We start from the raw sequence: 72089 nt of genomic DNA, 5'->3' as shown, positions 1-72089 counted from the left end.
CCACATCAACTAACCTAATCATCACACAAGTTAGTCATTTACGTACAAGGGGCAAAATAGTCATTTAACACCCTAGGGGCAAAATGGTAATTTTACCCCACAAGGGTATCTCGGTAATTCAACCCTACAGGGGTATTTCGGTATTTCTACCCTACAAGGGTATTTCGGTAATTCTATCCTACTGGGGTATTTCGGTAATTCTACCCTACAGGGGTATTTCGGTAATTCTACAACTTATCCACTTGGGCCTACGGACCTATTGGGACCACATGGCCCATTTCAGCCCATCACGGCCCGAAATAGCCGTCCTACTACTAAAGTAATGAGAAATACACACCTGTTAGGAGACTGCAGTTAATCCGCGCTCCAAACACTCTTAGCTGATGCCCAACCCAAACGAGCACGTCACAAAGTGAAAGGGATCAGCCAAGAAGGGTATGCCTACTCTCCTCATGCTCTATTTAAAGCCAGCTCTCTATCTACTTTTATGTTAGCTTCCCGATGTGGGATCCCTCCATCACCAGAGTTTAAAACCAACACCAACTCTTGCCGTCCCAACATAACAAAATAATCAACCTTTGCGTGCCAAGGGATTCGAACCAAAGTCGTCTCACATGCCAACTCACGCCACCACAATTAGGCCATCAACTCATTTGTGTCATAAATCCAACACATTAAACTTTAAAGCGCACCTACTTGCTTCTAGATTTATAGAAAAGAAAAACCAAAATATATTGCAAGAGCCAAGACTTGAACCTTGGACCCTTTTCTTCCTCTATGGCGTCACTTCCTTGTCCCCTAAGTGGCGCCACCTTGCCACTACACCACACTCCTTTTGTGTCATCTTTTACCCCTTTACTCTTAAAAGCCCAAACGCCAATTGCATCACCTATTTATAAAATTTAAATTTCGAAGACTACCACGGATTTAACTTAAGTTTGGGCCTTCCAAAGGCCCACTAACCTACTAAAATATATATTTTAACCAACCAGAACACACACAAATTTTAAAAATCACAGAAACACAGAAAACCCTAAAATTGGGACATTACAAAATGGATTCAGTGTGAATCAACTCCTGATTCAAAATTTCAGATCAGAATGATGGTTGTCTGTTATTCAGAGGTAGATTATATGTACCAAAGAATTCAGATTTGATACAGAAGATTTTAAATGAAGCTCTTAATGGTAAGATGCCAATTCATCCTGGTAGTAATAAAATGTATAATGATCTGAAGAAAATGAACTGGTGATCGGGAATGAAATGGGATATTTCTGAACCTGTATTTAAATGTTTGATATGTTAGCAAGTAAAACCTGAACATTAGTTGCCTTTGGGATTATTACAGCCAGTTACATGTAATACCCCTAACCCGTATCCGTCACAGGATTAAGGGTACAAGGCATTACTGGATGAAACACAACTCAGCGCATTCATATAATACATTTACAAGTACAAAATATATATATCAGTTTATTTCGAAGAATTTTAAAACTTGAATAGCAATCATTAGTGTACTCAATTACCAAACCAAATTACATATATCTGACCTTTCATCTCACTATTTATTCAGCTAGCTAATTAACCTATCATTATGACATTTGTTTACTTAACCACAACAAAGCATATCATGGATATGTATATAAATATTCTACCTAGCATATGTCGAATATATCATCAACTTAACCTTCTTAGATACCCAAATAAACTGACCAAAATATTCAAGTACAATATTCATTATCTGCCTTAACCTTTCGTACCTAATCAGTCAACGACAATCCAATGAATTGAATACATATTTGGTCATTCATGACAACATTCAATACATAATATAATTATATAATTATGCTATATACCATATTACATACTTATTATTATGAATCCAAAGCCTTAGCCGAATATACATATGCACATTATTTATCATTTCTAAACCAAATTACCCATGCAAGCATGCCATTCCAAACTGACACAAAAACCATATTCCTTAATCAAATTTCCATAGCCTAACTTAGTCCACACATGTCCAATACCACAATTTTAACATTAACATATAACTAAACACTTAATGACTTGATTTAAACACCATTGCCAAATCATAAATAGCTTATAACCATCACTTATATTTCATCACATGACCGAATACATAATTTACATTATAAACAATTTTCAAATCAATTCATGTTTCAAATTATGCATCTCAATAATAAGTCATTAACAATCCATAACCCAAACACATTCAACACCCACATGTATCAAGCTTTCCAAATGAACTAATCATAAACCATATATAATTGCTTCATGCCAAAACATATATAAATATCAAGCATATCACACACTTATACTATGAAACATAATACTTGACATGAACTCACATCACAACCAAAAATGCATAAACATAAATATCATTTCAAGCCATTTTCGCATGGCTCATATATTTACAATCTCAAAACCAGCCAAAATAAATATTAAACTATACATGCCATATGTTCATAGTTTCAAACTTTTGTAATACTGAAATAACGATTGATGGTGTGACAGATTTCCTTGACCATCCCCGAGCAAGTAACTAGCTTACAAAATCTATAAATCAAAGAACAAACACACAGAGTAAGCTTGAATAGCTTAGTAAGTCATAAGCAAATAAATCATTAAAATAAGCCAAATCATGCAAACCTTAACCACATATACATTTATCATACTTGCAAATTCATATATCATCACCTGAATATTAACATTATAATGTCATTTGACTGAATATGAATAATCACATGCACATATAAGTCACCTTTTTTATCATGCATAGTTTATATAATCATTTCAAGTACTAAACTTACCTTATTTTCATTAACATTTAACTTCGCACGTACCTAAACCATTTAGCTCGATTTCACATTCAATCTTAACTTAATATTGGCCGTTGAACCATTTGGAATCAATAAGGATACTCGGATAGCTTAAAAAGCTCGTACAATGCCAACGTCCCAGACATGGTCTTAAATATAATCGAATATCGATGCCATTGTCCCAGACAGGGTCTTACACGTAAATCTCAAATCGTTGCCATTGTCTCAGACGTGGTCTTACAAGAAAATCTCAAATCGTTGCCAACTTCCCAGATGTTGTCTTACACGAAATCACATATCGAAATCCTATGTCATGACATATGTATCCTAACTATTCCTAAGGTTCATACGAGACTTTCGGATGTCGTAACTCGACCGATTCATGCTCGTAACACATCATTCCATGCTAAATTCAATTTAGCTAAGTAGTTATACATACATAAAATTCAATTTGGCTATTTAAAAAATCAATACATTCAATTTAACAACATTTATTTACTTATGAACTTACCTCGAACAAAGACGAACGAACTGGGACGCCTAGTCAACAACTTTATATTTCCCCCGATCCAATTCTGATTTCCTCTTTTCTTGATCTAATTTATAATTAGACTTATTTAATCACACATGTACTCAAATTCATCCAAAAACACATAAAAGGACAATTTACACTTTAGCCCCTAACATTTTACATTTTTCACAATTTAGCCCTTATTTTACAAAACACAAAATACACATAATTTCATTAAACTCTAGAATAGCAGAATTTTACTAAGGTTCATAGCAACCCATTTCTTTCATTTATTTCACATTTTGACAACTCAATTTACAAAATTCACAATTTAATCCCAAATAGACATTTTTACTAAAAATCACTTAATTAAACATGGTAATCTATCAACACATATTTATTTTTCATAATCAAACCACAAAAACAACAAGCTATCAACAGTGAAAAATCTCAAAATCATCATCAAATCTGAAAATCAAGGCATGGGCCAGCTAAAAAACAAAGCAACGATCTCAAAAACATAAAAATTATCAAAAACCGAGCTTAAAACTTACCTAAATCAAGCTCCAAATGTGTCTAATGCTCAAACCTTAACTATGATTTCTTTCTTTTAACTTTGGCCACCAAGATGAATAAAAATGCATGACTTTTACTTAATGTTTTATTATATTATCTTTAATTAACATATTTACCATGTTAACCTTTATAAATTAATTATTAAACCATATGTTACATGTCTAAATCGTCCACTCATAATTTCTATGTTAAAATTACAACATAAAGACATCATATAATAAAAGCCATAGCAGATAGGTACTTTTACATAAAGCATGCTAGTTTTGCATTTACACAATTAAGTCCTTTTAGTTAAATTGAGCACATAAATGCTAAAATTTTCACACAAAATTTTCACACATATAATTTAACATGCTGTAGACATCAAAAATAATATTAAAATATTTTTTTGACTCAAATTTGTGATCCCAAAACAACTGTTCTGTATATGGTCTAAAGTGGGTTGTTACATTATGATACCAGAATGGAAATGGAAAAGAATTACCATGGACTTTGTATTGGGGTTACCCTTGTCTCCAAAGAAGAAAGATGCCATTTGGGTAATTGTTGATCAATTAACAAAGTCTGCACGCTTTATTCCTGTACGTATGGATTTTTCTTTGGATAGAGTGGCTGAATTATATGTCTTTGAGATTGTTAGATTGCATGGAGTACCTGTCTCCATTATTTCAGATAGAGATCCTCGATTTACATCCTGATTCTGGAGTAAATTGCAAGAAGCTTTAGGTACACAATTACATTTTAGCACTGCATTTCATCCTCAGACAGATGGTCATTTGAATGTGTAATACAAATCTTGGAAGATATGCTTCGATGTTGTGTACTTGAATTTGAAGGTAATTGGGAAAAGTATCTACTTTTGGTTCAATTTGCTTATAATAAAATTTACCAGTCCAGTATCAAAATGGCACCGTATGAAGCTTTGTATGGCCGTAAGTGCAGAACTCCATTGTTTTAAATAGAACTCAATGAAAAAAAGTTACAACGAGTTGACTTAGTTCGTGAAACTGAAGAAAAGGTGAAGATAATTCAAAGTTTGAAAGCAGCCTCTGATCGCCAAAAGTCTTATGCTGATCTTAAACAAAAAGAAGTAGAATTTTAGGTGGGTGACAAGGCATTCTTGAAAGTGTCACCATGGAAGAAAGTTCTTCGATTTGGCTGTCAAGGGAAATTGAGTCCATGATTTATTGGGCCTTATGAAATCACAAAAAGAATTGGACCTGTTGCATATCGGTTAGCTTTACCGCCAGAACTTGATCGGGTTCATAATTTTTTTCATGTGCCTATGCTACGACGGTATCGGTCAGATCCATCATATGTTATTGCTCCAACGGAGATAGAGATTCCACCTAATACGACATACAATGAAGAACCGATCAAAATCTTATCTCAAGAAACAAAAGAGTTAAGAAATAAAAATGTGACATTAGTAACAGTTCTCTAGCAAAGACATGGTATTGAAGAAGCAACTTGGGAACTGGAGGATACCATGTGAAAGCAATATCCAAACCATTTTACTGGTAAGATTTTCGAGGACGAAAATCCTTAAGGGGTGGAGTTGTAACAGCATATTTTCAGTGAAATCAGAATAGTGGTTTCAAGACCACAAATCCAAGCTGAAAATAAAATTTATTTTAATTTTATTGCTTGGTCTGTATTATGGTAGAGATTTCATGTGAAAATTATGATAAGAAAATCTTACTGATTTGGTACTTAATTTCAGGAAGGACCAAATTGCATAAAATGAAAAAGTTGAATTCTAGTAGCGAAAAGGATTAAATAGCTATGGAATCCAAAACTTGAGGTCCTTATATGGTAATTAGACCATTAATAAAAAGGTAGTAGATATTGTTTATGATTCATCCATGAAAATTTAGAAAAGAGCAAGGACTAAATTGGAAATAGAAATAATTAAAAGATGATAAATAATTAAAAAAGAAATTAACATCTTATTTTATGTCATCTTCTTCCCCAAAATACATGGAAACCCTAGGAAAGAGAAAACAATCTTTCTTGACTTAATTGGGTAAGTTTTCTTGTCCTGTTTTTAGTAATTTTGATATTTTTGAAACTGGGATAGTCTAATCTATCTATTTGGGGGATTAATTTGAAAAGTTATTAAAGTATGGAAGTTATGTCATGGATGAATATGCTGAAAATTAGAAATTTATGGTAGAAAATGAAAGGTTGTTGATAAATAAACAACTTTTACAAAGTGATTTTTGATGAAAACATGATTCAGGGACTAATTTGTAATGTTTTGAAAATTGAAGAAATATTCTGAAATTTATAGAATATATGTGCTGTAAATTATATATTGAAATTTCGGTTAGGCTTGGAATAAGGAGTAAATTATATGAATTTCATTTTTTCGAGCCTAGGGACGAAGTTGAAATTTATGGAAAGCTTAGGGGAAAAATGGTAATTTTTCTTAGGATGTAAATTGAGTCAAAATAAATATGAAATGTGATAAATTGATGGTTAAATTCATTTATATAGATCTCGATAATGCAAATTCGAGGCTAGATCGTGGAAAAGAAAAAGTTTCGAATTAGTAGATGTAAATACGTGAACAAGTGTCGAGGTAAGTTCGTGTAACTTAATCGAGCTTGTAAATATGTTAAATTCATTGTTGTGTTTGTATGGAAAGTGTTTTATATTTATCTAAATTAATTTGGATGTTATAATATAAGAATTGGATACATGCTTGATATTGCTTGAAAAGGGTTAAATTCCAGTTGAATATTGGATTTCGATAGATAAATGTGATTTTCCATATTGAGTGAGGTCCTGCATTTGTTTCTGACGAGATTTAGCTCAGACGAGTAATCTATTGATCTCATTACAGAAAGGATTTAGCCTGGACTGGTAATCCTGATATAAGCCCTCTTGAGCATATGTTATAGATAGGATTTAGCCCGGACGGGTAATCTTGATTAAGCTCTTATGAGCATATGTTGGAAACATGATTTAGCTTGGACAAGTAATCCTGTTATATGATATATGGCTCTAGAGTGTGCTTTTTGATAAAGTCCCTTTAATAGGTACTCCTAAATATGAATTGATGGGTTATTGAATTAAACACCTTGAGTTTACTATCTGAGTATCCACTGGATTTTCAATGATTCAACAGATAAAATACTTGGTATATCATGAGAATTATGAGATGAAATGAATAATGTCTTGAAAGACTAATAAGCTCATCTATGTTTACTTGATGTATATGAGAATTATGTTACTAACTTGTTTGACTGAATGCATGTGTTTAGGCAATTTTGCCAAGTTGATGGAAACATGTTATTATATACTTACTTTTAATAAATTAGATTGGTAAGTTTAATTTCAGTTATGTGAACTTACTAAGCATATAATGCTCATTAGGTTTACTTTTCTCTATTTTATAGTGCTCGGAAGCTCGCGAAGGTTGGTGAGTTGGAGCATCATCACACTATCCGCTAGCTTATTTTCCTATAAATAGTAATTTTATTTTGGTATAATGACATGTCTAGGTAACTTGGCCAAATGTTGGTATATAAATGTTGTTGAAATCTAGCTATTTGAAATGGCTAGTAATGATTATGTTTTAAAATATCTATCAAGGTAATCTTACGGTATTATCATGAGTACAAATATTATGGTTTGATTGAGGTATGGATATAATGATATACTATGTTAGATGCTTGGATTGGTTGGTATTTGGATGTAAGTTTTGGTGCAGGATATTGGTAAAATTTTAGGTGAAAAATGAAGCTAGAAATGATTTTATTTTGTCCACACGGGTAGACACACGGGCGTGTGTCTAGACCGTGTGTGACACATGACCTGGTACATGGGAGTGTGGTTAGGCCGTGTGTCCCCTACATCTTAAATTCGAGAAAAAGAATGCTCAAAATTGAGCACACGGGCGTGTTTCTCAGCCGTGTGTGCTACACGGCCTAGAACACGGGCGTGTGTCTTGGCCGTTTGAACCCTGCACATAATTTCTGAAAATTAAATTGATCACACGGCCTACTCACACGGGCGTGTGGCTAGCCATGTGGCACAAGTTAGAGAGCTACACAGGTTTGAACATGGCCTGTAGCACGTGCGTGTCTTAGTGTCACGCGGGCATGTCCATAGACCACATAGGTGTGTAAACCCTACACCTAGGAAAAATTTTAGAAATTTTGTGAAAAATTCTTGGAGTTCCCGATTAAGTCCCAACTTGATTCTAATACTCGATTTGGGCCTCGAGGGTTCATTTAAGGGACATTATGAATAACTTCGGTAAATGAATAGTAATTAACATGAATTATTTGCAAATATTTTGAAAGTTTTGGAAATACCCCGTAACCCTGTTTCGGCGACGGATACAGGTTAGGGGTGTTACAATCTTTTTCTAACACTTTTTTTGTGTTGAAATTTTAGGTTTTAAGATCCAAAGATTCCTCACCAAGAAACACAATCTAAGTTTCAAGCAGCCCTCAAATTTCAATTTGTTTACTCCTTTTTTTGTTTCCTCTTCTTCTGGCATTTAATCTCATTCTGGTATTTTTGAAGTTATTTTCTTTAAGATTTGGTCTTACAACTTGGATTCAAAGATCCTTGTTGCGCTCTCTTATCAGGTGGCAATGAGTGTGAGTGGAGTTGACCTAAAATAATCTATTGTACTATCGAAATTATTATAGATTATTCTCTAGATAAAGTCCCATAGACATAGGTTTGAATCCAAACTACATAACTAAATCAATTGCATTCTTTATTTATATTTCCAATTTCCAATTGTTTTGAACCAACAATTAAATCAACAATTCAACACCAACCTTTTTCAAGCCAAATAGGGCTTAAAAACATTCGAGGACTGTCCAACTAGTAGTACTTTAGTCAAAAAGCTCCATCAATGAACAATGAAAAATGAAATGATTTATCACCATTGTGCAAAGAAAAATAGTGAAATATTTTGCCACAACGAAGGCTCATAGTAAATAATTTACATCGCATATAGCCTAGGCTTGGTTACTGATATAAGGTACATCTCGAGTTAGCTTTTTATATTGGAACATGATCTTTCTTCAACTGCAAAATAGATTAACTAATAAAACCATTTCGTTAATTATTTAAGTAGGGAGTTTTAACCAAATAGTTGCTGTAATGCCTTAAAAATTTAAATTTATGATTTGGTAAATTCTTTCATAATTAAATATTAGCTTTAGTGGCTAAGGGCCTTGATTGGGTATTTGAGGTCATGGGTTCAAATCTCACTCTTGGAAAATTTTGTTAATTTTTCTCCTAGCCCTATCTTTATTTATTTGGCTTAAATATTATTTTCGCTCAACTTGTGACAACATGAGTCTATTGGTTCAGTGGTAAGGTGTTAGCTTATATTATGGTCATGTGTTTGAATTCCTGTGTGAGCAAATTAACAATATTTTTGATATTTCTGTTTGGGTTACAAGGTGGATGAGTCTGGGTTAATTTATAACTTTGGATAATGTGATAAGTTCCCAGAAATCTGATTAGTGGTTAGTAGAATAAAATTTGTTTTTTAAATTAATTAATCAGTTTTCTTTTTCTAAAAAAATTCCCATGTTCCCCACTTCTGTTTCATGTTCATTCTGTTTTTATTTATTTTCCTTTCAATCTTTTCTTTCATTTTTCTTGCCTTTCTTTCTTTAGTCAGTCGTCTCTTTCTTTTCTTGATTTTCGCACTGATTTTTTCAATCTCTACTGCTTTTTACGAATTTTGGGTAATTGAGAATAGGTGGGTTTTGTCAAATTTTTAAGGTTTATGAATGTCGTTTTAACTATCTTCTTAAAAGCATAGGTTAATCTTGTGAGATCTTTATGGTTAGATGATAATTAAGAAATTCTGGATTTCTCTCCTGCGATTTAGTTGCGTTAGGAACTATTTAGGACATTCGGGTGAGTATTTGAATGCTCAAAAGTTTAATTTTCAATTTGGTAATGCTATGTTCGCATTTTGATCAAGTGAATTATTTGGAAAAATTAAGGAATCATTGGTACTTTAGTCGATTGAATATTGTTTTTAGGTTTTGTAAATCTTATGATTGCTTCCATATCAAAATCGAATCAGGTGTGTAACAAAAATTTGAGAAAATAGTGAACGAAAAAAGCCAAATTTTGGGACTGTCAACGTCACACAACCGTGTGCTAGGTCGTGTGGGCCACATTGGCTGGCCAAGTAGGCCGTGTGGCCCACATTGGCATGTCAGCCTAAATTCTAAAATTTTTTCCTAATGTCGTATTTTTCATATGAGTCGAATGTGGGCCTCCCGTAAGGTCAATATGATACAAATTAAGCTATAAATCATGATTTCTGATGTTCTGTTTGCGTTAAATACGGTTTATGTACGCATGATTAAAAAGTTATATGTTAAGTATGATTTGTGTTATGTTAAATATGATCAGTATTATGTAAAGTATGACCTGTATTATGGTAAGCATGTATGAATCTAAATCTGGTCGTCAAGCCCGAATATGGGATGCCACACCATCGTCTTATGTTATATACAAAAAATAAAAGTTCGTTCTAAACGAAGCATATTCCATTCTAGTATTGATATAGGTTTTAGGTCGATTATACTTGTTAGTTATCAATGTTACATGCTAACCATACATCAAATAGTCTTATAATAATTAAACATGCATAAGGTCCATTTAACAAAATCTCAAAACTGTTAAATAGGTATCGATACTAACATTAGGGTATTGATATTTTTTGTAAGTGGTATCGATACCACCTAGAAAAATAATACCAAAATTGCATTTTGTTTTTAACTAAAGCCAAATTTTTTAAAAGTATCAGTACCTGCCATGAAATATCGATATTTTAAACTTGAGTATCGATACTAGAGCAAATGTATCGATACTAAATTTCTATTCTGACTCTCTACATGTTTCAAAACACAGAGGTATTGATTTTAAAACCCGAATATTGATACCTCTGCTACAAACCTAAAAATTGTTGTATACATAAGCAATTAATCCATTCCAATTTAGTTTCTAAACATCATACATCAATTAGTCGACAAATAATTATTAAACAACCTAATTGACAGTTCAATATTGCAAAATCGTGTTTGAGCAAGTGACATCAATCCATCCTCATTTTCATGAACCCAAGCATAACATGTAATCCTTATAAACTGAACGAAAAACCAACAAACTTTGTAAAAGTTAACAAGGCTATAAACAAGTCTACCATATTGCCCTATTCCCTTAAACATAAATAAATATAGAACACTTACGAAATAACAAGTAAACTTGCTTGGAATAACCCTTGGAAACCATACTACTTACTACAACACACAACTAATCTGTAATGGTTTAAGAAGGTAGTGAGTGAGCTTAACAAGCTCAATGAATGTGTAACACCCCTAACCCGTAATAGTTTCTAGAATAGGTTAAGAAGCATTACCGGACTTATAAGTCAATTCAGAACAATAATTTATCCGATAACATCTTATTGCAGTCAATATCATTCATTCACATCCAATATGTACTCAAATCAAATATATCAAGCTTAAATCATGCATTCGAGACTAAATTGATAACATATAAAAATTTTAGAAACTTAGAAAAATTTTCACATTTCAAGTGTCACATGCCCGTGTGCTTCGCACGGCTGATAGACTCATGGAAATAGGGCTTACATACTGACTTGTACCACATGACCGAGGACACGCCTGTGTGTCAGGCCAAGGGAAAATTAGGGAGTTTACTAACTTGAGTCACATGGTCGGCCACATGCCCATGTGACAGCCCGTGTACCACACATGGCCAGTAGACACGCCCTTGTGTCTAGTCCGTGTCAAAACTATAGGGTATACAGACTTAATTCAAAAGGGTACCTCAGGGGACACACTGCCGTGTAACATGACCGTGTGTCACACACGTCTGAGACACACGACCGTGTCCCTGCCCGTGTGGACAAAAAGCCATTTTTCCACCCTAAAAACAAAAACATTTATAAGTATAATTGACCACATTTTCTCAGCTGAATAGGAAGCCAAAATATACATTTCAATACACATTATAAGCCATATCAAACCTACCAATTACATATCCAATACCTATTTAACAACATGCATAATCCATTCAGTTAACAAACACATATTAGGACTTTACTTACATAATTTCATTCCATCATTCATTGACAATACATACCATAGTTAACATTTCAATTCAACCAAAACATACCATCAAAATAAGCCAAATCACATGGCTTAACATATATACAATAATATACCAAAATCATGATATAAAGTAACAAAACTATCATTCTTTAAATTAGCCTATACATGCCATATTTACAAATTCACAAGTTCAAAGGTACCAATTGGGAATCGGATAGTGTGATGTGCAACTCCGACTTGTCCGAAACGAGTGAGCTAATGAATATCCTAAAAAACATAGAAAAAGAAATAGAGTAAGCTTTATAGCTTAGTAAGCTTGCATAATTTAGAATTAAACTTACCATTCATACTTAATTAAAGAAACATTTAAAATGCCAACAATTCAATTAAGCAACACCTAATCACAAGTATCCATCATATGTTAGTCATTTGACAAATACATGAAGCCATTCATTAATACAACACTTTGTATTATTTCAAAATTCACATATCATATATATACATTAGTAACATTTATAATCCGTAACTTATTCATATAACAGTATTTAGGCTCGTAGAACATATTAGAAATTCAAAGGATACTCGAGTGAACATCATTAGTTGTAATACCCCTTACCCGTACCCGAGGCTGGGATAAGGTACGAGGCGTTACCGAACAAACATACAAACATTAAACTAAAATACAGGCCATAAAATTTCATTCATATTTCAAAACATTCATTCACTTACACATAGTTCCTTATTTGTGTCTACGGAGCCCAAAACATACTTTAGAAAGGGCTCGGGACTAAACCAAAAACTTACGAAAATCTTGGAAATTTCATGCTTTAAGGCTCCACACGCCTGTGCCCAAAGTTGTGTTCCATACACGGCTGAGACACATGGTCGTGTCTCTGCCTGTGTGGAATATACCTAGGCTATTTTCCAAGCTTTGGTCAACCTTAATCTCTTACACACTTATACATTTATACCAAGATTATCATCTTACCAAATATCTTCAGCTTAATCATCAAGCATTCATATTTAAAGCTAGATCATATCTTTATAAAATACCACAATTCAGATGCGCAGAATAACATGTTTTCCTGAAACATTTCAATTCAACTCCATACCCAACAAGCATTACATTAAGACTAGTCATATATATATATACATGTCATGATACATATCATTCTCTTTCTATTTTCTTATAAACACATATCATTTATTTCATTATATCAACATTTCATATACCATAGTTTCCATGTATTCCACATATATTTATTTTCCTCCTCCTCCTCTCCATTCCACATCCTTAATGTATATAGTATTCTTGTAAGTACGATTTCACAATTTACTAATAAATGCTCACATTAAACTGTCCACACGAGTCATAGCTACTTACTTATTTATAATTTGAACTACAGAGCTCCAAGTTAAGATCTATAAATTTCCCCTGAAACTAGTCTCACATATCTTTCCACCATAAAATTTTCATAATTTTTGGTTTAGCCAATTAGTACAATTTATTCATTAAATTTTCCCCTGTTTCAGTTTCTGGCAGTTCTGGCCTCTCTTCACTAAAAATTAATTATCTCCCAGTACAGAACTTGGATAATGTTCTTGTTGATTTATCTTGAAAATAGACTCATTATTGATTTTAAAAATATAAGTTTGAGCCTTTAATTACTTTTCTACAAATTTTTGTGATTTTCCAAAGTCAGAACAGGGGATCACGTAATCATTCTGCACCAGTCTCATAAAAACATAAATATATCAAAATATAGGACTCTTTTGCTTTCTCTGTTTCTTTTATATGAAAATAGACTCATTAAGCTTTAATTTTATTTCTAATTCAGTCTCTGATTCAATTTTTACTATTTTTGGTGATTTTTCAAAATCACGTCATTGCTACTGTCTAAAACAGTTTTATTGCTAATTCACTCTTTCACACTTTCTTTGTATTAACCTCATTTTAACATACATATCACAAATCATTTTCACCACATTTCATACATCACAAGTATAGGCCCATGATCACAAGGTCACCATAAAATCATCCTCACGTATAACTTACTTGTTTATAACCTTACCACATCCCGGTCACTTAATGTACACATCATTCACATAACCAAGTTCCTGCACTTATTCATCACAAAACTCGCAAAGCAATACATAGAGAGTCTCACGTTGAACACTTCGGATCAATCCTCGATAATTGGTGGTTTCAGTACATAGCTCCACCGATCATATAGTTCGGCTCTCTTGTACACATGGTGAACACTTAGTACCAGCCATGTGACCTAGCCAGTTTATCTCGTAGCTCTCTTGTCTACATGGTGTCCTTCACCTGGAACCACGCATGTGACCTAGCTACATATATCCCGTAGCTCTCTTGTCTACATGGTGTACACATAGTATCACCCATGCAACCTAGCTACATCATAATGTCTTGTAGCTCTCTTGTACACATGATGTGCACTCAGCACCATACATGTGACCTAGCTACATACCATCTGTATCATCCAATCTTTCCGAAGGTTCAACCGAGATTTCTCTCTCTTTTCTAACAATTTCACCAATCAGGGAATTATCAACAAACATATTTCCAATATTATTATAAAATATCATAATACAAGTAAAATTGATGTATTACTTACATATAAACTTATATCTCATTTAATATCAAGGGAATAACATTAAATTACATATTGCATTATTAAAAATCATATGAACTTACAATTGCTCATAATATCCATAATCATAGAAATCACATTTATGTATGATAATTCAATGCACTTCATGTACCATAGACATATTTTTAAATCAATTCATAAACTGGGCACCATAAACATTTAATTTAACATAATTCAATTAATTCACTAAATTTAACTTTCAAATATAAATTACAGCATTATTGCTATATTATTATCACACCAACTTACATACTTTCAACACCTCGGCAATCATAGTAAATATATCAATTTTACATTGAAACATGCATAAATTAATGCTTATTATACATATGAACTTACCTTGATACTAAAATAGTCATTTTACCAACTTTCCCAATTTTCGATTTTCCTCTCATTCTAGGTTCAAATCTCATTTTCCGAGATCTAAAACATCATATTTTACTTATTTAATTAATTTACTATTCAAAACAGTCATTAACTCAAAATTTGGAAAAATTACAATTTTGCCCCTAAACTTTTGCATATTTACACTTTTGCCCCTAGGCTCGGGAATTAAACTTCATCCCTTATTCTTATGTTTTATGACATGCTGATCACTTTTCCCTTCTATGGAAACATCAAATTCTCACTCTAACATATACTTATGACTATTAGGTATTTTTACCGATTAAGCCCTTTAACTCGTTTTCACTCAAAACCGAGTAGCACAAGTTGTCTAACATAATTTAAAACCTCATATTCTATCATAAAACATCAAAATAAACACATTTCACCTATGGGTATTTTTCCAAATATGAACCCTAGCTTAAATTATTGCTAGAATAAGCTTAATCAAATTACCGGGAATCCAAAAACGTAAAGAACTTGAAAAACGAGGTTAGAACAGACTTACTATTGAGCTTGGAAAGCTTGAAAATCCTAGCCATGGCTTCCCCCATGCTAATTTCGGCCTCCATGAAAAAGATGAGTCAATTTTGGCTCTATTTTCCCTTTTTATTTCTTTTAATTACCAAATGACCAAAATGTCCTTCCTTACTAAACTTTCAAAAATTCTATCCATGTCCAATTTTTGTCCATAACTTAGAAATTGGTCAAATTTCTATTTAAGACCTCCTAATTAATATTTCAAAGAAATTTCATACTAGAAACTTCTAGAATGCAAGTTTTGCAACTTATTCAATTTAGTCCCTAACTTCAAATTGAGCACTTTATGCATAGAATTTCTTCACGAAATTTTCACACAATCATGCAATCATATCATAGACCTCAAAATAATCATAAAATAATTATTTCTATCTCGAATTTTGTGGTCTCAAAATCTCTGTTCCAACTAGACCCAATTTTGGGCTGTTACATTAGTAATCCGTCATTTCATTAACATATATGCTCTTTCGAGCCATGATCGGTAAGCTCCTTTTCAACTAATAATAGTAAGCTTATACGAGCTGAAACAGTAAGCTCATACGAGCTAAAATAGTAAGCTCTTACGAGCTGATATATTGGTAAGCTCATACGAGCTGTGGTGAGTCCTCAACAATTGCAGGGGCTCGACCAAAACTATAATCTCAGTATCATGTCACTCGTATCCAATGAATTCATATAGTTCAAACAGGGCTCGGTAACAAATACACTTTTACCCTTAAAGTATTCATACTTCAAGTATTTCAATTATACATATTCATTTCAATAATTAAAAGTATATAAAAGTCCGATTCTAATTATACGAACTTACCTTGTATTTGCTTGTATAACTGTCGTCTACTCGTCTACCTTTCGTTTCCCTCGATCTAATTTCGGTAATTGTTTATCTTGAGCTATATATTATCAAATTTAATATTTTCAGTAACCATTTAATTCAATTCACATATATTTGTCAAATTACACATTTACCCCTATACTTTTGACTACATTGCAATTTATTCTTTTTTACACAAAATAGCAAATTGATGCAATTTACCCTTAACCAATGTATAGCTGAATTTCAAGTAACCTCATAGCAGCCCATAATTTTGTTTTATTCACATTTTCAACCACAACATTTCTATCTTTCACAATTTAATCCCTAATTCTCATTTTTGTCAAAAATCATTTTACAAAATTAGTTCAACTATCATTAAGTTTCCATAATCTATCATTAAACATCAAAGAACTCAAGTATTCAACAATGGCACTTTACAAAATCATGAACAAATTCAAAAATTAAGGTACGGGCTAGCTAGATTAAGCTGCAACAAGCTCAAAAAACGTATAAATCATTAAAAACTGAGCTAAAACTGTACCTTAATGAGTTAGAAGAGGTGATTCTTTCTTGCTAAAATCGGTATGAAGAAGATGAATGAACCGTAATATGGCTTTGTTTTAATTAATTATTCATTAATAAGCCATTTACAAAATTAACCTTTATTAAAACATATAAAATCATGCAAATTATGGAAATAAATGTCCACTAACATTAATAAGGGTATATTATCAACTTAAGGACTTCCAATATTAATTTCATAGCCATTTGATTCATTTAACTAATAGGTCTCATATTTTATGCGTTATGCAATTTAGTCATTTTTACCGAATTAAGCATTTAAACGATAAAATTTCTTTACGAAACTTTCACATAATTAATCTATCATACTATAGACCTTATTAAAAATAATAAAATAAATATTTTGACTTCAAATTTGTGGTCCCAAAACCACTGTCTCTATTTGACCTAAAAACGGGCTGTTATAACTCTCCCCCTTTAGGGATTTTCGTCCCCGAAAATCTTACTGATAAACAGGTTAGGGTATTGTTTTCGCATAGCTTCCTCAAGTTCCCACGTAGCTTCCTCTATCTCGTGCTTTTCCCAAAGAACCTTTACAAGCGCTATACGTTTATTTCTCAATTCTTTGATTTCTCGAGCCAAAATTCTGATCGGTTCTTCATTATATGATAAATCAGACTATATCTCTACTTCAATAGAAGAAATCACATGTGACAGATCCGATCTTTATCAACGTAGCACTGAAACATGAAAAACATGATGTATCTTTTCAAGCTCAGATGGTAACGATATTTGATATGCTACAAGCCCTATTCTTTCAATAATCTCATATGGCTCAATGAATCGCGGACTTAATTTTCCTTTAAGGCCAAAACGAAGAATTTTCTTCTAACGTGACACTCTCAAGAATACTCGATCTCCAACCTGAAATTCTATTTCTTTACTTTCAAATCCGCATTTGATTTCTGTCTATTCGAAGCTGCTTTTAAACTGTCGTGAATCACTTTCATTTTTTCTTCAGTTTCTCTGATCAATTCAACCCCGTGAATCTTTTTCTCACTTAATTCAGTCCAGTAGGAAACTGTTGTACGCAAATTCAATCAACGGTAAATATTTTTCCCAACTGCTCTCAAACTCTAAAATACAACATCTCAACATGTCTTCGAGAACCTGAATAACTCTCTCAGTCTGACCGTCAGTCTGAGGATGAAAAGTAGTACTGAAATTCAACTTTGTTCCTAGAGCCTCTTGCAATTTCTTCTAGAATCGCGACGTAAATCTCGGATCTCTGTTAGAAATAAAGGACATTGGCACACCGTGTAATCGAACAATCTAAAAAATGTACAATTCTAGGAGTTAGGGGCAATCCCGACATGAAATCCATTGAAACTCTATCTCATTTCTACTCGGGAATCATTACAGGCTGTAGCAAACCTTATGGTACCTGATGTTCAGCTTTGACTTGTTGACATAGCAAACATTTCAATACAAACTCTGATATATCCCGTTTCATACTCGACCACCAATATAGCTGTTTTAGATCGTTATACATCTTGGTACTACCCAGATGAGTAGAAAAACAACTACTGTGTGCTTCATGCAGAATTTTCTGAATAAGCTCTGTATTTTTTGGTACACAAATTCTATTTCAGAACATTAAACAGTCATCAGTTCCAATATGAAATTTTGAATTAGAATTAAACTCTCATTGAATTCGTTTAGCTTGTAGTTCACGATCATCTTCATGAGCTTCATAAATTTGTTGAAGAAATACCAGTTTAGCTCTTAATTCAGCTAAAATAGGCCTGTCATCACATATCATCAACTGAGTGTTCATTGCTCATAATGCAAACAATGATTTTCGACTCAAAGCATCAGCAACAACATTAGCTTTTCCCTGGTGATAATCAATCACAAAGTCATAATCTTTCAATAAATCGAGTCATCTTCGTTGTCGTAAATTCAACTCCTTCTGTGACATCAAATATTTCAAGCTTTTGTGATTTGTATAAATGTGGCATTTTTCACCATATAAGTAGTGTTGCCAAATCTTTAATGCGAACGCAATTGCAGCCAATTCTAAAACATGTGTCGGATAGTTCTTTTTCATGCGGTTTCGACTGTCGAGAAGCATAAGCTATAACCTTTCCTTCTTGCATTAAAACACAACCCAATCCATTTAACAATGCATCACTATAGATAACGAACTCTTTACCCAATTCAGGTTGAATCAAAACTGATGCCTCTGTGAATAGTGCTTTCAACTGTTCAAAACTCTGTTGACATTTTTCTAACCATTTGAACTTTACATCTTTTTGTAGCAGTCGTGTCATTGGTGTCGCAATCATTGAGAATCCTTTCACACATCTTCGATAATAACACGGTAAGCCGAGAAAGCTACGGACTTCAGATACATTTCTCAGAGGTCTCCAATCAACAATAACAAAAATCTTGCGCGGATCAACTCTAATACCATCGGCTGAAACAATGTGCCCCAAAAATCCAACCTCTTTGAGCCAGAACTCACATTTACTAAACTTTGCAAACAATTGTTTATCACGTAAAGTTTGTAACCCAATTCTCAAGTGCTCGGTATGCTCAGGTTCATCTCATGAATAGATTAGAATATCATAAATGAATACAACAACAAATCTGTCTAAATATGGTCTGAATATTTGATTCATAAAGTTCATAAAAATGGCAGGAGCATTAGTTAAACTGAAAGGCATAACACGGAATTCATAATGTCCATACCTCGTTCTAATGCAATTTTTGACACATCGGACTCTTTGACTCATAACTGATAGTAACCCGATCTCAGATCAATATTTGAAAATACTATAGCCCCTTTCAACTGATCAAATAAATCATCAATCCATGGTAGAGGGTACTTGTTCTTTATAGTCACTTTATTCAACTGTCTATAGTTGATACACATTCTCATCATGCTATCTTTCTTTTGCACGAACAGTAGTGGTGCACCCCAGGGAGAATAACTCGGTTGTAAAAAACCTTTATATGTCAATTCTTGCAACTAAGCTTTCAATTCTTTTAATTCTGTTGGAGCCATTCTATACAGAGCTATCGATATTAGTGTTGTTCCAGACACTAACTCAATACCAAATTCAACTTCTCTGATCGGAGGCAAACTCGGTAATTCTTCTAGAAATACATCAAAAAACTCACAAACAACAGGTACAGATTCAATGTTTTATTCTGACACTTTCGTATCCAGTACATATGCAAGGTATGCATCATAACCTTTTTTCATATATTTCTAAGCTAACATAGACCATATCACAGTAGGTAATTCATTCGAATCATCAGACTTAATCCGAAGAATCTCATCATTTTGACATTCCAATTCAATAGTCTTTCGTCTACATTTTACAACTGAGAATCACATCAAACTCATCAAGCGGTAGAAGTATCAAGTCAGCCCGAAAACAGTAACCTCAAACCATTAGAGGATAATTCTTACAAATTTTATTAACTAAAACAGATTTGCCTAAGGGGTTCGATACTTTAATTACAAACTCTGTAGAATCGACATGTAAACTCTTTTTAAATACTAAATTCATAGATATATATGAATGAGTTGATCCAGGATCTATCAACGCAACTATATCAATATCAAAAAGAGAAAATGTACCAGTAATAATGTCTCGTGATGATGCCTCCTCTGGTGCATGAATGGCATAAGCTTTGGCAGGTGCTCTTGCCTCAGATCTTACAGTCGAATCTCTCATAGCACCTCAGTTACCGCTAGCATTTCTAGTGTTTGGGGTGGTCTCCCTCTAGTAGCCATGTTACTTGCTTTCACTGGTTGTTTTCTTTCAACTGTGAACATTTCTGGACAATCACGGAGAAAATGACCAAAGGATCCACATTTAAAGCAAGATCCACTCACTAATATGCATTCACCATAATGTCGCTTATTGCAATGTTTACATTCAGATCCAGCATTTCTAACACTTCCCACACTGGCCACAGATGTCGCCTGAGGTTTTGAACTTGATTGTTTCATATTTCTATCTCTAATAGAAATTCCTGCAGAGCCCGTAGAATGAGGATGATATTCTCTAAATTTATTTGATGCTGACTGATGTGATTTACCCGTAAATCTTTTTCTAGACTCTGTAGCCTCAGAATCAGCTTTTCTTTTCTCTTTGCAAAGTTCTTAGGCTTTACAAGCTTGGTCAAACAAAACAACAAACTCTTTCAGCTCCAGAATTCCAACTAATACTCTGATTTCTTTATTCAATCCATCCTCCAATCTTTTACACATTATAGCTTCAGAAGAGACGCATTCACGGGCATATTTGCTGAGTCGTACAAACTTTCTTTCATATTCTGTGACTGACATACGACCCTACTTCAATTTATAGATTTCTTTTCTTTTCTGATCGATGAATCTTAGGCTGATGTATTTCTTTCTAAATTCAACCTGAAAGAAATCCCAAGTAACTCTTTCTTGCGGAACTATGGATATCAAAGTATTCCACCACTGATATACGGTATCTCTTAGAAATGATACAACACATTTTAAACATTCTTCGGGTGTGCAAGATAATTCATCGAATACCCGAATAGTGTTCTCAAGCCAAAACTCAGCTCTCTCTGGATCATCATTAACAGTGGCTCTGAATTCTTCAGCTTTGTGTTTTCGTATCTTATCAACACGTGGCTTATTTAATTGTAGAGGATCAATACCTTGAGGAACTACAAGAATGGTTAGGGAACAGGTGGGGGTAGAGGTTATGAATAGATGGGTTCGTACGAATGTACTGTGTGAACCACTTATTCAATATTTGAAAGAAAGCTTCTTTAGCCTCATCTCGTGATTACTTGTCACGGGTCTAGATTCCATAGGCGCAATCCCTTGAGCGGGAGCTGGCGTATTACTTTCTACGTCATTCGCTACAGCTCGTTCGGGATCCATTACAAAATAAAAACACATTTGGACATGTCAGGAGTCATCACACTATCACAATTTTACATATGACATGTATAGTTAGGCTCACATATGCTACGTTAGTCCTAGAATCGACTAAACCATAGCTCTAATACCAATAAATGTAACATCCCTAACCCTTAATCGTAGTTGGAATAGGTTAAGAAGCATTACTGGACTTATAACTCAATTTAGAATAATCATTTATCTGATAACATCTTATCGCAGTCAATATCATTCATTCACATCCAATATGTACTTAAATCAAGTATACCAAGCTTAAATCATGCAATCAAGACTAAATTGATAACATATAAAAATTTTAGCAAATTAGAAAAATTTTCAAATTTCAAGTGTCACACACCCGTGTGAACAGGCCGTGTGCTTCACACGGTTGATAGACACGCGCGTGCCTTAGACCATGTGGAAATAGGGCATACATACTGACTTGTACCACACGACCGAGGATACATCCAAGTGGCAGGCTGTGGAAAAATTATGGAGTTTACTAACTTGAGTCACACGGCCAGCCACACGCCCATGTGCCAGCCTGTATACCACACATGACTAGTAGACACGCCTGTATGTCTAGGCCATGTCAATAGACAAACTTAATTCAAAAGGGTACCCCGGGGGACACACGACCGAGTAACATGACCGTGTCTCGTACACAACTGAGACACACGGCCATGTCCCTGCCCGTGTAGACAAAAATAGGCTATTTGCAAAGCCATTTTGCCACCCTAAAAACACAAGCATTTAGAAGCATAATTGACCACATTTTCTCAGCTTAATAGGCAGCCAATAAGCTATATCAAACCTACCAATTACATATCGAAATACCTATTTAACAACATGCATAATCTATTCATTTAACAAACATATATTAGGACTTTACTTACGTAATTTCATTCCATCATTCCTTGCCAAAACATACCACAATTAACACTTCAATTCAACCAAAATATAACATCAAAATAAGCCAAATCACATGGCTTAACATGTATACAAAGATATACCAAAATCATGATATAAAGTAACATAACTATCATTCTTTAAAATAGCCTATACATGCCATATTTACAAATTCACAAGTTCAAAGGTACCAATCGGGAATTGGATAGTGTGATGTGCAACTCCAACTTGTCCGAAACGAGCAAGCTAACAAATACCTATAAAACATAGAAAAAGAAACAGTGTAAGCTTTATAGCTTAGTAAGCCCATATAATTCAGAATTAAACTTACCATTCATACTTAATCAAAGCAACATTTAAAATGCCAACAATTTAATTAACCAACACCTAATCACAAGTATCCATCATATGTTAGTCATTTGACAAATACATGAAGCCATTCATTAATACAACACTTTGTATTATTTTAAAATTTACGTATCATATATATAACATTAGTAACATTTGTAATCTATAACTTATCTGTATAACAGTATTTAGGCATGTAGAACATATTAGAATTTCAAAGGATACTTGAGTGAACATCCTTAGTAATCCGTCAACTCATTAACATATATGCTCTTTTGAGCCATGATCAGTAGGCTCCTCTTAAGCTGATAACAGTAAGCTCATATGAGCTAAAACGGTAAGCTCTAATGAGCTGAAACAGTAAACTCTTACGAGCTGATATATCGGTAAGCTCATACGAGTTGTGGTGTGTAACATCTCAAACCCGGCCTAGACGTTATGACCAAATCCGGCGTGTCACATTAAAATGCTTTTTCGAAAAACTTTGTCTTATTAATAAATTTTGCTTGAATGAGAAGACCCTTTGTTAAATTCTAAAGTCAACTTAATTATTTATTAACCATTTAAAACCAGCCTTACTTTTAAAAATACATGTTTGTTGCGATGTTGCGAAAAAGTGATGTTTGTGAAAACAGATATTATTTTGGGAAACCGCGCTCTACTTTTAATAGAAATAAATCGTAATAGTTAAAACCCCCAAATTAAAAACTAGAAAATTAGAGAAATAGCCTTTTACACCAAAAACCCAAAGAGAAAATAATTTAAGTAATACAAAAGAAAATACGAATAATTAATGCCGTTCGTAGTGTGGCCACCTCTGAGTCCTCCTTTACGTCGGACCGCCTACTGAGGATTACTTGAAAGAAATTTAAAAGTGGGGGTGAGTTTATGGAAACTCAGTGTGTACAACCCTCATCGATCACAAAGCATGCATCACATCAATTTGGGCCTAAGCCCATTGGCACTTGGGCCTAAGCCCATAGTAGCCTCGGTTGGGCTTAAGCCCAGTCATAATCAGAATCAGATCATGCAATTCACAAATACCCAGCCAACCATACACTCCGTATTCCGTCCAACCCTACACTCTTGTGGGGATGTAATCGATCCACCCATCCCTACACTCTTGTTATAGCACCGGTTGCGGCACTAACCAATATCGCAGCACAGCTACCAGTCTCATAATCGGCTTAAAGCCATAGGTGGATCCACAGTCGTCAAGCACCATACGACCCTAACAAAATATATACTTCCTCCAAATCACTAATCCCGTCCCCCATGCAGCATAATATCACATGAATGCAAACATATTATAAATAGCATGCAATAACAATAATATAACACATAGGGGTATTTTAGTCATTTTGCCCTTTAGGGGCATAACGGTCATTTCTTAAATTAGGGTCTAAGTACACTTACTGACCCATCAATAGGTTCACAGTAGTCAAGCACGACCCGTGCAACATTTTCCATGACAAAACCCGAGTGGGGCCCATGAGCCCATTGGGCCTAACGACCCATTTTAGCCCAAAATCAGTCTAGGCCCATGAGCTCGCTCAAGGCGGCCTCTACTATTGTTTCAGATTTTCCACACATATGTTCACACGTTCGTGTGGCAATTGTCATTGTACTTTTGACTTTTCGACATTTTAGCATTTCGGCTTTTTGTCGTTCTACGATCTGTTAGTGTGGGTACACACCTGTTATGTAAGAAGTAGATAAACCCACGTGCGATCAACCTACAATTAACCATAACCTTCCATTAATCTAACATCCTTGTTAATCCAATCTATACTGCTATTGAATATAACCTTAACCAAAACACTACTCACCAAACAACAATCGTAGGCCCTCCTTGTTCTAACCACGTATCCTTCCCAATACTTGATCCTTCACAAAACAGTTAATCGATTAATAAGGTTTTGCAAACCCATGAAAATACATCTAAATCCTTAACACTTACCAATCAAAGAGTAGTCATTTGCAAAGAAGAACAATTGGCTCCACCCTCTGCTAAAGAGATTGAATCCCTATGCACAAACATACAAAAGAGAGTGTTAAACAAAAGGCTTCTTCCCTTAACCAGAAGAAAAACACCATTTGGCCTAAGGTGAACACAAACCGCAACTTCAAAAGAACAACCACATGAGATTCGGTTTGGAAAACTTACCAGTACACAAGAGATTCGACAGTCCCACCGCAAGGAATAATTACATACAGAAACGAGTTGAAGCAAATATGAGAGAAAGAGAAGGATACTATCTATCCCCTAACACGGTTCGGCTAAAGAAGAAACAAAGAGCACTCGATTACAACAAGTAGGAAAGCAAGAGCAAAGACAAGATCGGTTTTAACAGACCAAAATCTAAAGAATAAGGAAAGAAAACTCAAATGAGCATTCGGCCAACAAAGAGTGTTTGCACAAGAAAAATGAGAAAAGAAGAGAATGGCAACTTCGGTCAATAAAAGGAAATGTTGAGAAAGGTGGAGAGAAAAGTAGAATATTACTTACTAGAATCGGAAGACCCCAAATATCAAAACCCGAAAAAAATGTAACACCCTTATCTCGTAACCGTCACCAAAATAGGTAAGGGGCATTACCGGACTTGTAACTCATGTTAGAATAGTAAAATTTTGAACTTTTTCTTGAAATAAAGATCGTTCGTTTAAATAAGTACTAAGCACAACCAGAGGTAAAATTTAAACTTCACTAAGTAAACATTCAAAAGATGCCATTTTCGCATGGCTTATATACATTAACCAAAAATATTCTTCCGCCACTAGTCTATTCTATACATGCCATAAAATAATTCTAAACATAACAGTAACAAGCGGTGGATAGTGATAGTGTGACTAGTTGCTGACGATCCCCGAGCCTGTAGCTTCGCAATGAGATCTATAAAACAGAGGAAACAGAGTAAACGGAGTAAGCATTACAATGCTTAGTAAGTTTTAAGCAGTGTCAACAGATAACAATCAAATTATAACATAGTTGTTCGTATTTATTTCACTCTTCCTTCGGGCATACCATCCCTTTTCCGAATATGGACATCTCATCATATACAATATGCAGATAAACTTTCACATAAAAGTGAGCTCATGTGACATAGATATATCGTATGATTTGACATAACCTCTCACACTGATCCGATGTCACATAATCATAGGAATAGTCTCATAGATTGCTCTCGTATGCATCACATAACTACCTTATGAATTAGTTCAAATCAAGCTCACATATAAACTTGGAGTACATACCTGTTTAACCTTTCGCATTGAATATATTTATAAGCAATTCTTATTACGAAGTCTTATAGCTTTAACCTCTACTCGGATTATCGGCGAGACCTTTAGCTCGGACGAAATCTCCACACGAAGTTATCGGGTCTTACCCGGACAAAATCTCCACACGTAGTCATCGGGTCTTACCCGGACAAAACCTCCACACGTAGTCATCGGGTCTTACCCGGACATACTCTCCACACGTAGTCATCGGGTCTCACCCGAAATATATTTCCAAGTTTCATGTACATTTAATCACATGTTACAACATTCACATCGACTGTCATATTTGTAATTCATTTGCCTCATCAAATATCTAATAATACACACCTTTCACATTTGGTCGTTCGGCCACAATATACGCACATCGCCTACATATTTCACACTAGCCATTCGGCTTTACCACATATATGCATGTTCATATTCACCACATTGGCCATTCGGCCTTATCACACATATGCGTGCTCACATTCATCACATTGGCCATTCGGCCTTATCACATATATGCATGCTCACATTCATCACATTGGCCATTCGGCCTCATCACATATATGCATGTTCACATTCATCACATAGGCCATTCAGCCTTATCACATATATGCATGTTCATATTCACCACATTGGCCATTCGGCCTTATCACACATATGCATGCTCACATTCATCACATTGGCCATTCGGCCTTATCACATATATACATGTTCATATTCACCACATTGGCCATTCGGCCTTATCACACATATGCATGCTCACATTCATCATATTAATTCCTAAATCAAAATATATATTTTCATGTATTCACATCACAATTATCCAAATATACTTCACATACCACATATACTATCATATATACACTTTGTCTTGGCCGAATCTACACCAATCATTTTCCAATGAAGAATTCAATTTCACGCCATACTATCATTTCATATTCGAATACTCATAAACTTACAATTTCACAAATTTTAATATCGAATATCCGTCTAACACTCATATATCGTTTTACAATATCACGATTTAGAATTCACGTATGGGTTTAATCAATAGCTTATGAGCAACTAAAACAAGTTTTATCCATATTTACAACAAAATCACATATTCACTACGAGCTGTTTTCCTGAGCAATAGTCACTAAATTATTTATAACTGGAGCTACAAAACTCCAAATCACTTGCCGTTAATTTTCCCTGAATATAGACTCGTATATCTTCCATCCATAAAATTTCCAGAATTTTAGGTTTGGCCAATCAGTACCAGATTTTTCTTGAAGTTTCCCCTGTTTCACAATTTGACTAATCTGACCACTCTTCACTACGAATCAAATTTTTCATTGTACAGAATTCATAATGTGTTCTATATGATTTCATTTGAAACTAGACTCATTAAGGAGTCTAAGCATATAAATATTATCTTATAAACATTTTTTTACAAATTATAATGATTTTCCAAAAACAGAACAGGGGATTTCGGAATCATTCTGACACTGTCCCACACAACTTTAAATATCTCTTTATAGGAAATTTCTTTGCTTTCACGGTCTCTTTTATAAGAAACTAGACTAACTAAGCTTTGATTACATATTTTATTCAGCCTATAATTCCACACCAACAATTTATAGTGATTTTCTAAAATCACGTTACTGCTGCTGTCCAAAGCAAATTATTACAATTTGCTCTTAAATTTCCAAGTCCAAACACTTATGAACTTACCATTTGAGTTTAAGACATATCATGGCCACATCATATCTTATTAAATCAACTCATTATGTCCTATTATGATTGAATTTACTCAACGTTTAATCACTTAAAACTTACCTCGGATGTGGTCGAACGATCTCGGTGGCTATTCGATCACTTTTTCCCTTCCCTTATCCAACTTTGGTCCTCTAAGCTCTTGAGCTAATTCAAGCAAATTTAACTTATTAAAGTCTCATTATGCTAGCTTATGGCCGAATATGACAAGGAGTTTGATAGGTCATATGGCCACCTTTAGCTCAAACACAAAATGGTCATACGCATTTTTAATCACATTGAGCAATTTAATACAATTAATCTAACATTTCCTCATGTGCACCTTTATGACCGAATACATGCAACACCAAGCTATCTATTCATTCATGTGTGCATCTTATTTAAGCATGTATATCCACAATCGAATTCATCATATAAATATCTATGATTTCACTCAAATAATCTTATTACAACACATGGTGCTCCAACCATTATTTAAATTCAAAGCTCGGCTAGTACACATATATACACTAGCAATCAAATACTAACATTTGCACTTCATCTTAATAGCTAGCTTAACAAACCTTAATTAAACACATATTTCATACATATCACATTCCAAGCATTCACTTAATTCTATCACTTAAAACACACACATTACTCAATAACTTCCTAGTTCAAATTCGGCAACTACACCACTAATATTCAAAATCAGATTCGGCCTTAGTACTCCCTTGTTAGCCGATTTTTCTTCATTTAGCAACTAGTATGAACTTTAACCATTCATATTTTTAGAAAGACCAAGTTCTTTCCTCAATACATTCATCATCAAGATTCAAGTAAAGCAATCAAAATTTCTTCCCTTATAACCTTAGCCGAAGGCTCTATTCACCCATCATTAGTGGAAATTTTTGCATGGGCTAAGCAAGAACCATGATAATTTACCTGAAACAAGTAATTATTTCACAATTTCAACACAATGTACTAACCTTCCTAAGGATTCAAGTGACCGAATTTTCTTCCCCTCCTTTGCTTCTTCTATTCGGCCAAGTTGAATAACAAAGAAAGAACTTTGTTTTTCTCCTCTTTCACTAGTCACGGCAATAGGGAGTAAGGGGGAGACAACTTTGGTTTCTCCTCCCACTCACCTCATGTTTTATCATTCTTAATTCATTCTTTTATTTTCTAAACTCATAGTGCTAATAAAAGAATTCATATTATCATCAATGACCTATCCATGGCCGGCCACTACTCATTAATAATGGATATTTGACATGCAAACCCTTTATTCATATGACATGCATTAATTGATCCTTATAGATTAACTATCACATTTTAAAAGTGTCATACATAAGTCCTATTAACTAAATTCACATGCAATTAACTAAATTGAAGCTTTAAACTTTCACACATTCATATTCACATATTTTAGACAATAAATATCATATTCAAATAATTTGGTGACTCGGTTTAGCGGTCCCGAAACCGCTTTCCGACTAGGGTCAATTTAGGGGTGTCACAACTCTTCCCCCTTTAGGGATTTTCGTCCTCGAAAATTTCTACCGATACATAGTTTAGGATAACGTCCTCTTATTGAATTATATCCATATAAACATTAGCTCATCGATAGCAATTGTAATTCATTACTGATTTCGCATCGATCCATAAAATCATTTTCTTATCTTAAAACAAATACATAAACATTTCTACAAGTATGCACATATATCTCATTTTCTTGATTTCATAAGCAATAATCACTTAATTTAATTCACAAATGCATTTCAAACACATATTAAGCACATATTAACATGTATAATTCACATCATCAACCCACATATTTGTAACCCACATTTTCATTCTTGTATAAGCTGTAATCTGACCGAAAGTACACATATACTCAAACATCCCAATAAATATCCTTTATAACTCCATCATATCTCACTATTCAACTTAACCTATTTCCAACAGGAAATCAACTTCCACATACCTGAACATTGAATTCATTTAGCACATTCAGTCACCGTTAACGATACCCGTATACAATCGATTTGGCATAAAGCCTCATATAGTATACCGGCATGGGATTTATTTTAGCACATAACCCATATATCCAAAATTATCAGCATTCATCAAAAATTCTTACAGACTTTCAAATGTCGAACTTAATCAAAATAATTTCTTGAATATGATTAACAAAAAAAATAGGGGTCATTTAGCAATAGCACATATGACTTCATATACCAAGCATTCCATAGACTAAATCCGTAACACATTTATAACATGAGTTCATTTCTTAACAACATACCTTCCGTACATACCTGTATCACTTATTCTGATCTTACTTTATTTATCATCTTAAATATACCCGTTGAATCCTTCGAAATCATTACGGATACTCATTAAGCACCTATAGCTCTTATAATGCCATATTCTAGATATGGTCTTACATATTCTCACATATCGAGCCGATGCCATGTCCCAGACATGGTCTTACACACTATCTCAAATCAATGCCTTCGTCCCAGACGAGGTCTTACATGAATTCCACTTCACACACTTAGTGCCCACTGACCGATCTCGCACTCATAGTGCTCGGTTAAAGGAATTCGCATACACACAGTGCCTCTAATCATTCACACACATAGTGCTCTTATTCATTCGTTATTACACATTGAAATGACTTAACCAAGTCTATAAACATCATGTATGTACACTTTTAAACATATCATCTCATTTAAATTTGAATTCGTATAGTAATGAACGCTTAAACTTTGCTCAAATTACCGGCACGAAGCCTACTAGGCACGAAGGCCCGAATACACGTCACCAGCATGATTGCTCTTCGGGACCTAGCCCGGATATAACACCAGCACGAATGCTCTTCGAAACTTAGCACGGATATATCACTAGCACGAATGCTCTTCGGTACTTAGTCCGGATACATCACTAGCACGAATGCTCTTCGGGACTTCATCCGGATACATCACTAGCACGAATGCTCTTCGGGACTTAGCCCGGATACATCACTAGCATGGATGCTCTTCGGGATTTAGCCCAGATATATCACCAGCATGAATGCTCTTCGGGATTTAGCCCAGATATATCACTAGCACGAATGCTTTTCGGGATTTAGCCCGGACATATCACTCTCAATTCTCATGTACATATACACATATAGCAATACACATTAGTATATCATTTACATTACTTGAATACAAACACAACATGCTTATCGACCATTCAACTTCCAGTTCCATAGCCACATACAAAAATCACATTTATAGTCATAACACTCTTTCAAAATTGCATCACTTATACCCTTATAATTCAATCCAAATCGAAATTCAAATACGAGTACATGATACGTACCTGATCAACTTAATAATTTAGGCATATCTAAGTGAAGTTATATCGCAAATTCTCATAGTCAGAAGCTTGCTACAGCTCGATCGGGATCAAGATTCATTACAATACAGCAAACACATTTTAATAGTCAAAAATCAACACACTATCATTTTATCACTTTATGGCATGTATAATAGACTCACGCGTGCTACGTTAGTCCTAGAATCGACTAAACCGTAGCTCTGATACCAATAAAATGTAACACCCCTATCCCGTAACCGTCGCCAGAATAGGTAAGGGGCATTACCGGACTTGTAACTCATGTCAGAACAGTAAAATTTTGAACTTTTTCTTGAAATAAAGATCGTTCGTTTAAATAAGTACTAAGCACAATCAGAGGTAAAATTTAAACTTCACTAAGTAAACATTCAAAAGATGCCATTTTCGCATGGCTTATATACATTAACCAAAAATATTCTTCCGCCACTAGTCTATTCTATACATGCCATAAAATAATTCTAAACATAACAGTAACAAGCAGTGGATAGTGATAGTCTGACTAGTTGCTGACGATCCCTGAGCCTGTAGCTTCGCAATGAGATCTATAAAACAGAGGAAACAGAGTAAACGGAGTAAGCATTACAATGCTTAGTAAGTTTTAAGCAGTGTCAACAGATAACAATCAAATTATAACATAGTTGTTCATATTTTTATTTCACTCTTCCTTCGGGCATACCATCCCTTTTCCGAATATGCACATCTCATCATATACAATAGGCAGATAAACTTTCACATAAAAGTGAGCTCATGTGACATAGATATATCGTATGATTTCACATAACCTCTCACATTGATCCAATGTCACATAATCATAGGAATAGTCTCATAGATTGCTCTCGTATGCATCACATAACTACCTTATGATTTTGTTCAAATCAAGCTCACATATAAACTTGGAGTACATACCTGTTTAACCTTTCGCATTGAATATATTTATAAGCAATTCTTATTACGAAGTCTTATAGCTTTAACCTCTACTCGGATATCGGCGAGACCTTTAGCTCGGACGAAATCTCCACACGAAGTTATCGGGTCTTACCCGGACAAAATCTCCACACGTAGTCATCGGGTCTTACCCGGACAAAATCTCCACACGTAGTCATCGGGTCTTACCCGGACATACTCTCCACACGTAGTCATCGGGTCTCACCCGAAATATATTTCCAAGTTTCATGTACATTTAATCACATGTTACAACATTCATATCGACTGTCATATTTGTCATTCATTTGCCTCATCAAATATCTAATAATACACACCTTTCACATTTGGTCGTTCGGCCACAATATACGCACATCGCCTACATATTTCACACTAGCCATTCGACTTTACCACATATATGCATGTTCATATTCACCACATTGGCCATTCGGCCTTATCACACATATGCATGCTCACATTCATCACATTGGCCATTCGGCTTTATCACATATATGCATGCTCACATTCATCACATTGGCCATTCGGCCTCATCACATATATGCATGTTCACATTCATCACATAGGCCATTCGGCCTTATCACATATATGCATGTTCATATTCACCACATTGGCCATTCGGCCTTATCACACATATGCATGCTCACATTCATCACATTGGCCATTCGGCCTTATCACATATATACATGTTCATATTCACCACATTGGCCATTCGACCTTATCACACATATGCATGCTCACATTCATCACATTAAATCCTAAATCAAAATATAAATTTTCATGTATTCACATCACAATTATCCAAATATACTTCACATACCACATATACTATCATGTATACACTTTTTCTTGGCCGAATCTACACCAATCATTTTCCAATGAATAATTCAATTTCATGCCATACTATCATTTCATATTCGAATACTCATAAACTTACAATTTCACAAATTTTAATATCGAAGATCCGTCTAGCACTCATATATCGTTTTACAATATCACGATTTAGAATTCACGTATGGGTTTAATCAATAGCTTATGAGCAACTAAAACAAGTTTTATCCATATTTACAACAAAATCACATATTCACTACGAGCTGTTTTCCTGAGCAATAGTCACTAAATTATTTATAACTGGAGCTACAAAACTCCAAATCACTTGCCGTTAATTTTCCCTGAATATAAACTCGTATATCTTCCATCCATAAAATTTCCAGAATTTTAGGTTTGGCCAATCAGTACCAGATTTTTCTTGAAGTTTCCCCTGTTTCACTGTTTGACTAATCTGACCACTCTTAACTACAAATCAAATTTTGCATTGTACAGAATTCATAATGTGTTCTATTTGATTTCATTTGAAACTAGACTGATTAAGGAGTCTAAGCATATAAATCTTATCTTATAAACATTTTTTTACAAATTATAATGATTTTCCAAAAACAGAACAGGGGATTTCGGAGTCATTCTGACACTGTCCCACACAACTTTAAATATCTCTTTATAGGAAATTTCTTTGCTTCCACGGTCTCTTTTATAAGAAACTAGACTAACTAAGCTTTGATTACATATTTTATTCAGCCTATAATTCCACACCAACAATTTATAGTGATTTTCTAAAATCACGTTACTGCTGCTGTCCAAAGAAAATTATTACAATTTGCTCTTAAATTTCCAAGTCCGAACACTTATGAACTTACCATTTGAGTTTAAGACATATCATGGCCACATCATATCTTATTAAATCAACTCATTATGTCCTATTATGATTGAATTTACTCAACGTCTAATCACTTAAAACTTACCTCGGATGTGGTCGAACGATCTCGGCGGCTATTCGATCACTTTTTCCCTTCCCTTATCCAACTTTGGTCCTCTAAGCTCTTGAGCTAATTCAAGCAAATTTAACTTATTAAAGTCTCATTATGCTAGCTTATGGCCGAATATGACAAGGAGTTTGATAGGTCATATGGCCACCTTTAGCTCAAACACAAAATGGTCATACGCATTTTTAATCACATTGAGCAATTTAATACAGTTAATCTAACATTTCCTCATGTGCACCTTTATGACCGAATACATGCAACACCAAGCTATCTATTCATTCATGTGTGCATCTTATTTAAGCATGTATATCCACAATCGAATTCATCATATAAATATCTATGATTTCACTCAAATAATCTTATTACAACATATGGTGCTCCAACCATTATTTAAATTCAAAGCTCGGCTGGTACACATATATACACTAGCAATCAAATACTAACATTTGCACTTCATCTTAATAGCTAGCTTAGCAAACCTTAATTTAACACATAATTCATACATATCACATTCCAAGCATTCACTCAATTCTATCACTTAAAACACACACATTACTCAATAACTTCCTAGTTCAAATTCGGCAACTACACCACTAATATTCAAAATCATATTCGGCCTTAGTACTCCCTTGTTAGCCGATTTTTCTTCATTTAGCAACTAGTGCACATATGTGCTCATTTGCTAGACTCTACTTCACCCAACTACCCTTTCTCATCCAATTAACATGAACAGCATTTTCTCATGACATCAAGCATTCTTTAATTCGGCTATTACTAGTATGAACTTTAACCATTCATATTTTAGAAAGACCAAGTTCTTTCCTCAATACATTCATCATCAAGATTCAAGTAAAGCAATCAAAATTTCTTCCCTTATAACCTTAGCCGAAGGCTCTATTCACCCATCATTAGTGGAAATTTTTGCATGGGCTAAGCAAGAACCATGATAATTTACCTAAAACAAGTAATTATTTCACAATTTCAACACAATGTACTAACCTTCCTAAGGATTCAAGTGACCGAATTTTCTTCCCCTCCTTTGCTTCTTCTATGCGGCCAAGTTGAACAACAAAGAAAGAACTTTGTTTTTCTCCTCTTTCACTAGTCACGGAAATGGGGAGTAAGGGGGAGACAACTTTGGTTTCTCCTTCCACTCACCTCATGTTTTATCATTCTTAATTCATTCTTTTATTTTCTAAACTCATAGTGCTAATAAAAGAATTCATATTATCATCAATGACCCATCCATGGCCGGCCACTACTCATTAATAATGGATATTTGACATGCAAACCCTTTATTCATATGACATGCATTAATTGATCCTTATAGATTAACTATCACATTTTAAAAGTGTCATACATAAGTCCTATTAACTAAATTCACATGCAATTAACTAAATCGAAGCTTAAAACTTTCACACATTCATATTCACATATTTTAGACAATAAATATCATATTCAAATAATTTGGTGACTCAGTTTAGCGGTCCCGAAACCGCTTTCCGACTAGGGTCAATTTAGGGGTGTCACAAAGAATCAAAAAACTAAGAGAAAAAAACCAAAAGCACACGGCTAACCAAAAAAGCAGCACAATTTCGGCACCTATACACTCTCAAATTGTCGTACATGCACTTCCCAAACCCCCTTAGCTGGATTTGCATATTCACTTTCCCCAATCAGCTTCAAACTCTCCAAATTTTAATCTTCCTCGATTTTCTCCTTAAATCTTTCCCCTTATCACTCCACAAATCACTCCAGTAACTCCTTCATGACCACTTCAACTTAGAGTCCCAAACCAACACCAATACTAGCCGTCCATGTAACAAAATAAATATCCATCATAATACTATGGTGACACTCGAACCCCTAACCACATGCACACTCCTAACGCCTCCTTGCCACTTGACCACCTGCTTCCTTGTGTCACCTTTTAACCGTAATTATTTAAAAGACTTACTACCTAACATTTAGGGTTTTATTCACTTAAAACCAAAAATTTTGCTAAAGCCTAGTTTTGAACCCAGGACTTTTCCAACTCCTCTTAGGACCTTTAACCACTTGAGCAGTCATGCAATTGTGTCATTTCCTTGCACCTTTAAATACTTATATACAACCTCCTATGGACCCAAACCCAAGACCCAATACTTCTAGGCACAAATTTCGGGGCGTTACATAGTGAGTCCGCAATAAATGCAGGAGCTTGACCAAAATGGTAATGTCAGTATCATGTCACTAGTATCCAACGAATTCATATAGTTCAAACAGGGCCCAGTAACAAAAACACTTTTACCATTAAAGCATTCATACTTCAAGTATTTCAATTATACATATTCATTTCAATAATTAAAAGCATATAAAAGTTCGATTCTAATTATACGAACTTACCTCGTATTTGCTCGTATAATCGTCGTCTACTTGTTTACCTTTCGTTTCTCTTGATCTAATTTTGGTAATTGTTTATCTTGATCTATATAATATCAAATTTAATATTTTCAGTAACCATTTAATTCAATTCACATATATTTGGCAAATTACACATTTACCCCTATACTTTTGACTTCTTTGTAATTTAGTCTTTTTTACACAAAATGGCAAATTGATGCAATTTACCCTTAACCCATGTATAGCTGAATTTCACATAACCTCATAGCAGCCCATAATTTCATTTTATTCACATTTTCAAGCACAACATTTCTATCTTTCACAATTTAATCCCTAATTCTCATTTTTGTCAAAAATCATTTTACAAAACTAGTTCAACTATCACCAAGCTTCCATAATCTATCATTAAAGATCAAATAACTCAAGTAATCGACAATGTAACTTTACAAAATCATGAACAAATTCAAAAATTAAGGTACGAGCTAGCTAGATTAAGCTGCCACGAGCTCAAAAACGTATAAATTATTAAAAACTGAGCTAAAACTGTACCTTAATAAGTTAGAAGAGCTTAGTCGAACCTTGACTTAAAAATGGTGATTATTTCTTGCTAAAATCGGCATAAAGAAAATGAATGAACCAGAAGATGGCTCTGTTTTAATTAATTTTTCATTAATGAGCCATTTACAAAATTAACCTTTATTAAAACATATAAAAATCATGCAAATTATGAACAGAAATGTCCACTAACATTAACAAGGGTATATTATCAACTTAAGGACTTCAAATTAATTTCATAGCCATTTGATTCAGTTAACTAATAGGTCTCATATTTTACGCGTTATGCGATTTAGTCCTTTTTATCGAATTAAGCATTTAAACGGTAAAATTTCATTATGAAACTTTAACATAATTAATCTATCATACTGTAATCCTTATTAAAATAATAAAATAAATATTTTGACTTTAGATTTGTGGTCCCGAAACCATTGTTTCGATTTGACATAAAAATAGGCTGTTACAGAATGCCTAGAATAACTACCATGCAAACAATTCATCAAGCATCAATGAAACAACCATATAACACAACCTTAACAATTGCAACACTAGTGTCATATTATACTCACTCATGCATTATATACAAGTTCATTTACATGGTAATCACACTCACTTCTAAGCATATATCATATTACACATATAATCACCTAACATACAAGAATATATCACAATACTCAATAATCACATAACATTTAAGCATATATCACAATTCTCATATAATATCATAACATTCAAAAATATATAACAATACTCATATAATCGCATAACATTTATGCATATATTACAATACTCGTATAATTACATAACATTCATAATTTAAGATAATTTGGCACTTGAGCTTTGAAACATAAAAGTGAGCTCTATCATCATTCATTGGATGCACGGATATCCAACATGCCAAACATAGACTCATAGAGTCAAACATGTCCCAAAAGTGAAGCATAAAGCTAACACTTTCCTTATTTCCCCTCATATGTCCCGTTGAATAAAGTTTAGCTCACATTCCCTTATCCTTCCAACATGTCTCAGGTCCTCAACATCTAAAATCACTGTACATATAGGTGAGTACTCACAATCCTATGGCATGCCAACTATATCCAACTGTTTCAAGATCACAAGGCCAAAATATTCGAAACAAATACATATCACTTACCGATTATCTATGCACTATCACTGCATATTTAAATTTTTGATAACGCCCCCAAGTTGGGCCTAGGAGAAATGGGCTTTGCATATCGGAGGAATTGGAATTTAGTTGTGCAAGTGAATGACACAATTGCATGTTTGGTGTGGTGGTTAAGTGAATTGGGTGTGTTTGGGGATGTCTAAAAAGTCCTGGGTTCAAATCTAGGCTTTAGCAAAATTTTGGTTTTAAGTGAATAAAACTTGGATTCTTGGAAGTAGGCCTTTTAAAATATTATGTTAAATAAATGACACAAGGAAGCATGTGGCCTAGTGGTTGTGCCATCATTAAGGTTGTAAGGAAGCCTGGGTTTAAGTCTTGGCTTTTATAATTTATTTTAGTTTTTATCTTAAGTGAATCTGGACGTTAGCACATATGTCTTATATTTAATTGAGGATAAAATGTGACACAAAAGAGCTTGTGGCTTGGTGGCAAGTGGCGTGTAGAGCAGCTGAGAGGGCTTGGGTTTGAAACCCATGGCAGGCAGGGGATGATTTTTTGCTACTAGGGACGGCAAGAGTTTGAAGTAGATTCGGACTCTGTTGTGTGGAAGTTTGAACTGGTCTTGTGAGTGGATCATGGAGAGATAAGAGGAGGATTATGTGGAGAAAATCGTGGAGTTTGATTGGGGGAGGAGTTGGTCGAATTTGGGAGTATATGGGTGCCAATTCGGTCATGGACTTAGTGCCAAATGGGATTTAGTCATTGTAGTTTCGGCATTTGCTCCTTCTTTTCTTTTGGTTCTATGGAATTTTGGTAGCTGAGGTATTTTTTGACCATTTAGGCTCTTTTTCTTTTATCGACATTTTTCTTTAGGTTACACTTTTGTTACCTTGCCAAAACCTCTATTCTCAACTTCTTTGCTTCCGTTTTTTGCCTAAACATACTGCTCTTTCTCTTTATTCTTTTCTCTGCAGGGACGAATATACCTTTCACTTTCTCCATCCCATTGTTCTATCGGTTTGCCTCTTTATAACCGAACCTTCCCTACTTCATTCATGGAATTTCTATTGATCATCTCCTTCTTCCTCCCTTGTCTCAATCTAGGCCGACTATTGCACTCTTGTGGCATGGTAGTACTTTGGCCGATTCTTCTTTCCTTCCCCTCTGTTGCTGATTGCTTCCATACTCTACTGTTGGTATATTGATTCGATATCTACAAGTGATCTTGAAAAGAGGGTTGGTGTTCATATTTCTTTACCTTTCGTTCAAAACTGTTCTTTCTTACTCTGTTTCTTAAAGTTGAATGCCCTCCTTCTTATTCTTCTGTTGTTGTTTGGTTGATCCCTTCCTCAAGATATGTTGTTCGTTGGGTCTCTAGGTTCCTCGAGGTGTGAAGAAGTGCAAGGGCTGCACGAGTCGTCAAACCCTTTTCGCATTAATCGAATAAGGTAAGAACGCTACCTTACTTTTCGATTAGGCCGAATATGCCTTTGATTCTGTAAGGCTAATATTTGTAGATTTTGGCCACATTTATGATCAATCCCGATTATTAAGATCTGTGTTTGTAATACAGATTTTTGGTAAGAAAGGTGTGGTCAGTTTTAGCCAAGTGATCTTAAGGCAATAAGCTATACACTTTTGTTCAAGGTAAAGGGTAATTGTCGATTTGAGTTAAGTGCTTATGAACACTATTGATTGTAGGACTAACTGTAAGCCTTGACTGAATGTAGGCTTGGGCACGGTGGACTTTTACTCGGCTTCGTAAATAGGTGTGTAACTATACACTATAAACTATTACTATCAAAAGCCGAAAAAGGTGTGTAATCACACCATTGTTGAACTGCGAATCTGCGAAAGTCGAAAAAGTCGAAAAGTTGAAACTTCGGCATTTGCGGCCTTGAGAGCGAGCGATCACTTGTGAGGTAAACTGAGCCCACCAATCATGGGCAAAAGATTGTAGAGGCCTCCACGAGCGTTTTCATGGGCTAGGGCCGTTATGGGCCTCGTCGGGCCAGAATAGACTGTGCGGGCCCAATTGGCCCGTGGGCCCTACACGGGTAAAATCCATGGGAAGTGGCAATTAATGGATTGGGCTATGGAATTTTCATAGTCGTAAATGAGTATGGGCTAAATGGGCCACACGAGCGTGTGGGCCCACTTGGGCCGAGTATTGGGCTTTGGGCCCATTACACCGTTTTGGCCATATTGGTCACTTAAGTCGTTCAAAGCGACGGTAAACCATTTGAGAGGTTGTTTTCTATGCCGAGACCCTAAAATTAGTGAAATGACCAAAATACCCCAAAAAGGATAAAATTACTATTTTACCCCTAATGGATAGAAATGACCGTAATGCCCCCGTAAGGTAAAATGACCGTAATGCCCCCGTAGGGTAAAATGATCGTAATGCCCCTGTAGGATAAAATGACCATAATGCCCCTATAGGGTAAAATGGCAAGTATGCCCTTACGTGTCATATGACTGATGTGCTTATGATTTTACATATATGATTGTAATGAGTATGACTTTGTATACATATAATATTTATGACATGACATAGTGCATGGGGTTGGGATTTTGATATGGAGGAAGTACTGTACTAGTGACTATGTCACATTCACTGATACTGGTGGCTATGCCACAATTACTGATACTGGTGGCTTTGTCACATTCACTGTTTCTGGTAGTTATGCTGCATTATTATTACTGGCAGCTTTGCTGCGATATTGGTGTGCTGGCTGGGTGGGTCGATTTATATCCCCACATGGTGTGTTGGTTGGTACGGCTGGTGTGCTGGATAGATTTAGGAGGGATGCATAATTGCATAACACTATACTGATACTATATTAGGCTTGGGCCCACTATTTTTATATAGGGCTAAGGCCCAGACTATACTGGTACTGAATAGGGCTGTGGCCTAGACTGTTACTACATGCATTGTTTACTGTTTAACTAACAAGGGATTACAAACTGAGTTTTCGTAAACTCACCATTTCTTTTAACTGTATAGGTAATCCTCAGCTTTAGACAGTTTGGAGCCGCGAAGGACTCGGAGGTGACCACACAATTGTTGATGTTCTACTTTTGACTTTTTTAACCACAAATGGCCTTATTACATAACCAAAAACCAAATATGAAATTTGAGTAAATAAAGTCAAAAGTAGAACATCAATGTGGTTTTAACATTTATTTCGTCTTTGATTTCTTACCTTAAACTACTAGACTAGAAAAATATAAGTTTTTAAAATAATAACTATTTTCAAGGAAAACTCGCATTTAAAACTTCAAGTTTTCTAAAAGCTTTCGCAATTTTATTCAGTTTATGGAATCAACAGAGATAAATCTGGCAATCGTTTTGACAAATTGATTTCAATTAGGAACAACTTAATTTTTCGAATTTTCTCAAGCAATAAAAACTAAAAGGGTTTTAACTTAATTTTGAATTTCTAACGATAAGTCCTATTTTTGAAAAGCACTTTGATGTGACACGCCAGATTCAGCCATAACGTCTAGGACAGGTTTGGGGTGTTACATTTTTAGCAAAACACTGTCACTAACATATATCATATCCATAACATGTACACATTTGCACTTTCACAATAATTATCACATCCACATCACACATGCTATAACATCTCATCCCAACTCACATATTCATATTCACATATGTACATAATTTTAAAAATAAACATAGGTATGAGAGAGCTTACACCCAGAATTTAGAGTAGGGGTTTAGGCTACTACTAAATTCCCAAAAGATGCAGTGAATCATGCCCACAAGCAATTATTCCAAACACTCACCAATTACACTGTCGTCAAAAAGCTAAAAGCTCAAACTAGCTATTCTTTGCCTTTATCTCTAATCGTAGAAGGTCTTATCAAATATGGAACTTCAACGCAAAAAATTCACACAATAATACATTCGAAAATAAGCCAATGACTTACAACAAGCAACCAAAAACGTAAGCCTAAACTAAGTTCTCATGTAACCGAAACCTTTAACATAACCTATTTGAAATCTATATATCACGATCTAAACTTAATATTTTTTCCTAAATGAGTTTCATTTATCTAATTATTCATCTATGACTAATTCCCAACCTTTAAACTACACAAAACTACTCAATTCATGGTGTCAACTTTTTCGACATATTTTATGGCTATTTTCTGAAAATTCATTAAAACTCGAGAAATCTTTAATGAAACTTAAAAGTAAGTTTAGAGGCCTCCTAATTACATCAAAATTAATTGAAAAATACTTTGAAACCATGTTTTTACTCAAAATCTCGAAATCCACCATTAACGACTAAACTTTTGACTTTTATTTAAAACATGATTTAATGACTAAAAACTTGATGTTAAAGAAAAAATAACATATAAAACATTTAAGAGTTGAATCGTTACCTTAGATGACGAAAAATCGAGCGTTTGATCAAAAACATAAAAAACCCGAAAGCTTCACAATGGAGAAAATTATGGTGTTTTTAGGTGTTTTTCTTGAAATACTATGGAGGTTTATGACTAGGAGGATGATAGACATCAAATGAAATCAAGTTTGTAGAAGAAAATTGAATGGAAGATACTTGAGAGAGTAATGAACGAAAATAAAAGGGTGAGGAAGATGTTAACATGAAATATTGGGTTTAATTGGCTCTTAAAAGCTCTACGTTTTGACTCTTTTACAAACAAATCCTATTTCAAAATTAAAGGTATTTACAACTCATTTTCAGAAATTGATTTAATTTTCTAAAAACCATAGTAAAAACAATTATCAATAAATCATGTTGCAAAATTCTGAACACTCTAAGGCTAAAATTCCTAAATTACCCCTAAAACTCCTAGACCCTATTTTGGCATGTTGCAATATAAGTTTATGATATATGTTAGTTCTGCATGTGCATTGGGGTAGGAAATATGTTTCTAAGTAGTGTATAGGGCTGGATGGTTATTTAATACCTTATATGGTGTGTAGGGATGGTTGGAGATGGTGTGTAGCGGATTAGGGTAGGATTGTAAATCTTCATCTGATATGTTCTGATTCTATTTCTATATTTGAGATATGTTTGACTGAAATTTGAAAGCATGTTTGAAATTGTAACTGTTTATTTTATTATTATATGTTACACACTGAGCTTGAAAGCTCACCTTTGTCTGTTTACTTTTAGGTAACCCTTAGGCCTAGGACGGGTCGGTGCAACAGAAGCTCGGTTGAACATGTTTTATTAATTATGCTATTTTAATCTGCTTTGTACTATTTTGGTATTGTTGGACTGTTTCAAACATTTGGTCTGTTTTGTTTTAGATTTTTAATTTTTTGTTTTAAACCTTTTTACTCGTTTTAAAATTTTAATTATACTATCAACAAAAATTTGGTTTTCCAAAAATCAAATTGCAATTTCCAAATCGAATTTTTAGCTAAGAGTACCGCTGCAAGCATAAATGTTTTATAAATATAAAATGAAACCAACTAAAATAAAAAACTGAGCGAGAAAGTTATTTTCTTTTAAAATGAACTGGAATAACTTTGTATCAAAAGCTTTCGCTAATGCTTCAAGCCAATTGGTTTGTGAGATTTTCAAAAGCGAACCATGGTAACTTCTCCAGATCTAGCCATCATGTCTAGGCTGGGTTTGGGGGTGTTACACTTAGTGGTATCAGAGTCTAAGTTTAAAACTCGAGTTGTGATTTTAGGTTTAAATTTTTGTGAAAAGTGTTTTTCGAACAAAATTTATTTCTATTTAAATCTAAAAAATGAGTTTATAGAATATCGAGTCTCCGATGCCCATCCTATAAGTACTTCTGCCTTAGTTATACTATTTAGTTAGAGAAAAATACTGTAGTATTAGAAATACTTTGCTTTAGTTAAAGACTATAGCAACACTGAAAAAGATTTTGATAATATTTTTGACATAAGACATTTGATAAGAAACTTCAAACTGACTCATAAAAGTTTGAACTTCTAGATAATTTATAATGAATGCGTGAGGAAACCATAGATGAGGTACTCGTGGGCACGGCAGGCACCAAAGTAGGGCTCAAGCTGAGCCATCCTCAATTGGCAGTATGCCTAATTTGGATATGATCGAGACTTTGGGTACACCTACTGCTAAAATAGGGTTTCAAACTCAAACAGTTGGGGATGACGCATTGTCCCAAGCCTTGTTAAGAGTTCTTGAGAGGGCCACTAGAACCCATTTTGGATCAGAGAGCTAAAGGTTGGTACTTGAATGACTTCGGTTTAATGGAATAGAGATATTTAGAGGTGTCGCTACAGTCACTCCTACTAAGGTCGAGTATTGGTTAGTGGCCACAAAAAGGATTATGAATGACATAGACTGCACTCTTGATCAGAAATTAAAGGGTGTAGTGTCTTTACTTCGCAATGAAGTTTAACAGTAGTGGTTGACCATTGAGGATGGTACTCAACCTTAGCGGATTACATGAGATTATTTTCAGAATGCCTTCTAGAACAAGTACGTGGGGGCGAGTTACGTTAAGGCCCGTAAAAGTGAATTTATGGGACTAACTTAGGGAGATAAGACTGTGGTTGAATATAAGGCCGAATTTTTGAGGTTGAGCAGATATGCACGTGGGTTAGTGGCGATTGACTATGATAAGATTATTCAATTTGAAGAGGAGCTGAGATAAGACATTAAGGTATTGGTGGCTCCATTGAGGGAGTAAGTATTCAAAACTATAGTGGAGAAGGCTAAGATCACCCAGGACATCAAGTGTATTGAGCGTAAAAAGAGAGAGAAATGAAGGGGGCCATAGTAAGAACAAGAGGGATTCAAGTCCTTCTAGCTTTGTTCAACGGCCAAAGAAATGGGCCAAATTTGATAGGACTCTACGAGTTAAAACACCAATTGCATAGATTAAGATTAAGTTATATGGAGATTGTGGTAGGTGCCATCCGCACAAATGTTATTGGAGGTTGGGATCTTGTCTACGATACAGTTCTATGGAGCATCGTATTAGGGATTTGCCAATCCGTTTTGAGCAAGTGCAAGCTCCAGCTTTGGGTTTGGTTCAGCCTCAAAGGACAGTTCAACATGCACCTAGGGGCCGTAGGTAGACCAGAGGTGGTAATGGTTTGGGTAGGGGTCAGAGAGCACCGGGTAGAGGTACGAGTCAGAATGAGGCTAGGCAGTCTATTTTATATACGGCAAAGCACTATGACGATAAAGATGCTGCTGATATGATAGTCGATACGTTCTTTATTAATTATGTTCCATACTTTACATTGATTGATATTGGCTCAACACAGTCTTATATAGCTAGTTCTATTTTTGTAAATCTAGGAATTCCTATTGAGAGTACTTCTGGTGAGGTTTCTATAATTAATCCATTGGATCAATCTATATGGGTTAATAATATTTATAGGAGGTGTCCACTAGAGATACAAGGTGTTGTGTTTCCAGCTAATCTAATAGATTTACCATTTAAAGAGTTTAATCTGATTCTAGGAATAGACTGGCTTGTGGAGCATCGAGTTAGCTTAGATTGTGCTGCTAAGAGGGTAACTCTGAGTTTTGAGGATGATATGGAGATTATTATGATCAGCGAACATCGAGATTATCTCTCTAATGTGATGCACCCTGGACAAGTGATGGCTCGGATTCATTTCTATCTAAACAACCATTTGTCTTGATTCACTATACACTTAAAACTAAAGAAAACAAAACCTAAAAATTCAAGAAAATTCTGAAAATTCTGAAAATTCTGAAAATATAAAAAACTAAAAAAGTATAAAATAAAAGAGTTTATTTAAAAAAATATGTATTTTTATTTTTGATATTATAAAAATATAAAACTACTAAAAGAAATTCAAAATGAATCTGGACAAATGGCCATCCAAGTTCAAATGAATCTAGAAAACCATCAGAAAAATAAATTTCTTATTTTTTTAATTTTTGAAAAAAATATATTTTTTGTTATTTTTTGACGCATATCATCATTTTATTGGACGTTAACTAAAAATCTAAAGATGTAAGTTAAATACCAATAAAAAGTACTAACTTAACTTACAGTATCTAAGTTTAGGTATTAGCTAGGTTCAAAAATAAATTCAAGTACCAAGTAGGTTCAAATTACCAAATTCAAATGCCTTTGTATATATTAATCCTTAATAAAACTAATTTGTGACCTATTCGATGCCTGTATTATATTTATTTATGGAGTATGATAATTAACTTAGTTTGATGCATGATAATATTATATTTTATTATTAACATATACATAAATTAAAATATTATAATTTTTTACAAAGAAAAAACTCTTACATTATTGATAAGATTATAATCCTTTAATGCACTAAAAAATCCCTCCAACTAGTTTTACTAAAACTTAATAAAACAACGAAAAAAAATTTGAATTAATACCACTCCACTCTAACATTATTACTATTTATAAATTATGTTTATAATTGTTGAGGGAACTCAATTCATTCAAAAGAAGTCTTAGAAGTGTCATCAATCAAGAAGTCAACCAGTCTCCCAGCAACTGAATGTATTGTCACCTAGTGCGAGTTTTATCTTTCATACTCTATCAAGAGCTAGCTTTTTCTGAGAGTGTACCTGAAGGACCTAGTTCACAGAGCTGGGAGCTCCTTGGTTGGTACAATGGTCGCAAGTGGCTTTATGTGCCTCCTTGTTCTGTACATAAGTGAGCCCTATAGTTTATTCACATCCCTTATACCGATTCCTCTTCCTTAAACCTTGCAAGTCCACCAAATGAGGGTCTCTTGGTCTATGAACCTGGCCTATTGGCACATGCTCATAGGACACTGGCGCTCAGTAGAGTACAAAAGACAAAACCCCCTCTAGGGAAAAACTGTTGTAAAATCAGTTTAAAAAACAGTTGAATATTGCACAACGAAATTTTTAAAATTTTCTTTCAAATCAATCAATTGTGATATTTGTAGCAACAAATCTTTTTACCTTGATCATACATGTGTTTTAGATTAGGTAAATCATTCCCAACTTTCGATCACTCGATCTTCTCCGCTATCCTCAATCTCAATTTGCTAGAGTGTGGGATGTATTCACAAATTGATGAAAAACTTTTGTAAATCTTTAGGGTTAGAAACCAAAAGACAAACTCCGTCAAAAAATAGAATTTATTTGAAAAATAACTATTCTACATTTTGAAAAATTATCGACATAGAGAAGAGAGTATATTGCCTAGTCCTTAGACTATATTTATAGAGAAAATAACAATAGTCTTAGTAAAATAAAATAATAATAATATTTTAATGGAAAAAAAACCTCATATGGAGTGTGTAAGGTGGGTGGCAACAAGCCCTTTCTAGGACTAGAGTTTGCTTCCCCTTCATATTAATCTGGGCTTGTTCAGGCCTCGTCATTCATCAAGTCAATTATATGTAACACCCCTAACCAGTACTCGTCACTGGAATAGGGTTTCAGAGCATTATCAGAACCTTTAGAACATTTTTCCATTAAACTACATAAATTACTATTCATTTACCGAGATCATGCATAACGTCCCTTGATTGGGCCCTCGAGGTAAAATACGAGCTTTAGAATCAAGTCGGGACTAAATCGAGACCTCTAAAACTTTTTCATGACTTTCAAAATTTTTTCAAGATGCAGGTCTCACACACCCGTTTGGTCTAAGGGACAAGCCCATGTTAGAAACCGTGTTCGACCCCGTGTAACTCTCTGACTTGCACACACGGTCATGCCACACGACCGTGTGCTAGGCTGTATGGTTAAATAATTCAATTCAAAAATAGGTGCAGGTTTCACACGGCCAAGACACACGCCCACGTGGCACACACAGCTTAGACATATGCCCGTGTCTCTGCTTGTGTGCCAATTTTGAGCATTCTGTTTCCCAAAATTAAGATGCAGGGGACTTCCGGCCTAACCACATGCCCATGTTACCAAGCCGTGTGTCACACACGATCTAGACACACGCCCGCGTGTCTGCCCGTATGGACAAAATGAAGCCATTTCTAGCTTCATTTCTCACCCCAAATTTCACCCAAGACCTGCACTTAAAACACACATCCAATACCAACTGATCCAAGCATTTGAAGTAGGCAAATTCATCATTTAACAAGGCATGCCATTACATGCATACGTGTTCATAGACTTACCTTGGATTAACTTAGGCAATAGCAACCTTTAATAACATATTCATAACATCACACATATGTATATATAAAGCATAATAATCTACTTAGTCATACCAAAATGAACCATTACTAGACATTCCAATGGCTAGGTTTCAAAATAACATTTCAAGCCACTATTGGCCAAGTTGTCCTATACATGCCGTTATACCAAAATGATTTCATTAAATATACCAAAAATGCTAGTTGCTAGTGTGACAATGCTCCAATGATCTTCCCACCTTCACGAGCTTTCGAGCATTATAAAACACGAAAAAATAAATAGAGTAAGCAATACATGCTTAGTAAGTTCGTATAACGAAAAGTAAACTTACCAATCTTGTTTATTAAAATCTAGGCATCCAAAGTTATGTTTCCATCCGTTTGGCTAAATTGCCTAATCACATACATTCAATCAAACATGTTAGTCACCAAAATATTCATGTCAATCGAGTAACATATATGAGCTAATCAAGAAATATTCTTTCAAGTCATTATCATATCATCTCAAGATTTTCATGCCAAGTCAAGAGTTTTATGTCCATTGAATCATTAAATTCTAATGGTTGCTTAAGTAGTACACTCAAAGTGTACTATTCAATAATCCGTCAATTCCTTATTCAAGGGTACCCATTAGGGAACTTAACCAAGAAACACTTTCTTGAGCGACATACCATATAACAAGATTATCGGTCCAGACTAAATCTTTTATATAACAATGCTCAGAGGAGCTGGATTAAGATTACCAGTCCAGGCTAAACCCTAATTATAACGTATTCTTGAGAGGTATTATATCGAGATTACCCGTCCGAGCTAAATCCTTTCTGTAAAGGTAAATGGGATTACTCGTCTGAGCTAAATCCTATCCAAAACAAATGCAAGATTCTATTTTTTTCGGGAAAGCGTATACAATCATCGGAATTCAACATCCAATCGGGACTTAACCCCTTTATCACCATTTCAAGCATGTATCAACTCTTTCATCATAGTGTAAAAGTAAAGCACATCAATTTAAATCACATTACATACAACACAACATTCAATTAACTTAATTACATACTCGATTAAGTTACACGAACTTACCTCAACACTTGTTCGCATAAAAGTCTACTAATCTGAAACCTTTTCTTTTCCTTGATCTAACCTCGAATTAGTGTTGTTTGGATCTATATAAATGAATTTAACCATCAATTTCACACATTTCATGTTAAAATGGACTTCATTTATGTCCTAGGAAAAATTACCATTTTGCCCCTAACTTTTCCATAAATTCTGATTTCGTCCCTAGGCTCGGAAAATGAAACTTGTGCAAATTGCTCCCTATTCCAAGCCTAAGCAAAGCCCCATCACAAATTTTACAACACATGTATTCATAAAATTTTAGAATTTTTCATCAAATTTTACAACTTTTCATTTTAGTCCCTAAATCATGTTTCCATCAAAAATCACTTTGTAAAAGTTGTTTATCTATCAATAATCTTTCATTTTCTACCATAAATTTCTAATTTTCAGCATAATACATCAATGACCCATTTTCATACCTTGATAAAATTTTAAATTAATCCCTCAAATAGAGAGATTAAGCTATCCCGGTTTCAAAAATACCAAAATTACTAAAAACGGGACAAGAGAACTCACCCAATTAGGCTTTTAAAGTTTTTTTCTCTCACCTAGGGTTTCCATGTGTTTTTAGGCTGAAGATGATGAAAATAAGATGATATATTTTCTTTTCATCTTTTAATTAATTAAGTATTTTGCTATTTCCAATTTAGTCCATGCCCTTTTTCTATATTTCCATGGATGAGTCACTAAGAAAAATCTACATACTTTTCCTAATGTTCTAAATACCATATAAGGACCTTAAGTTTTGAATTCCATAGCTATTTTATCCTTATAGCCACTAGAATTTAACTTTCACATTTTATACGATTTAGTTAAACACTTAATCGATAAAATTTTCGTATCAAAATTTTCACATGACATGCCTATTACATTACAGACCATATAATGAAATAAAAATAAACCTTACTTTTAGGTTGGATTTGTGGTCCCAAAACCTTCACTAAAAAATGGGTTGTTACAACTCTCCCTCTTTAGGGATTTTCGTCCTTGAAAATCTTACCAGTAAAAAGATTCGAGTATTGCTTCCTCATAGTATCCTCTAGCTCCTACGTAGCCTCTTCAATACCATGTCGTTGCCAAAGAACTTTTACTAAAGTTACCTTTTTATTTCTTAACTCTTTTGTTTCCCGAGCTAAGATTTTGATTGGTTCTTTACGATATGTCATTTCATGTTGAATCTCTACTTCTATTGGAGAGATAACATGTGAAGGATCGAATTGGTATCGCTGTAGCATAGACACATGAAAATCATTATGAATCCGGTCAAACTCTGGTGGTAAAGCTAACTGATACGCAACTGGTCCAATTCTTTCAGTAATCTCATATGGTCCAATGAACCGTGGACTCAGTTTTCCTTTGAGTCCAAACCGGAGAACTTTCTTCCAAGGTGACACTTTCACGAACAGTTTGTCACTGACTTGAAATTCTATTTCTTTTCGTTTCAAATCACCGTAGGACTTTTGACGATTAGAGGCTGCTTTTAAATTGTCCCGAATTACTTTTACCTTTTCTTCGGTCTCTCGGACCAAGTCAATTCCATGTAAATTTTTCTTACTGAGTTCTATCCAATACAATGAAGTTCTACATTTACGACCATACAAGGCTTCTGCAACACCCCTCGCCCGTATCCCTCACCGGAACAGGGTTCGAGGTGTTACCCGACTTAAACTCAGTCAATCACACGAAAATCGTGCCGAAAAATTTCAATCAATTTAAAACTTTTCTTTTCACATGCAATCTGTCCCATATATAGGCTTACGATGTCCAAAACATTAAAACCCTATACATGCCATAGACTCGAAATACTAGGATTTACTTACACCATTAGCGTAAGCTCGAAAGTGTGATAATATCTCCTGCAAACTCCAACCCGAGCAAGTAACTGGAGCCAACAATCTATAAAATAGAGGAACGTAACAACGGAGTAAGCTTTAATAAGCTTAGAAAGTTTTAAGCAATGCAAACAAATAAACGCAATTATACCTCGATTATTCAATTTCTCAAGAGACCATATTCTAGGTATAATTGCCATCTGGCCGAATACTCACAAGCACATAATGCACGTTCAGCATTCTTATCACACTTAATCTGAATTCATATAACACAATTACATCAAATACTTTCACATACTTTCTCACCCTGACCAGGTGTATCATGATCATAGATATAGTTATAACATTTATTCACGTATGTATCACATTACACATTTATGATTCACTTCAAATCAAACTCACATATAAGTACATAATGTGTACCTGGCCCACTTAACGAATTGAATGTATTCATTTGTCAATCTAATACGAGGTACCTTAGTCTTAGATTTTTCTCAAATCACCGGCATTTCGCCTGCTAGGTTCGAGGCCCGATTATCATTTCACCGGCATTATAGCCTGCTAGGCTCAAAGGCCCGAATAATCAAATCAACAAGTTCCATATAACATATTCATATCAATTAAGTACTAACATCATTCGAACGTATATAATTATACATCTCAAACACCTTTCTTTCATCTCATTTTCACACTTAGCATTTGATAGCTTATGCATGACATTTCACTCACATTCATTTCAAACTTATCATTCGATTATAAAAGTACATTACATATTTACCAAGATGTTATACTTGCCATTAGGCCATATAAGTATGATACAATACACTATCATTTCATCTTTAACATTCGGTTAAATCCCTATCTTACAAGGAACACCGAATTCACATAACATATTATTTCACTGGCATTATAGCCTGCTAGGCTCAAAGGCCCGAATATAATACCAGCACTAGGCCTGCGGGATTTAACCCGGATATAATACCAGCACGAAGCCTGCGAGATTTAACCCGGATATATTACCAGCATGAAGCCTGCGGGATTTAACCTGGATATAATACCAGCACGAAGCCTGCGGGATTTAACTCGGATATAATACTAGCACGAAGCCTGTGGGATTTAACCCGGAATATTACCAGCACGAAGCCTACAGGATTTAACCCGGATATAATACCAGCACGAAGCCTGCGGGATTTAACCCGGATATACATCAAATATCATGCATATTTAATCATATTTTAACATCTCTCATTCAACATATCACATTAGTAGTCATTTGCTACATTCATATATAAGTTCCATATGAACACCATCATTTACATTTCGGTTCAAAAGTCATACGAAAATATCACATATCCATTTCATCATTCAAACTTAACCCATAGTGACCATTCGAATATAAGTCATATACATAAATTATTTATCGCACAACTTAATTCAGATAGAACCAAAAGGTCACAATTCATCTAATATGTACATATTGCTCACTAATTCGTACACAACCTTTCAAATTAGCAATTATAAGATGGTTTCGCACATAGCCCATCCTTATCGATAATTTACGATGGTTTTACCCTTACTCACATATAGGCATTTTTACCTATGTTTCTCAATTCAGATTTGTGATTCAATTCCAATCGATTTAACATGCATAAGTACATATCGCATACCTGACCAACTTAATGTATTTGAACGAATTCGATTGTCGATTTAACACAAGGTCTCATAGTTGAACATAAACATGAAACCATTTCTTATACGTTCGATTCACATCAATCATCAAATTTATTTACTTCACATGTACATAATTAGGTTGTTTGTACCTGAATAATTTACTATACGGAACGAATCCACATATCGTATTAGCCCATAGTCTTATAGCACCACGCTTTTAATAGTTTACCGGCAATTTGCCTACTAGATAATAACCTGATTTCATCACCGGGCATGAGCCTGCTAGACCTTTAAGTCCGATGTCATTTCACTGGCATTACGTCTGCTAGGTTTGAAACCCGAATATATATTATAATGCATAACTTATATCATCAATCACTAATAGTTACCTCATCGAAGTTTACATTTAATCACTTTAGTACCAAGCCACCTTCGGCTACCACAACGGACTAAATATAATAATTGTATATACATTATGGTTTCCTTTAGATATTCAATAATCACAAATATCTCCCCCAGCACATATACGGCATAGTTTATTCATTGTAACACTCATTTAGTGCATCAAATTTTCAAATCCAATTCAACTTAGGCATAATAGCCATAATCGGCTTATAGCCTTATATCATTACATATTCGGCACATTAACTAAATAAAATTTACATTCCCTTTAACATATTAATTTAACTCTTAGGCATATCAAAAGGAATCAAGCTTAAACACTCAAGAACTTACCTTGAATGTTGTCGAACGAATACAACGGCTATTCGATTACTTTCTCTTTTCCCTTATCCGAATTTTGCCCTTCTATGCTCTTGAGCTTCAATTCAAAGATTTTAAACTAGTCATTATTCGACTATTCGAGTATCAGTTTCAAAATATAATATATATATTCGACTTTCACACCTACTGATCATAGCAAGCTTATAAGAAATCAATAAGCAACTCATTAACAAATTTTTGTCAATGTTTACCACATAATCATAATTTCACTGCAAGTTGTCTTCCTGAGCAACAGTCACTAAATCATTTATAACTGGAGCTACGAAACTCCAAATAAAGTATCGTTAATTTTCCCTGAAAATACACTCATATATATTCCATCCAGAAAATTTTCAGCATTTTGGGTTTGTCCAATCAATACCATATTTTTATTAAATTTTCTCCTGTTTCACTGTTTGACTAATCTGACCACTCCTCACTACGAATCCAATTTCTCATTGTACAGAATTCAAAACATGTTCTCGTTTATTTCATTTGAAACTAGACTCATTAAGGAGTCTAAGAATATAAATTTAATCTTATGAACATTTTTTTACAATTTATAATGATTTTATAAAAATAGAATAGAGGATCTAGAAGTCATTCTGACCCTGTCCCACATCACTCCAAATATCTCATTATTGGAAATTTTTTTGCTTACATGGTTTCTTTTATAAGAAACTAGACTCATTAATATTTAATTCCATAACTTATTCAGATTCTAACTCATCTCCCACAATTTATGGTGATTTTTCAAAGTCACACTACTGCTGCTGTCCCAAGCAGATTTATTACCATATCACTCTTTCACCCATACCTTGCATGCATGTTATTTAAACATGTATATCACCAATCAATCATCAAATATCTATGATTTTACTTAATCATAATCTCCATTTCATCATTTTAAAGCACAATCATTACATAATACACACAACATATTAGCCAATTTTTTTCCCCTTAGCATCTAAGGCACATGCATGCTCATTTGTTTGGCTCAACTTCACCTATCTTCCATTATTCATCAAAAGAACATGAAACAACAACCATTTCTCTCATTTCCATTCATGACCGAATGCACACAACACAACCAAAAAAAAATCAAAATATGCATCATGGGTTAAGGTAGAATCAAGAAGAACCCATGAACATCAAAAGAGAAGCAAAATACCAAGAACTTACCTTCAATTTTTCTCCTCCTAGTGACCGAATATTCAAGGGTTTCCTCCCCTATTTGCTCTCTCAAATTCGGCTATGAAGAACAAAGAATGAAAAAAAACTTCCTTTACTTTCTTTTGTTATTCTTATCACCCAACATTTTATGACACAAAAACACAAATAATATTTGTGCCATACTCATGCCATAACTCAAATAAAAAAAATTTGCACATGTTGTCTACCACCAACATGATGGCCGGCCACTATGCATTAAAATGGGAGGTTTGACATGCAAATCCTCCTATTTTGCACTCCTATTTATTTGGCCACTGCAAATTAGCCTATTGCATTTTCAAAAATTTTCACATAAGTCCTATTTCATAATTTCACTTACAAATGGCAAAAATCAAAGCATGAAATTTTCACACATGCACTTTCACATGTAATAATCACAGAATATAACATTTAATTATTTTTTTGGCTCGGTTTTGTGATCCCGAAACCACTTTTCGACTAGGGCCAAATTAGGGCTATCACAACTCTCCCCCCTTAGGAATTTTCGTCCCCGAAAATCTTACCAGAAGAAATAGTTTCCCCTCTAAAAACATTCTTCCAAAATTCTCGGAATCACAATTTTCCATTCTTCACATGTATCTCCTTTTACCAAAAATCTGGAACTTTGGTCTACACCAACAGATCACATTATAGATACTTCAGTCACTTCATCAAATAAAACCTTGTACATGCAAACCCCATCATACCGATCTTTTCTTGTCAGAAGATAAATAATAATCCAATAATATTTCTCTCTTAGAAGATAATAAAAATTTTGACTCAATTTGGATAGAAATTCTATCTCACAGCCACTTCTATAATACCACTGATTTCTTTTATTCCATATACTTGCATAATCTATTACAAGTCAGATAAACAAACATTTCACAATCGGAGTTCATATAAAGATCCTTTACATAACCTTTAACCCATCTATAAACTTATTCCATATCAGAACAATAATAACATTAACAGAAATCTTATATGCCCAGATATCCAAAATCAAATAACTGTTATTCTAAACTCATTTTGAACTATCACATCTCATATACTTTAATAAGATGGAATCCCATTCAATAGAAACAGAAGAATAACATCGTATGAATTTATCCTCGAATTTATTCCGATCATACTACAATGAAATCTTATAATAATAACACTGATAAGAGGGGTGGGGTCGCTAAGCCTTCAAAGGAACTTTCATATTTGTATACACAGATAACTTTATCACTCATCATCATAATATTACGCACATTGATTCAAACATTTCAAATTTCCAACTCGTTACAGATACATTTTCACATATCTCAATAATACACGCAACTTTATTTCATGTGAATATTAGCAAAACATAAGTGAATTTATCACAATTCAAATTTTCATTTCTCTTACTCAAATTACCAATAATGTCTTATAAAGTTTCCACATTTAGTCTTGATCACTTGTCAATATTTATCAAATTGGAAAACGTCTTACGGTTTTGAGTACATCGCTTACTTGATGCCATAGTCCAACTATGGTCTTATACTAGCTCTGCTCTGCCCGTGCTAATGCCTATTCCCGATAGGTCTTATACTAGCACTCACTAGGCTATGCCAATGCCTATCCCAGATAGGTCTTACGCTTAGCACAAGTTGAGCCGATGCCACGTCCCCGACGGGTCTTACACTAGTTCATCTGTCTCATGTATTGCCATGGTCCAACCATAGACGTTTCCGTCAATTCATTAGTGAACGATCGTACTCATTCCTTCTCAATTACATCATATCACAAATATATCAAAATAAGTTCAATAGCATTTTCGAATCAATTAATAATAGCTCGGTTGGAACACATCATTACCTGAGCAAAACAATTTATAAGAGCCGAGAGATATCATACTACCACGCTTTACTTATGGCATGTACATCTAGACTCTTATACTTGCTATGTTAGTCCGAGAACCGACTAAACCATAGCTTTGATACCAAGGCTTCTGTAACACCCCTCGCCCGTATCCCTCACCGGAACAGGGTTTGAGGTGTTACTCGACTTAAACTCAGTCAATCACACAAAAACCGTGCCGAAAAATTTCAATCAATTTAAAACTTTTCTTTTCACATGCAATCTGTCCCATATATGGGCTTACGATGTCCAAAACATTAAAACCTTATACATGCCATAGACTCGAAATACTAGGATTTACTTACACCATTAGCGTGAGCTCGACAGTGTGATAATATCTCCTGCAAACTCCAACCCGAGCAAGTAATTGGAGCCAACAATATATAAAACAGAGGAACGTAACAACGGAGTAAGCTTTCATAAGCTTAGTAAGTTTTAAGCAATGCAAACAAATAAACGCATTTATACTTCGATTATTCAATTTCTCAAGAGACCATATTCTAGGTATAATTGCCATCTGGCCGAATATTCACAAGCACATAATGCACGTTCAGCATTCTTATCACACTTAATCTGAATTCATATAACATAATTACATCAAATACTTTCACATACTTTCTCACCCTGACCAGGTGTATCATGATCATAGATATAGTTATAACATTTATTCACGTATGTATCACATTACACACTTATGATTCACTTCAAATCAAACTCACATATGAGTACATAATGTGTACCTGGCCCACTTAACGTATTGAATGTATTCATTTGTCAATCTAATACGAGGTACCTTAGTCTTAGATTTTTCTCAAATCACAGGCATTTCACCTGCTAGGCTCGAGGCCCGATTATCATTTCACCGGCATTATAGCCTGTTAGGCTCAAAGGCCCGAATAATCAAATCAACAAGTTCCATATAACATATTCATATCAATTAAGTACTAACATCATTCGAACGTATATAATTATACATCTCAAACACCTTTCTTTCATCTCATTTTCACACTTAGCATTTGATAGCTTATGCATAACATTTCACTCACATTCATTTCAAACTTATCATTCGATTATAAAAGTACATTACATATTTACCAAGATGTTATACTTGCCATTAGGCCATATAAGTATGATACAATACACTATCATTTCATCTTTAACATTTGGCTAAATCCCTATCTTACAAGGAACACTGAATTCACATAACATATCATTTCACCGGCATTATAGCCTGCTAGGCTCAAAGGCCCGAATATAATACCAGCACTAGGCCTGCGGGATTTAACCCGGATATAATACCAGCACGAAGCCTGCGGGATTTAACCCGGATATAATACCAGCAAAAAGCCTGTAGGATTTAACCCGGATATAATACCAGGACGAAGCCTCTGGGATTTAACCCGGACATATTACTGGCACGAAGCCTGCGGGATTTAACCCGGATATAATACCAGCATGAAGCCTGCGGGATTTAACCCGAATATACATCAAATATCATGCATATTTAATCATATTTTAACATCTCTCATTCAACATATCACATTAGTAGTCATTTGCTACATTCGGATATAAGCTCCATATGAACACCATCATTTACATTTCGGTTCAAAAGTCATACGAAAATATCACATATCCATTTCATCATTCAAACTTAACCCATAGTGACCATTCGAATATAAGTCATATACATAAATTATTTATCACACAACTTAGTTCAGATAGAACCAAAAGGTCACAATTCATCTAGTATGTACATATTGCTCATTGATTCGTACACAACCTTTCAAATTAGCAATTATAAGATGGTTCCGCACATAGCCCATCCTTATCGATAATTTACAATGGTTTTACCCTTACTCACATACATGCATTTTTACCTATGCTTCTCAATTCACATTTGTGATTCAATTCCAATCGATTTAACATGCATAAGTACATATCGCATACCTGACCAACTTAATGTATTTGAACGAATTTGATTGTCGATTTAACACAAGGTCTCATAGTTGAACATAAACATGAAACCATTTCTTATACGTTCGATTCACATCAATCATCAAATTTATTTACTTCACATGTACTTAATTAGGTTGTTCGTACCTGAATAATTTACTAAACAGAACGAATCCACATATCGTATTAGCCCATAGTCTTATAGCACCATGCTTTTAATAGTTTACCGGTAATTTGCCTGCTAGATAATAACCTGATTTCATCAACGGCCATGGGCCTGCTAGACCTTTAAGTCCGATGTCATTTCACTGGCATTACGTCTGCTAGGTTTGAAACTCGAATATATATTATAATGCATAACTTATATCATCAATCACTAACAGTTACCTCATCGAAGTTCACATTTAATCACTTTAGGACCAAGCCACCTTCGGCTACCACAACGGACTAAATATAATAATTGTATATACCTCATGGTTTCCTTTAGATATTCAATAATCACAAATCGTGATATCTCTCCCAGCACATATACGACATAGTTTATTCATTGTAACACTCATTTAGTTCATCAAATTTTCAAATCCAATTCAACTTAGGCATTATAGCCATAATCGGCTTATAGCCTTAAATCATTACATATTCGGCACATTAACTAAATAAAATTTACATTCCCTTTACCATATTAATTTAACTCCTAGGCATATCAAAAGGAATCAAGCTTAAACACTTAAGAACTTACCTTGAATGTTGCCGAACGAATACAACGGCTATTCGATTACTTTCTCTTTTCCCTTATCCGAATTTTGCCCCTCTATGCTTTTGAGCTTCAATTCAAAGATTTTAAACTAGTCATTATTCGACTATTCGAGTATCACTTTCAAAATATAATATATATATTCGAATTTCACATCTACTGATCATAGCAAGCTTATAAGAAATTAATAAGCAACTCATTAACAAATTTTTGTCAATGTTTACCACATAATCATAATTTCACTGCAAGCTATCTTCCTAAGCAACAGTCACTAAATCATTTATAACTGGAGCTACGAAACTCCAAATCAAGTGTCGTTAATTTTACCTGAAAATAGACTCATATATATTCCATCCATAAAATTTTCATAATTTTGAGTTTGTCCAATCAATACCATATTTTTCTTAAATTTTCTCCTGTTCCACTGTTTGACTAATCTGACCACTCCTCACTACGAATCCAATTTCTCATTGTACAGAATTCAAAACATGTTCTCGTTTATTTCATTTGAAACTAGACTCAGTAAGGAGTCTAAGAACATAAATTTAATCTTATGAACATATTTTTAAAATTTATAATGATTTTATAAAAACAGAATAGAGGATCTAGAAGTCATTCTGACCCTATCCCACATCACTTCAAATTTCTCAGTATTGGAAATTTTTTTGCTTCATGGTTTCTTTTATAAGAAACTATACTCATTAAGCTTTAATTAAATAATTTATTCAGCTTCTAACTCATCTCCCACAATTTATGGTGATTTTTCAAAGTCACACTACTGCTGCTGTCCCAAGCAGATTTATTACCATATCTCTCTTTCACCTATACCTTGCATGCATGTTATTTAAACATGTATATCACCAATCAATCATCACATATCTATGATTTTACTTAAGCATAATCTCCATTTCATCATTTTAAAGCACAATCATTACATAATACACACAACATATTAGCCGATTTTTTTTCCCTTAACATCTAAGGCACATGCATGCTCATTTGTTTGGCTCAACTTCACCTATCTTCCATTATTCATCAAAAGAACATGAAACAACAACCATTTCTCTCATTTCCATTCATGATCGAATGCACACAACACAACCAAAAAAAAATCAAAATATGCTTCATGGGTTAAGGTAGAATCAAGAAGAACCCATGAACATCAAAAGAGAAGCAAAATACCAAGAACTTACCTTCAATTTTTCTCCTCCTAGTGACCGAATATTCAAGGGTTTCCTCCCCTATTTTCTCTCTCAAATTCGGCTATGAAGAACAAAGAATGAAAAAAAACTTCCTTTACTTCCTTTTGTTATTCTTATCACCCAACATTTTATGACACAAACACACAAATAATATTTGTGCCATACTCATGCCATAACTCAAATAAAAAAAATTTGCACATGTTGTCTACCACCAACATGATGGCCGGCCACTATGCATTAAAATGGGAGGTTTGACATGCAAATCCTCCTATTTTGCACTCCTATTTATTTGGCCACTACAAATTAGCCTATTGCATTTTAAAAAATTTTCACATAAGTCCTATTTCATAATTTCACTTACAAATGGCAAAAATCAAAGCATGAAATTTTCACACATGCACTTTCACATGTAATAATCACAGAATATAACATTTAATTATTTTTTTGGCTCGGTTTTGTGATCCCGAAACCACTTTCCGACTAGGGCCAAATTAAGGGTGTCACAGCTTCAGACGGTGCCATTTTGATACTAGACTGATAAATGTTATTATAAGCAAATTCAACCAAAGGCAAATACCTTTCCTAGTTACCTTCAAACTCAAGGGTACAACATTGACGCATATCTTCCAAGATTTGTATTACCCATTCAGATTGACCATCTATCTGGGTCTAAAATGCAGTGCTAAAGTGCAACTGAGTACCTAGAGTTTCTTGCAATTTGCTCTAGAATCGAGATGTGAATCGAGGATCTCTATTTGAAATAATGGGGATAGGCACTCCATGCAAACTAACAATCTCCAAAACATATAACTCAGCCAATCTATCCAAAGAGAAATCCATACATACCAGAATAAAGTGTGCAGACTTTGTCAACCTATCAACAATTACCCAAATGACATCTTTCTTCTTTGGAGACAAGGGTAATCTCATTACAAAGTCCATGGTAATTCTTTCCTATTTATATTCTGGTATCGTAACCGGTTGTAATAGTCCAGAAGGCAATTGATAATCAGCTTTACTTGCTGACATATCAAACACTTAGATACGAACTCAGAAATATCTCATTTCATTCCCGACCACCAGTACATCCTTTTCAAATCATTATACATTTTATTACTATCAGGATGTATAGACATGTTACCTTTGTGAGCTTCATTCAAAATCTTCTATACTAGTTTTGAACATTTCGGTACACATACTCTACCTCTGAATAACAAAAAATCATCAGTCCCAATCTGAAATTCTGAGTCAGGAGTCGATTTACTCTGCACTCATATTGCTTGCAACTTACTATCATTTTTCAGAGCTTCAGAGATCTGTTCCAAAAACATTTGTCTAGCTTTTAACTCGGCTATGATTGAACCATCATCATACAATGATAATCAGGTATTCATTGCTTGTAGAGTATACAAGGATTTTTTGCTTAAAGTATCTGCCACTACATTGGCTTTTCCCAAATGGTAGTCAATAACAAGATCATATTCTTTCAATAACTCAAGCCATCTACACTGTCTCAAATTCAAATCTTTTTGTGACATCAAGTATTTCAGACTTTTGTGAATAGTGAATATATGACATTTTTCACCAAATAAGTAATGTCGCTAGCTTTTCAGTGCAAACACTATGGCTGCCAATTCAAGATCATGTGTCGAGTAGTTCTTTTCATGTGGCTTTAACTGTCATAAAGTATAGGCTACTATCTTACCATCTTGCATCAAAACATAGCCTAAACCATTCAATGACGCATCACTGTAAACTATAAATTTCTTACCGGATTCTGGCTGAACTAACATTAGAGCTTCTATTAATAAAGCTTTTATCTGTCAAAACTGTAACACCCCGAACCCGAGACCGACACCGGAGTCGAACACGAGGTGTTAACAGACTTTAAACCCCTTATAAAAAATATTTCCCAGACACTGCCAATCTGCGTACTAGTCGCTTTAAAAATCATATCTTGAGTTTCACAACTCGAAAATCAGTTTCGTGATTTTTCCCTGAAACTAGACTCATATGCCCATCTACATATTTTTTTCTAGAATTTTTGGTTGGGCCAATTAGTACAGTTTATTAGTCAAAGTCTCCCATGTTACAGGGATCGACTACCCTGACCTTTGCGCATTACGACTTGGATATCTCCTTGTACAGGGCTCCAATACTGATACCGTTTGTTTCTATAGAAACTAGACTCAGAGAGGAATCTATACATATATGGTATGACTCCTAATTATCTCTGGTTAATTTATAATGAATTTCCAAAGTTGGAACAGGGAATCCAGAAACCGTTCTGGCCCTGTCTCACGAGAACCTGAATATCTCTTAACATACTGTCCGTATGATTGTTTCGTTACTTTCCTATGAAAGTAGATTCATCAAGGTTTGTTTAAATAATTTATTCACTATTTAATTCCATTCCTACTATTTTTAGTGATTTTCCAAATCTACATCACTGCTGCTGTCAGCATCTGCCTTTAAGGTAGACTTTACCTATTTCATGGTTTCCATGATTCAACTAGCCCTTTTTGCATAAATAGCAGAATTTATGAAAGTGATTAACCATCCCCGTGGCCAACCCTTGTCAAGCATATCCACACCAAATGATTATAACATTATACTCAAACACATATAAGCCATTTTCGCATGGCTATCCAAAATTTATACAAGTCCAAAGGGTCCACGACCCACAACAAACGGGTAGTCCTATACATGCCATTTCGAAGTTCAACCAAAATTGTACCAAAAGGGGGGGCTTTGATAGTGTGGGCGACTTTGACTTCAAGATACCGAGTCCGATAGCTGGAGAACCAAATCTATAAAACAGAGGAGCAATGAAACGGAGTAAGCAATTTATGCTTAGTAAGTTTTGAGCAAGGAATTCCAGCACAACAAAAGTATAGCATTCATATAGCTAAACGGATAATTTCATATGCACAAATTTACGATATCGTACTTGCTTCACATTATCAACCCTTATGTACATACACAAAAGATCAACTCAGCCAAAGGCCGGTAGCTCGTTTATCAACTGAGCGAATACTTATTTGTAAGAGCTCAACTAAATTCAAGCACATACGAAACATACCTCAATGTTGGGATGTTTCGAGAGTATTAACTGGAATTTTACAGCAAGTTCATTCATTCCCAAATCACGTACCTTCGGAATTTAACCGGATATAGCTCCTCGTTCAAATGCCTTCGGGACATAGCCCGGTTATAGTAATTCGCACAAATGCCTTCGGGACTTAACCCGGATTTAGTAACTCGCACAAATGCCTTCGGGTTTAGCCCGGAATTAGTATCTCGCAGAAATGCCTTCGGGCTTAGCTCGGAATTAGTATCTCGCACAAATGCCTTCGGATCTTAGTCTGGATATTGTCACTTAGCACAAGCCTTCGGGACTTAGCCCGGACATCATTCAAATAACCATGCACATTTAACAATAAATCATGGCCCATTCGTATTTCATTTTCGTTAGCAAAACTCAAACACAAGACATTTATCATTCTTGCAAATTCGGCTCAATAGCCACACAAAGAGCATGATTTTAATTTGCTTAAAACATGATCTAATCACATCATAATTTAAGCTCTCTTACTCAAGAACTTACCTCGGGTGTTGTCGAACGATTCCGATAGCTATTCGACCACTTTTTCCTTCCCTTTATCGGATTTAGTTCCCCTTTGCTCTTGAGCTTAATTAAACAAATAAGTTGATTTAATCATTTGAGCATCGAAAAGAGGAACACAAGGCACTTAGCCCATATTTATACATTAGACATTAAAGTCACATATGTACGGAATCATGAATCAAACTCAACATTTTAGCTAATTTTTCCCCCTTGGCCGAATATGCATGTCTATTTTGGGGCCGATTTCAACACTTAATACATTCTACAAGTATGGTCACTTGTATTGACTAAACACCCTTTTGTTTCAAGTTCAAAACTTGGCTAATACACACATATACACACTAGTAAAGCATCCTCTCCCTTTCCATCAATTTAACACATGCATTGCTCATTAACATGCAAAAGTTATATTCGGCCTTAGCACACAACTTGCTAGCCGATTCTTCTCCATTTAGCAACCAATGCACATATGTGCTCACTCAAAAATGCTAAAAAGGAGGTTCAAGAATCATCAAGCCACCATCACATGCATCATTAACAAGCTTCATATTTAGCATGCAATGGCATTAACACAAACTTCACCTAGGCCGAATCTTAACTCATCCTCATGCCTCATCACCACAACATCAAACATCAACCAAGAATGATGCATCCATGGCCGAGTCTCATTTCCATCACATAGCAAGATTTAGACCATGGGCTAGGTAGAACTCAAGCTAACAACTAAAACATGCATGCATCTCATGGAACATCATCAAACATACCTTAGCCTAGCTACATGCATGGCCGAACCTCTTCAACCTTTCTTCTTCCTTCCTCCTTAAAATTTTTGGCCAAGGATGAACCAAAGGATGAGCATTTTTTTTCTTTGTTTTTTTCTTTCTAGTTTCGGCTAAATGAAGATGAGAAAGGATGAACAAAAATTTTCTCCTTTCTTTTCTTTAGCTCACGACAATGGGGGGGAAACAACTACACACATTTTTTTTTGTATTCATCATACTCCTTTTCATTATTTTATGCCCATGCCCCTTATTTTATTTTTTTCCTACATACCTCACTAGGCCAACATGTTCCCAACATGTTTCCACCCATAGCATGGCCAACCACTAGCTCAAATTTTGGGTAATTTGACATGCAAACCCATCATTTTCACAACATGCATTAATAGACCATTTTAAATTAGCCTATCATATTTCACCATGTCTCATATCAATCCCTATTTAATAATTTCTCATGCAATTGGCAAAATTGGAGAATGAAACTTCCACATACTCATGTACACACATAATAAGCATAGAATATGGAAATCAATTATTTTAATGACTCGGTTTTGTGGTCCCGAAACCACTTCCCGACTAGGGTCAATTTTGGGCTGTCACAACTCTCCCCCACTTAAGAAATTTTCGTCCCCGAAAATCTTACCGGTAAATAGGTTTGGGTATCGTTCTTTCATCGAGCTCTCGGTTTCCCAAGTAGCTTCCTCGATCCCGTGTTTGAGCCATAACACCTTCACTAACGGAACCCTTTTGTTTCGCAACTCCTTCACTTCACGAGCTAGGATATGCATCGGCTCTTCTTCATAACTCATATCGGCTTGAATTTCAACCTTTGATGGGCTAATTATGTGCGATGGATCAGATCGATAGCGTCGAAGCATCGAAACATGAAAGACGTCGTGAATCTTTTCAAGCTCAGGGGGCAAAATCAATCTATACGTAACCGGACCAACTCGTTCGGAGATTTCGTACGGCCCAATGAATCTCGGGCTCAACTTGCCCTTACGGCCAAACCTGAGTACCTTTTTCCAAGGCGAAACTTTAAGGAACACTTTATCTCCCACCTGATATTCAATGTCCTTTCGTTTCAAATCCGCATACGATTTTTGACGATCTGTGGCTGCTTTCAGACTTTCACGGATTACCTTTACTTTCTGTTCAGCATCCTTAATCAAATCAACTCCGAAAATTTTACTTTCACCGAGCTCGGTCCAAAACAACGGTGTACGGCATTTACGACCGTACAAAGCCTCGTAAGGTGCGATCTTAATACTTGATTGAAAACTATTATTGTAAGCGAATTCAATCAAAGGTAAATACCGTTCCCATGAACCACTGAACTCGAGGATGCAACATCTCAACATATCCTCAAGTATCTGAATTATCCGCTCAGATTGACCATCGGTTTGGGGATGAAAAGCAGTGCTAAAATGCAGCTTGGTACCCAAAGCTCAATTTCCTCCAAAATCGCGAGGTGAATCTCGGATCTCTATCCGACACGATAGAAATAGGTACCCCGTGTAATCTCACAATCTGAGAAACGTACAATTCAACTAGTCTATCCAATGAAAAATCCATACACACGGGGATAAAATGAGCCGACTTAGTCAGTCTATCAACAACAACCCAAATCGCATCCTTCTTACTTGTTGACAATGGCAGTCCGGACACAAAGTCCGTTGTGACTCGATCCCATTTCCACTCAGGTATCATGATCGGCTGAAGTAATCCTAAAGGCACTTGATGTTCCGCTTTCACTTGTTGACATATTAAACATCTCGAAACAAAGTCAGAGATGTCTCGTTTCATACCATGGCACCAAAACCAACGTTTCAAATCGTTGTACATTTTCGTACTCCCCGGGTGACTTGACATTCGGCTACAATGGGCTTCGTTCAGAATCATCGAAATGAGTTCCGAACTCCTTGGAATACACAAACGACTTCTGAACCTCAAACAATCATCATCATCAATTTGAAACTCCGATTCCTTGTTCGGAGCACACTCAGCCCGTTTTGCAACCAATTCATCATCAACTTTCTGGGCTTCACGAATTTGATGAATCAATAATGGTTTGGCTTTTAATTCAGCTATTAACACATTGTCGGGTAGAACAGACAAGTGCACATTCATCGCTCGTAAAGCAAACAGTGATTTCCGGCTTAAGGCGTCCGCAACCATATTAGCCTTTCCCGGGTGGTAATCAATGACAAGCTCGTAATCTTTCAACAACTCAAGCCAACGTCTTTGTCGTAGATTTAAGTCTCTTTGAGTCATCAAATTTTTGAGACTTTTGTGATCCGAAAATACATGGCACTTCTCACCAAATAAGTAATGTCGCCATATTTTTAAAGCAAATACGATGGCAGCTAGTTCAAGATCATGGGTCGGATAATTTTTCTCATGTGGCTTTAATTGTCTCGACGCATAGGCCACCACTCGACCTTCTTGCATCAATACGCAACCCAACCCAAGTAGGGATGCGTCACTATAAATGACAAACTCTTTGCCTGATTCGGGTTGCACTAAAATTGGAGCTTCAGTCAAATAAGTTTTTAGTTGATCAAAACTTTTCTGACATTTCTCCGTCCATTCGAACTTAACATCCTTTTGAAGTAGCTTCGTCATTGGTGTGGCTATCATCGAGAAACCTTTGACAAATCGTCGATAATAACCGGCGAGTCCCAGGAAGCTCCGAACTTCGGTAATATTTCTTGGAGGCTTCCAATTAAGTATGGCTGAAATTTTGCTCGGGTCAGCTCGAATACCCGATGCGGATACCACATGACCCAAGAAGCTAACCTCTCTTAACCAGAACTCACACTTACTGAACTTAGCATATAACTGCTTATCCCGCAAAATTTGCAACACTAGCCTCAGATGCTCAGCATGTTTGGTCTCATCTCTTGAATAGACCAAGATGTCATCAACGAACACAACTACGAACCGATCCAAATATGGTCTGAAGATCCGATTCATCAAATCCATAAATACCGTAGGGGCATTTGTGAGCCCAAACGGCATCACTAAGAACTCGTAGTGACCATATCCCGTTCTGAAAGCAGTTTTGGGTATGTCCGAATCTCGAATTCGCAACTGATAATAGCCCGATCTCAAATCTATTTTTGAGAACATTGAGGCTCCCTTCAGTTGGTCGAACAAATCATCGATACGCGGTAACGGATATTTGTTCTTTATCGTCACTTTATTCAGTTGACGATAGTCAATGCACAACCTCATGGTTCCGTCCTTCTTTTTCACGAACAATACTGGTGCACCCCAAGGTGAGAAACTTGGTCGAGCAAAACCTCTATCCGTCAATTCTTGCAACTGAGCTTTCAACTCTTTTAACTCGGTTGGTGCCATACGATACGGAGCTATCGAAATCGGCGTAGTCCTAGGTACAAGCTCAATACCAAACTCTACCTCCTGAACAGGTGGTAAACCCGGTAATCCTTCAGGAAAAACATCCGGGTATTCACAAACCACCGGCACAGATTCGGGTTTCTTGTCTAATTCTTTGTCATCCAGTACATACGCAAGGTATGCTTCGCACCCTTTTCTTACATATTTCTGGGCCAACATTGCTGATATTACAGCTGGCATCCCCTCCAAGTCCGTAGACTCAACTCGGATTACTTCGTTATTTGCGCACCTCAAATCAATAGTCTTGCTTTTGCAATTCACAACCGCATCATGCGCGGTCAACCAATCCAAACCAAGAATAACATCAAATTCATCAAACGGCAAAAGCATCAAGTCCGCCGGAAAACAGGAACCTCGAATTTCTAGGGGACATTTCTTACACACTTTGTCGACAAGCACGTAACGACCCAAGGGATTTGACACCTGAATTACGAACTCAGTAGACTCAATAGGTAAAGTCTTACTGGATGCTAAGGTTTCACATATGTAAGAATGAGTAGAACCGGGGTCAATCAAAGCAATTACATTAGTATCAAAGAGAGTAAAAGTACCGGTAATAACATCAGGCGAAGAAGCATCCTCGCGGGCACGTATAGCATAAGCTCTAGCAGGCGCACGAGCCTCGGATCTGGTCGTAGCATCTCTAGATCCTCTCTGACCACCACTAGCATTGCCCGTATTTCCAGATGGTCTACCTCGAGCAGTGGTAGCACCCGGTTTCCCACTCTGATTTTTATTCTGTTCAAACAACCTCGGGCAATCTTTAATGAAGTGGTCAACTGATCCGCACTTGTAACAGGAGCGGTCAGGGAATCTACAACTCCCCGAATGCCATTTACTTCAATATCGACATTTCGTTCTATCTCGACGTTCATTCCCAACACTGGCGACCGAAGTGCCTCGTGTACCCACAGGGGGTCGATCACGATCTCGTCTAAAAAGGCCCGAAGTGCCTCTAAACTGGCCCGCATCATCTCGAAATTTCTTTGATGCCTGTTGAAGAGACTTTCCCGAAGATCTTTTACGAAACTCTCCAGTTCCCACATCAACTTTTTGTTTTTCTTTTCTAAGCTCTTCGGCTTTACAAGCTCGCTCGACCAGTACTACGAACTCTCGTATTTCAAGAACGCCAACGAACATTTTTATATCTTCATTCAGCCCATCCTCGAAGCGTTTACACATGATAGCCTCGGACGAAACACATCCCCGAGCGTATCTACTAAGTCTAACAAATTTTCGCTCGTAATCAGTAACTGACATGGAACCTTGCTTAAGCTCAAGAAATTCCTTCCGTTTTTTATCAACAAATCTCTGACTGATATACTTTTTCCGAAACTCAGTTTGGAAAAACTCCCAAGTTACTTGCTCTCGGGGCACAACAGAAGTCAGAGTACTCCACCAATAATAGGCAGAATCACGTAGCAAGGAGATAGTACACTTTACGCATTCATCGGGTGTACAAGATAGCTCATCGAGTACCCGGATAGTGTTGTCCAACCAAAATTCAGCTTGCTCGGCATCATCGCTATCCGTAGCTTTAAATTCAGTAGCCCCATGTTTTCAGATTCTGTCAACTGGGGGCTTATTTGACCTTATTTGGTCAGTTACCGGAGGTATTGTAGGTGCGGGGGTGGTATTAGTTGGGAATGGAGGTTGTGGGACAGCCGTATTAGTTCGAATGTATTGGTTGAACCAATCATTCATCACGCTATAGAAAGCTTGTCTAGCTTCATCATTCGGGTTACTAGCATTAGGTTGAGAGTCCGCCGGCGCTGTCCCTTGTGCGGGAGCAGGCGCTACACTCTCAAGATCATCAGCTACCTCTCGGTTGGGATCGGGATCCATTACTATAAATAAACACATTTACAATTGTCAGAAATCACCACACTATCAAGTAATCACATAAAATGGCATGTATAGCTAGACCCAACGCATTACGGTAGTCCTAGAATTGACTAAACCGTAGCTTTGATACCAATCAAATGTAACACCCCGAACCCGAGACCGACACCGGAGTCGAACACGAGGTGTTAACAGACTTTAAACCCCTTATAAAAAATATTTCCCAGACACTGTCAATCTGCGTACTAGTCGCTTTAAAAATCATATCTTGAGTTTCACAACTTGAAAATCAGTTTCGTGATTTTTCCCTGAAACTAGACTCATATGCCCATCTACATATTTTTTTCTAGAATTTTTGGTTGGGCCAATTAGTACAGTTTATTACTCAAAGTCTCCCATGTTACAGGGATCGACTACCCTGACCTTTGCGCATTACGACTTGGATATCTCCTTGTACAGGGCTCCAATACTGATTCCGTTTGTTTCTATAGAAATTAGACTCAGAGAGGAATCTATACATATATGGTATGACTCCTAATTATCTCTGGTTAATTTATAATGAATTTCCAAAGTCGGAACAGGGAATCCGGAAAACGTTCTGGCCCTGTCTCACGAGAACCTGAATATCTCTTAACATACTGTCCGTATGATTGTTTCGTTACTTTCCTATGAAATTAGATTCATCAAGGTTTGTTTAAATAATTTATTCACTATTTAATTCCATTCCTACTATTTTTAGTGATTTTCCAAATCTACATCACTGCTGCTGTCAGCATCTGCCTTTAAGGTAGACTTTACCTATTTCATGGTTTCCATGATTCAACTAGCCCTTTTTGCATAAATAGCACAATTTATGAAAGTGATTAACCATCCCCGTGGCCAACCCTTGTCAAGCATATCCACACCAAATGATTATAACATTATACTCAAACACATATAAGCCATTTTTGCATGGCTATCCAAAATTTATACAAGTCCAAAGGGTCCACGACCCACAACAAACGGGTAGTCCTATACATGCCATTTCGAAGTTCAACCAAAATTGTACCAAAAGGGGGGGCTTTGATAGTGTGGGCGACTTTGACTTCAAGATCCCGAGTCCGATAGCTGGAGAACCAAATCTATAAAACAGAGGAGCAATGAAACGGAGTAAGCAATTTATGCTTAGTAAGTTTTGAGCAAGGAATTCCAGCACAACAAAAGTATAGCATTCATATAGCTAAACGGATAATTTCATATGCACAAATTTACGATATCGTACTTGCTTCACATTATCAACCCTTATGTACATACACAAAAGATCAACTCAGCCAAAGGCCGGTAGCTCGTTTATCAACTGAGCGAATACTTATTTGTAAGGGCTCAACTAAATTCAAGCACATACGAAACATACCTCAATGTTGGGATGTTTCGAGAGTATTAACTGGAATTTTACAGCAAGTTCA

Source organism: Gossypium hirsutum, chromosome A08 (assembly GCF_007990345.1).
Source record: "Gossypium hirsutum isolate 1008001.06 chromosome A08, Gossypium_hirsutum_v2.1, whole genome shotgun sequence".
In the NCBI taxonomy this organism is placed as follows: Eukaryota; Viridiplantae; Streptophyta; class Magnoliopsida; order Malvales; family Malvaceae; genus Gossypium; species Gossypium hirsutum.
This window is presented reverse-complemented; position numbering follows the sequence as displayed.